The sequence below is a fragment of the Monodelphis domestica genome, chromosome 1, assembly GCF_027887165.1.
Source record: "Monodelphis domestica isolate mMonDom1 chromosome 1, mMonDom1.pri, whole genome shotgun sequence".
NCBI lineage: Eukaryota > Metazoa > Chordata > Mammalia > Didelphimorphia > Didelphidae > Monodelphis > Monodelphis domestica.
In genome coordinates this window covers 719881516-719953604 of record NC_077227.1, presented here as the reverse complement: position 1 = coordinate 719953604, position 72089 = coordinate 719881516, and the positions used below count along the sequence as shown (strand labels likewise).

General features: G+C 37.2%; 1 protein-coding gene across 4 annotated transcripts; it reads right to left on the bottom strand.

Annotated features, from left to right (window-relative positions):
- Positions 1-36920: 36920 nt before the first annotated feature.
- On the bottom strand, positions 36921-61880 carry LOC100619242 (zinc finger protein 83-like). 4 transcript variants are annotated; one of them, XM_056812327.1, is made up of 6 exons: positions 61748-61863; positions 60250-60285; positions 55797-55878; positions 48390-48516; positions 47720-47845; positions 36921-46457 (listed from the first exon to the last, which is right to left on the bottom strand). In XM_056812327.1, exons 3-6 carry the CDS (start codon positions 55824-55826, stop codon positions 44095-44097), a joined length of 2646 nt encoding a protein of 881 aa, XP_056668305.1. In that variant the 5' UTR covers positions 55827-55878; positions 60250-60285; positions 61748-61863; the 3' UTR covers positions 36921-44094. The 4 variants fall into 4 exon arrangements, with proteins under 4 accessions (XP_056668305.1, XP_007477668.2, XP_007477670.2 ...); XM_007477606.2 differs by lacking the exon at positions 61748-61863 and adding an exon at positions 60947-61504; XM_007477608.2 differs by lacking the exon at positions 60250-60285 and having other exon boundaries at positions 61748-61880.
- Positions 61881-72089: the final 10209 nt, after the last annotated feature.

Sequence of the window (72089 nt, the reverse complement as noted above, 5' to 3'; positions counted from 1 at the left end):
TTTAGTCATCTTGGAAGAAGATTTTGAACACAATTTCCCTGAGATCTGTGCTAAGCCCTGTTATATTTAATATTTTAATTGATGGCTTACCTAAAGGTGTATGTGCCATATGTATCAAATTTACAGGTGATGTAATAAATGTGGCAGGGGCAGCCATTTACAGCCAAGATTTCAGAAGATTTTGACTTCCTACAACATTGGACCAAACTGAATATGATGAAGTAAAAATAGAAAAATGGGAAATTTGATAGCTGAATTCAAAACATCAACTGTACAAATGCAACATAGAGGCATTGCTAAAAGTAATTCATAAGAAAAAATATGGGAATTTTGTGGATGGCAGACTCATAAGGAATCAGAACAAAAGAGCAGCCAAAATAGCAAATTCATTCTTGGGCCATATCAGGAGAGAAGTAGGACCAGAAGTCAAAATATTGCTAACAAACACCTCAGTCTGCATAGACTTGGAATTTTTTCATCAGATTTGCACACCATATTTTAGGGAAGTCATTGACAAGTTTAAGGAGTCTGGAGGTAAACAACCTACATGGTGAATGGTGTTATATGCTGAGTTAGGTCCAAGTTATATGAGAATAACCTGAAAATATTTTATCTGAATAACTGAAAAGAAGATACCATTGCTAACTTCAAGCAAATTATTATTTCTCACAGGCAAGAAGGATTTGGCTTTTACTGTTGGGCAACAGAGAGTACAAGTAGGAAAATGGGAAGGAAGTTACAAAGAAGAAAATTTGGCTTGATATAAGGAAAACCTTCCTAATAATTGGCACTATCCAAAAGTACAGCTGACTCCCTCAGGAACTAAAAGGTTCCTCCTCATTTAAGAACAAAAGCTGGATAATGATTTGTATTGTGTATAGGGCAAACTTTTTCAGAGAAAATTTGGACTAAATATTCTCTGAGATTCTGTGATTTTGCACAAGTTTTTGAAACCATCACTTCAATATGAGAAATGTAGAATTAATCTTTAGTATTAATGCTCTCAAAAATTGTGAACTTTATTAATAAAGAATCTTGTTTATATTATTAATTTGTAAGTTCTTTTCTCTAGCCAAAGCTTTCTGGAAAAAAGTTTAATTCTCTATAATAATAATATTCTTATGTACAAAGATCTGATTCAGACTGAATGCTTTCTAACATTCGTTGTATTTAACATGTTTCCCTACTTAGTTTGAAGTGTCTTACGGTTCTTTCATTTGAATGTTTGCCCACATCCATTACCTGGAATGTATTTATAATATTAACATTCTGATATATATTTTGCTCATATAAAGCCTTTATAACATTTTGTGCATCCAATGCACTCTTGGAAATATTGGTTTGTTATTTTTTTAAGATTTTAATCATGTTTTTTTAGATTCATTAAACTAAAAATATTTCTCATGAATCTTAAGTTTTCTTGTGTGTATTAAGGTTTCCCTTTCTGCAGAAGGCTTTCATACATTCATTTTATTTTTTTTTAATTCTTCCCACAATGGCTTCATATTCATAATATATGAGTCTCAACTCAAACCTAAAGCCTCTCCTACATTCATAATATTTAAATAGGTCTCTTTCCAGAATGAATCGCCTTAAGTGCTTCAAATCTGGAATGGGTGACATTCATTATATTCACAGGATGTTTTTTATTCAAAATGGATTCTTTGATGACCTGTGAGCCTTTGATTACTGCTAAAGGCTTTCTCACATTTATTACATTTATACGGCTTCTCTCCACTATGTATTCTTTGACGTCATGATAAATTTCTATGATTGTTGAATGTTTTCCCACATTCTTTACATTTGTAGGATTTCTCTCCAGTATGAATTCTTTGATGTACTCTTAAGTAGCTATTATTACTGAAGGCTTTCCCACATTCATTACATTTATAGGACTTTCCTCCAATATGAATTCTTTGATATCAGGATAGCTGTTGATTATTTATGAAGGCTTTCCCACATTCATTACATTTAAATGACTTCTCACTGTATGAATCTTTTTGTGTGTTTCAACATGGACCATCTGCCTGAAGGTTTTTCCACATTCATTACACCTATGAGGTTTTTCTCCCATATGGATTTTTTTATGTTGTGATAGTTGTTTGTTACTAATGAACGTTTTCCCACATTCGTTACATTTATAGTTTCTCACCAATATAGACACTCTGATCCTGAATTACCTGAATTAGGTAGCTCTTACTCATAAAGCCTTTTCCACATTCATTACATTTAAAGGGTTTCACTCCAGTATGAATTTTTTTATATTGAATTAGGTAGTATTTATTCCACATTCATGACAACAAAATGGTTTTTCTCTAGTATGAATTAACTTATATTTAATTAAGTGTATTTCCTGGCAGAATGGTTTCACACATTTGTTGCATTTATAGGATATATCATTATTATGTATTTTTATGTTGGTCTAAGGAGTGTTTATTGCTGAAGGTTTTCAAACACAGAACACATTCATAAGGCTTCTGTCCAGCATGAACCATCTTATGAATTTTAAGGTCTTGTTTCTGTTTAAAGGCTTTGCCACATTCATTACATAAATAGCATTTCTCTCCATCATGAATTTTCTTATGTACCAAAAGGTTTACCAAGGAGCAAAGACTTTTTTCACATTCCTTGCATTTATGGGCCTTCTCTCCAGTATGAATTCTTTGATGTGCAGTAAGGGATTGTTTACTACAGTAAGCTTTCCCACATTCATCACATTCAAAAATGTTTTCCACATTCCTATAAACCATTTGAGAATCAGGAAATTGTGAATTGATGCTGCTAGTCTTTGCTAAATTCATCATGTTTAGAGAGTTTTCCTTGAGTATATGATCTATGGTAATGAATTCGTTTTGAATGATGGATGAAGGGCTTCTTGCATTTACTATATACTTAGTTTCTCTGCTAAGCAGATTCTATTATGTTCACTAAGGCCTGACAAAAGATTGAAGCTCTTCCCAAGATTGTCATATTCACGGAGACTTTTTTTCCCAGGTATTTTCCATTGTGTAAGACGGCATGATCCCAGATGGCATTTCAGTCCAAATGTATTATGTTCAGGAAGAAAAACTACGGGTAACAGGTATCAATATTCAGTGCTCAAAGATAAAATGAAAGTAATTCATACTACGTTTTAGATTCTGACATAGTCATGGAGAAGAAAGATTATTATTATTAATCTGAAACATTTAGAAAACCATTCCTAGTTAATGAGTTGTAGATAATACAGAATGAAGTTTATGTCCTTTAAGATATATGAAGTCAGGAACAGCTGGGTGGCTCAATAGGTAGAGTGCAAGGCCAGGAGATGGAAGTATCAGAGTTAAATCTAGCCTCAGATACTCCCTAGATGTGTGACCATGGGCAAGTCATTTATCCTCAGTTACCTTACCTTACCAAGCTGATACTCAGTATCAATTGATACTGATACTGATACTCAGTATCAATTCTAAGACATAAGGTAAGGGTTTTTTAAAAATGAAAGAAAAGTACATGAATACAGAGCAGGTAGGTAGCAAAGTGGATAGCACCAACCTGGAGTCAGGAGGACCTGGGTTCAAATATGACCTCAGATATTTCCTGGCCTCACACACAGTCATTTAACCCCAATTACCTAGTCCTTCCTGCTCTTCTGTCTTACTAGGATAGAAGGTATGGGTTTAAAAAAAAAAAGATACCTGAAGAGGTAAATGATGGATAGAGAGGACAAGTGACTTAGCAATCTATTTGACAAAATTTCAGACATCTTTCTGTGACCGCGAAAATATGGGTTTCAGACTTTGAATTGCCAAAACTGTAAAGATAACTTTAGCGTCTTGATTTTATATCAAAAATAAGTGGTTACCATGGGAAAAATTCCGAAATATGAAATACCCAAGTCAGCTGGGTTTTATGGAGATTTTAATTAATATAAATGAAGGAATTAAGGAAAGGGAAAGAGACAGAGTAAGAGGAAATAATAGGAAAAACTAGAGCCTAGGCCAAGGCCTAGGCCTTTCTTTTAAGAGAGAAAACTAAGTCAGTCTTTAATCACTCACCACAAGATCCTTCCAAGCAAAACTCTAGTGTTCAGAGATCCAGCTACTCCAAATAGTCCGCTAAATGCTGAATTAACTTTAGCCACCGAGAGACCCTCCAGTTCAGCTTCCTAAGCTGAACTATTCTCAACTCCCTTGAACTGGTTCAGACAGCTCCTTTTAAAGAAAATTTTCTCCTATGTCACCTCTACTAAATTTTCACATCTACCAATCACAGTAGACGTTTTCCAAAGGACTGACCATTCTTAATTCACATCTTGTTATCACCTTCTTAATTTACATCTTGTTATCACCTTCTCTGGGTAGACTAAAACTTCTGAGTATTTCACACCTCTTTGCTAAGGTTGTCTCTTGCAAGTTGCCTGACCTTTTTAGTGATTAATTTGACCTTCATAGGTACTTAGCACCCTTTTGTATTAGATCTAAAAATAGACCTAGCTTAAGGGCTTTTGCTTCACCAAAAGTATGGGTTAGGTACTTTTTCATTGTTCAGTAAGGAGTTTACAACTTTATATTCCCCTAAAGTATGCCTAAGTATGGGTGGAGTAATTTTAAAGTTCCCAATACATTCCTGACTATGTACCTTCATTATTTAAAATGGAGAATAGCCTTAACCAAATGTTCCAAGGTAGAGTCTGAGAAATTTTAAAATTTACAACTGTGAAAAGACAAGTCAGTGGTAACGGTGCTATGAAATGCCCTAACCATAGTGAATTTTAATTGAGAATTACTCAAGAAAAGTAATACAATAGTTCATACTCTGTGACTAAATAGTCAAATTACTCAGGAGAAAATCCAATATATGACCCAGAAATTAAGACAGAGATAAAGGTCTGATTTACACAAAAATATGACACAGGACAAATTTAGAGCCAACTACAAAGACTTAAAGGACATGAGAATAAAATGAATAAAACCTTGTGTAAGATTAAAAATTATATCAACTTCTCCAAGTAATATACATTATAAGAATTTGTTAATAATAAACTTGAAGTAAAGGAAACAACTGTAAGGCTCATCGCCAAGTTCGGCTAGCCCTGTGTGACGTTACATGGGGTAACGAAATGAAGAGTAACGAATGGACGCTATATGAAAATGAATAGCGACAAAGCTTTATTGGGTTCACACAAAGCATATATAGGTTAAGACACACAGGAAGATATGATGTTACCACCCAGCAACAGCAGGAACCAATAAATAGGCAGATTCATAGGAATTCATGACGTTACCTGCCAGGTACAAGGATGAACCGAGAGGATTCCAAACAAGCAACTTTCCCACAGTCTCTCACAATTTCTCACAAACCTTATCAATCCTCCCTTTGCTGGCTACTCCAACCTTGCATTTTCTTTCTCACAAACCTTATCAGTCCTCCCTCTGCTGCTACTCCAACCTAGCGTGCAACTGGGCAGGTCATACACAGTTCAACCCACGACCTTGACTATGCAGGCCAAGCGGGGAGAAGAGGAGGGCTTTAACCCTTACGGTTCTGCCTCAACTACAATTCCCCCTTTTTGTTTTGCAACAGTACACGGTGTTGGGTCAGAACTTGTCCAATCCTACCCATGCTGGACACAAGTAGCTGGAATAGACAGGGAAGAAGGACCACTAAGATAACTATAAACAGTATGAAAGTCAATATGGTTATACTCATTTGAGCTAAAGGAGACAGCCAACTTTGGCCTGATTTAATCCAATTGTATATAGAATCAGCAATATGTTCAGGATAAAGATCCTCAGCTAAGGAAGTATCCATTTCTTCAATAATACGGTTCAATTGTTGGATGTTTTCAGAGATATTGCTTTTTAGCCAAAAACCTTGTAGATCATTTCTAATTTTTTCAAATGCATCAGACATGTTAACTTTAACAGGAAGAAGACAAAAAGCTGAATAACGATAATCACACCTTAATTTACCCATAATAGCTACAATTTCTACTTGATTAATTAATAACAATACATCTTTAGATATTTGTTGTAAAGCGTAAAAAACCCTTGTATTAATATCTTGCTGTATATGCAAAGCTTTGGTTACATTCTGTGCAAGCCCGTGTAAATATTCTGCATCATGTTCCAGGACATGAACATTAGCTACACTTTGTGCTATAGAAACACTACTGACAGTTGTAGCAATAATAGCGGCTATCATGGCTACAATACCTAAAACTATGCAAGAAATACATCTTTTTTTTCTAAAACTGATTAATTGAGATAATTTTTCCATTGCTCTATCTGCTGGTGAGTGACACCATCCCCCTGAGTGTCTAGCTTGAGTGTCTAATGTAACACTTCTATTTACTGGTTTTTCCATTATAAGTAACATTAACCTAATGAGACATATTTACTTTATCCAATGCCAGGGCTATTTTTTCCATAATCAGTCAAAATCTGTGTGAAATTAGTAGAATGTTCCCAATTAGTTCTGGGGGCATCACCCACAAAGGCGAGCTGTATCCTCCTATAAAACAATCATGAAATTTATAAGAATCCAGTTTCTTTCCAATACACCTTGTGTCGTTATACCAATACACCCAAATCATATTTTTCCAATGAATACATGATGCCCTTTTAGATCTACATGACAGCAAGGGCGGAAACATATTAACAGTGTCTCTTTGTTCATATCCCATCACATATAGACAAGTAGGTCTTTCTTGTCCCCAAATACAATCACAAGATTCCCCTAGCCAACCTAGATATTGCAGTTGGCCGTAACCTTCATATTTTACCCCTTTGTCTACACGACAAGGTCCTGTCCATAAAGAGTCTGACAGGTCAGGATGACCATAATAATGCACCTGCAGAGATCTGAGGGGCAGGCATGCAGGATGGTCTCTTGCGAGGCACACTGGGGGTGCCTCAACTAGTCCAGTTCCAATTGAAAGACACAAACAAATTATTAGCCTGATAACTGTCTTTAGTTTGTCTCTCAAAATGGTAAATGCCAGGAATATCAGTTAGTTTTTGTATATAAGATGACTTCCGGTAAAGCGTGTCCCATGCTGACATACTCTACCCAAGGTGGTTGTTAACCCATCTCTTTATCCCAGTAGCTGTACTTAAATTCTGGAATAGAAGCAGAAGAGTCAGTATCTTATGGAGACGTTGTCGAGTTTCCTTGCGAGGCTTCTTGCGCCCTCCCCTTGTTCTTCTCTTTATGGTCAATTTCTCGAACTCAGCGGTAAGGGAGCCATACTCTGTCTTTACCTGTGGAGACACAAACAGAACCTCGGCCTTGCAGGACCACTGGATGGTCCTTGCCAAGTCTGATTATCATCTTTCCACATGCCACATTTTTGTTCTGGGTCAGGGAGCACAGGAGTGGTGATACCTGAATTTTGTTCATAAGAAAATGCAGAGAAAAAATTTTTCAGCTCTGGATATATTATTGGAAGTAAAAATCAAATTATTTATAGTATATACAGCTATTGCCAATCATAGATGTGGGACACTGTCTCCCCCTTTTTGTTTTAAAAGAAATGTTTTTTAAGATCTGATTACTGTGCTCCACAATAGTTTGTCCTTGTTGGCAAAAAGGAAAAAAATTGTTTGGAAGTATAAGCAGGTCCATTATCTGTTTCAGAGAGGGTAAAAATGACAGGTGAGCTACTTTCCTTGTATACTCCTGCCTTGTAATTAGCATTTGCATCAACAAAAACATTAGGTCCTGATACTGGACGATCTCTTAGAATATGAGAAAAAACAATAGGATGTTGTGACAAAAAAAAATAAGCCTTGTGGAGTTTAGGTGGTAATAGCAATGGGGTACACTAATAGTAAAGACCGTTCGTCATGACTTTGTAAATATTTCTGTATTATATCTTTAGCAATGGGTACTCGGATTTCATGAAGATACTATCCTAAACCTGAGATCACATGTTCTATGCCTTTCCCATTTTGCTTTTAGATTTAACCATTCAATGACTTTTTGTTTCTCAGTTAAGGCACCTGTTGGTAACATGAAAGTTGCAAAAATAGTCACTTCCACGGCTAATTGAGGCTGATAGTGGTTAAATGGAGCTTGATTCAATTTGTCTTCTACTATCTCTAAAGCAAGAGAGGCCTCAGGTATTAAAGTTCCAGAGAAATTCAAATCAGAATTCCCTTCCAGTATTTTGAATAATGATTGAAATTCAGTTGTAGTAAGAAATGAATATTACCTAACAATTTCTGATAATCATTTAAGGTGTTCAGGCAGTCCTTTCTTAATTATATTTTTGAGGCATAACAGCTGTTACATATAACTGAGCCCCTGAATAGAGTACGGGACTTGTTTTTTGAATATTTTCTTGAGCAATGACTAAATGGTATTTTTGCAAGGTAATTTCCAATTAACTATAGCACTTGCTTATTTGGGATTCATCTTCAGCCGCAATAAGAATATAATCTATATAATGGATGATGTACAGAGCAGGAAAATGTAGTCTTAATGAAGGGCTGAAGCTACATATTGTTGGCTGAATAATCTTATCATTCTGGACATGGAATGTTTGCATTAAAATTCCGCAGCTTCAAACAAGCTACTCGGTCAGACAAGGCTGGCAAAGTTTGTTTGTTTGAGCTTTTTAAAACTTCAATCTCTACAATTAAAATATACTCAGCTTAAGTTATATCACACAGTGGTTGTTAACTCTTTGAGGTCCCTATTTCAGTTCATAAGTATCAGTGTAGAATAATCATAAGCACTTCTTTCTCCTTCCTGTGTGCAAGGAAGGGGTTAATAGCTTCTGAGAAAGTTTATCCCAAGGCTGCTTGGCTCAGTTTAGATTTATTACTTAAGAGCCTTACCTCATCCTTCTTTAACAAGTGAGCTTACTATAATTTAAAATATTGAATTTCTCAAACCTCTTTCATAATAATTTACTCTCAGTGGATTTTAGTTTGAATTCCACAACTCCCAAATAACTTTGATTAAGTCCTTTAGCGATGTTTCCGTGTTTAACCAAACTGAAGGACAAAGTATTTACATGCACTCCTCTCAAATTTCTGTCTAAAGTAGAATAAAACCTATAGTTTAGTTTTCTATTAGCTCAAAATATTGCTACATACCTGATTAAATTCCAATTTATAATTTGTTGTATCTATTTAACACTAGAATTCATAGTATCAACTAGTATCTCTATCCATTACTCTTATTTCTTCTGGCTTCTCCTCTTTACCATTATTGTAAGTAGAGGAAAGGTACTATGCTGAATTGTATTTAATCCTTATGACAAACCCTTTTTTATTTCAAGGCTGTAGGTTGCATATCGTATACGCTTAAATTACTTCCTATACATTGTACACATTTTAAAAGCAATTCATATAACCTTAGTCAAAGACAACAATGTTTAGAAATTTTCTCTTGCAAAATACCAAATTCCTAGTACTAATATTATTAAATCCCATGAACAGATTAATCACTTAAACTTCTTGTGTGTCATATAATTTCTTGTTACTACTCCTGACAGCACATGCATGAAAATAAATCTAATTTGAAAAAATCCCAAATTTAAGGATGACTTTTACATCTATAAAGTAGCCAGTGCAATTTTTGACCTTATAAAATAAAATATTCCCTCTCTGTATCAGTCTGGCTATCAGACACATTTAGACAATTCTCAAATTCACTGAAACCATTATGCATAGCAAGATTTAACAAAATAAACTTCTAACCATGAGTTTTGTTGTGCTCAATAAAATCTGGCTAACATTATTAACATGACAAATAGTTACACGAAATTAAATTTAGATCATATCAAAATCATTACCGATCCTTCCAAATTGCATACATCAAACCATTAATCTTAAATGAAAAATAGATTCTAATTGTGGAGTAAAAATCTCCCTTTTACTGCTCTGAATTTTTCTCTTGTTCACTCCTTTGGGGGCCCATCCAAAGGAAGAAAGAGGAAAAAATCATTGAACAGGTATTTGCTTTTGTCCTCTGCTGAGGATTTTTGACAGGCAAGTTCAATCTTGCAACTATCCCATTTTGTTTTCTTTCTTTTTGTGAGTGTCCAATTTAAAAATACATAGAGACCAGACTTTGACAAAGACAACAATAAACAGAAACACACAACATTGTGACAAGCATGCTTTGAAAAAAAATCAGTGTTTTAGGATACATTCTAAAGAAAAAATATAATTTCCCTCTCACTCTTAGAGTATCTCATATACTCACCACCGAGGGGATCTCTGTAGCATCGAAACTTTCCATGACCAGCACACAGCATCGGGGGTTCTCCAAAGAGAACTGAAGGGGGGGTTCCAATAAAAGAACCGGGGGGAAGGGAGTCCCTAATAGGGGACAGTTTAGAACTATCAGGGGACAGCTTAGAGCTGTCCGAGAGGTCGCAAGAAAGAAAGATTGGAACATTATCAAAGAGGGATAATGAAAGTTTTCTCGAGAGATACAACCTATCCTCCCCAATCTTCTCCATAGTGTTAACAGGGGAGTTAACCTGTTCCTAGGAGATCTTGGAACTGTTTGCCGATCTTTGTCCTTTAAAAGGACAGGAATTAAATTACCCATTACTGCTAAAAGATAAACTAAAAAGCGAAAGAAAGAGAGAGATGAAGTGGGGGAACAGAGGAGGCCCACCAATTCGGCGCTCTTATCTCTGTTCAATCCCCTGCCCACCCGAGCTGCAGTCTCGAGGCAGAGGCCGTTAACTCTTCGTCATCCTATGACCAGAAAAGGAATCGGGGTTACGAGGCATATGTCCCTGTTCGGGCGCCATTTTTGTAAGGCTCATCGCCAAGGTTGGCCAGCCCTGTGTGACCTTACATGGGGTAACGAAATGAAGAGTAACGAATGGACGCTATATGAAAATGAATAGCGACAAAGCTTTATTGGGTTCACACAAAGCATATATAGGTTAAGACACACAGGAAGATATAATGTTACCACCCAGCAACAGCAGGAACCAATAATTGGGCAGATTCATAGGAATTCATGACGTTACCTGCCAGGCACAAGGAAGAACCGAGAGGATTCCAAACAAGAAACTTTCCCACAGTCTCTCACAATTTCTCACAAACCTTATCAATCCTCCCTTTGCTGGCTACTCCAACCTTGCAGTTTCTTTCTCACAAAACTTATCAGTCCTCCCTCTGCTGCTACTCCAACCTAGCATGCAGTTGGGCAGGTCGTACACAGTTCAACCCACGACCTTGACTATGCAGGCCAAGAGGGGAGAAAAGGAGGACTTTAACCCTTGCGGTTCTGCCTCAACTACAGGAAACAATATCAAAAAATGTGAGGGGAGAGAGAGAGAAAGAGAGAAACAGAGAGAGAGTGCCCATGAGCATAGGAAGAAGAGTCTGAGTGGGTGGGGTTACAGAATCTTATTTACAAAACCTGAAGACACAAGGTAGGGAACCTAATTGAAGGAATTCTGGGGAAAGCAAAAAAATTCTGGGGAATGAAGTCCTGGGGCAGAAAACTCCATTTATACATTTGAGAACAAATTATATGACTACTGTACTATAAAAGTAAAAAGCTTAAAAGACTTCAATTTCATGTAAATTACTATTATTTTTTTTTTAGAATTGCCTCTATCACATTTTTGGTTAAAAAGGTATTCCACTACCCATTCCTATGAAAAGTAAAAGATCTGCTTCTCTTCTGACTTTCTTATGGCATTAATATTCAAGTCACTCATCAATTTTGAATTTACAATGGAATATGGTATATTATGTTGGTCCAAATCTTCCAGAATTCTATAAAGTTTTAGTTCTTATCAAATAATATGTTCTTTCTTAGTGAATTCAATTATTTCTGATTCTTCTGTATCTAATCAGTTCCACTGAGGTACAAAATGAAGAATACCTTTTAGACATAGTTTCTGTGTCTATTTGTTTTGCTGAAAATATTTATTAAAGGGAAGAGATTACATAGGGAACACCTGGTCAACAAGGATAGAGATGCCAAAAAAAGAAGAAAGCATCAAATAAATATATTGTTTAATATACACAGATGGAAGAAGTTCACATGGGGACATAAACAATGAGGGCAGCTTTGCTATTACCATGCTAAGTTTAATAGTCACAAAAATAATAACAATTTTTAAAATTATCCCTAGCAAGTTCAGAGCTTCTTACAATTCCCTTTCTTGTTCTTTAAGTATTAAAATGTTCCTATTCACTGATATTTAAGTTCATAATGAAAAAGAAAATTGGAGAAGATGACAGAGTACAGCATGAAACTTCCTTGCCCTCCTAATAACCCCTACAATTAAAAATAACTCCACAGAATCAGTGCTAAAAGTGGCAAAAACAGACAGAGACCAGAGTGAAACTGAATGGTCAGGGACAACTAGGGAGAAGGTTTTCTGATTTTCCTGGCCACAGTCCTACAGTTGCAGGCCCTGGGGGTAGGACCAGTACAAATATAGTAGAATGCATAAGGCAGCAGCTTATATATCAGAGAGAACCAGGTGGAGGGCCCTGGGAACAGCTGTGTGGGTGGATGCCTCAGCTCAAGAGGTCCACACTAGCCCACAGATGGAGATTGAAAGAAAAAAAAACATTGAGTCTATGGGCACCAGGCACTGAGAGCTGGACCTCTACCCTTGCTGCTAACCAATAAGGGATTTTGAAGGCCTGAGGAATGCTGACTGAACACCTACTATATCCCATGCTATGGGAGCAGGAATGAGGAAGGAGGGAACAACAGTAAGTATGGATTCTAAGGGACTGGGGCCCCATCAAATGTAATTACTTGCAGGAGAGTAGAATCCCTGTTGTTGCTACAAGGGAGATGAACTGTTTGCTTGCAGTTATATTGACAGAAATACTCACGAGCTCTGGTTAGAGCACCTGAGGTCATGAGGTCAATCATGGACTAGGGCTTGACTGGGGAACCCAGGATTACTTTAGACCTTGAACTATAATAATTAAATAGGGCCCAAGAAAAAACAAACAACCAAAAATCTTGAAACCTAAGTTAGAATATCCCAATACCCTAGGAACCCTAGGACTCCAGCAAAAAGCCAATAATTAAATCTATTGGCCTAGCTGCTAATTCTTTTTAATAAGCCAGCAAAGGAGAAAGAATTGAACTATTTATAGCTATTATGGGGCAGAGACCTTGGTTCAAACTCTGAGAGCAGTGAAGTAAAAATACCTACATCAAAAACAGCACAGAAATACAATAAATGGCCACAAGCTAAAAAAGAGCTTCTGAAAAAGCTTTAAAAAGACCTCAAAAATCAAATGAGAAAAGCTGAGGAAAAACTAGGGGGTAAAAGAACAATGCAAGAAAATTATGAAAGATCATATATTATGAAAGACCCAAATGGAAAGAGATTCAGAAATTCAAGAAGAAAATAATTTCTTAAATACTGGAATTTAACTGGAATACTGGAAGCTCTAACAATTTCCTAAGACAACAAGAAATTATAAAGCAAAATCAAAAGAATGAAATAATAGAAGAGAATTTAAAAATCTTATCATATAAACAAATGACCTGGAAAACTGATCAAAAAGAGACAATATAAGAATAGTTGGATTCCTGAAAAGTTATGATCTGAAAAAGACCATACTCCAAGAAATCAAATAGAACTTCCCAGAAATTCTAGAATCAGAAGGTAAAATAGAAATTGAAAAAAATCTATCAATCATCACCTTGAAGAGACCCAAAAATGAAAATGCACAGGAACATCATTGCAAAGTTCTATATTTCCCAAAATAAGGAAAAAACACTACATGCAACAAGAAAAAAATGTACATGTTGTAGAGATATAGTCAGAATAATATAAGATTTAGCAGCTGCAACATTAAAAGAATACAGGACATGGAAAAAAATATTTCATAAAGACCTGGACTTACAACCAAAAATAACATACCCAGCAAAACTGAGCACAATTATACAAAGTAAAAAATGAACATTTAACAAACTAAAGAATTTTCAACTATTTCTGAGAAAAAATTCAGAACTCAGGAGAAATGTGATTGATAAGAAACATAGAAAGATAGCAATAAAAAAAATCATAAGCAAACCAAAAGGTCAAATTGTTTGATTCCTATATAGAAAAATGTTATCTATGGCCCCTGGGAATGGCATCATTTGCTGGGTAATATGAAGGAATATATACGGATGGAAGACTTTACATTTAGACAAATATAATGGTAGTGCTGAAATGGTAGTGCAGTAGCCCAGGAGGAGGTAGGGTGGAATGGCTATCTCATTTGGAGGAGGAATGAGAAGAGGAATTGCTATGAATAAGGGGAAGAGGAGGTGGTAGGCTGGTAGTCCTAACCTCTTCTCATCAGATCTGGGACAAAGAGAAAACAACATAGGCATTTAGAAGGATAATAAACTTAATGTACAGAGAAGCAGGAGGGAATGGGGATAGGATAAAGGAGGGACAGGGATCCCCCTTGGGTGAATGAAGGACTAAAAGAAGAGTGGGTTAAGAGAAAGGAGGACAAGGAGATAAGAAAAGGGAGGTATAGATAGAGGGGAATACATATTGAGGTAGGGAATCACAGTGAGAGGATAAGGGAGGGATTCCTGGGAAATTTTTAGAATTGAACTCATATCAAGAAATAAGAGGGCACAGTTGGGAGGATATGGAAGCGATTTTTGGAAAGGTAGACAGAAGAATTAAAAAGGGGAAGGAACAAGGTAAGGACTTTTGGAAAGGTGGGACAATTTGGAATAGGGAGGCAGGTTGAGAGGATAAGGGAGGATTTCTAGGAAGGAGTGCAAACTAGAGTGCTACTAGACAAAGGGAACTGGAGGGATAAAGAGGAAAGGAAGAGGACAAACAGAAGGAATGGAATAGATAGAAATGCACAACTAATAACTATGTCATTGTATATGAATGGGATGAATTCACTCATGGGGTGAAAATGTATAGAAGAGTGGATCAAAAACCAGGACCCAACAATGTGTTGTTTACAAGAAATACACTGAAAATGAGAGACACACATAGAGTGAAGGTGAGGAGCTGAAGAATATACTATGTCCTGGGGATCCAGAGAAGGCAAGGGTAGCAGTCATGATCTCTGACAGAGTTGGGGCTAAAATGTATATATCTGGAAGGGATAAACAAAATAATTATACTACATTGGGGGTATCATGGATAATGAAGCATTATCATTATTAGACCTGTGCACACCAAGTGGTAGAACATCCAGATTTTTAAAGGAAAAATTAAATGAATTATAGATGGAAAGAACTAGATAAATATAACCAAAAAATAAATAAGAAAGAAGTTAAGGAGTTAAATATGATAAATATCTAGAGTGTCATTACAAAATTTGACTAAATATTAGGGCATGAAAACATAGTTAAACATAGGAAAGAAGAAATATTAAATACACCCTTTTCAAGCCAGAACACAATAAAAATTGTATATAATAAGAGACCATGGAAACAATAAGTAATGGGAGACTAAATAGCCTTAAAGAATGAGTGGGTTAAAGAACAAATTAAATAATCTCATTAAAAGGAATAACAATGAGATAAGATACCAAAGCCTATGGGATCCAGCAAAAGCAATAATTAGAGGAAAACCCACATCTCTAAATGCTTACATTAATAAAACAGAGAAAGATCAAAGAATTGGGAATGCAATTTTAAAAAACTAGAAAAAGAACAAAACAAAAATCTCCAACTAAACACCAAACTAGAAATTCTAAAAACTAAAGGTGAAGTCAATAAAATTGAATGTAAGAAAACCATTGAATTAATAAATAAGTCAGGGAATTCGTTTTATGTAAAAAATCAACAAAATTGATAAACCATTGATTAATCTGATAAGAAAAGAGAAAAGAAAACCAAATCTCTAGCATTAAAGATGAAAAGAGTCAATATACTACCAATGAAGATGAAATTAAAGCAATGATTAGGAGTTATAAGAAATGTTTTGTTTGTTCTTTTATGTAAAATTTAACACTATGGAGTAGCTTAGTCCTGGATCCTCTCCTCTACCCTATTGTTTTCTTTAAAGTTCCCAGAATGCAGGTCATGCATTGGGCTCCCATATACCTGTTTGACAATAGCAATTGATCTAAACCTGAGCATACACTGAATCCAAACACGGTTTCTGGTGAGATGATAATGGTTTAGAGAGAACAAATGTTCTGCAAAAGTCTTACTTTAACAGTCATCATACTATTGGAGGTAATCCTGCATTCCTAAGGGGTTGTGGCATTGAAACAAAAGTTCTACTGGGTATAACCAGGTTTTGGAAAGAGTATGGTCCTGGTCACAGATTGTGTCTGCTGCCTCAGGACATATGTAGCTAAATATGGTCTTAGTAATGTATGTTAACTGAGAACCAGAATAGTTAAGCTAAACAATTTAAATGTTCATAGGAACATGGGAAATCAGGACTAATATTTAATTACTAGAGTTCTATGAATTGTTCTTTTAGAAAATTAGATGGAAATATATATAAAGAGCTATAAAACTTTTCATGTTCATTAATTTAGGAATCCCATTACTAGGATTAGGCCCTAAGAGCATTATTAAGAAGGTAAAGAGTTGTGTGTATATATGAAAATATTCATGGAAGCTTCGTTTATAATGACAAAAAATTGGAAACACAAATGCAATGATTGGGGAAAATGGCTAAATAGATTGTAATATCTGAATGTAATGGACTATATTGTGTTATTAGAAATTACAACTATTAGAAATATAAAAAAATAAGGGAAATATAGGAAGAAATGGAAAAAGAATAATGTATACAATGATTACATTTTTAAAATAGCCACAAAAACAAGAGAAAAAATAGCAAAGTAAAACAAATCCAAGGAGCACTGAAAAGCAGATATTTATATTAGCACACACATATAACGTATTTTAAAACAAACTGTAAACAATGTAGAGTTGATTGTTTTGCACATAATTTTTTGCTTTTATTTAAAATTTTGTTGTTGAGGGTTACTAAACATATAATAAAAAATTACAAATGCATGCTACCCACATACATATAAAAACAGAATAAAAGGATAAAGCTGAGAATATTAATAGTTGTCATATATATGGACTTACGGGATATAAAGTACTGAGTAAAAAGCGGCTATTTAATATATATGATAAAAAATAACAATATATGTATTATGTTGTAACATATATAAGCATCTTGAATGGAAAAATCACATCCTTATTTAAATATAATTGGTTTCCAATATATTTTGTTTTATATATTTTAAATATGACGCGTTTCCTAAGTGTTTCTGTTTCGGACTGCCCAGAGGAAACGACACCCACAGTGGGCCGAGACTCCGGGCCAAAGCCTGCATCAGACACAGGGCCACTTAAGCCTTTACAGGCAGGAGCTCCTAGGAACGATCCAGGGATCCCCAAGTCTTGGGAGAGGAGGAGTTTGGGGCGCCCACCGACCTCGGCATCAGAGGGGGTCCTGACCCCCCAGCTTCTCGCTTGGAGAAAGGAGGCTCCAAGGAGGAGGAGCCATGGGGGTAGCCCAGTCCGTCAGCGTCCCTGGGGCCGCCAGGAAAGCGTTGCAGGTTCAAAGCCTCTCCGCCGACCCTCTCTGCCCCTTCCCTACTCCACTCTAGCCTCAGGTGCACCCCACCCAGCCTTAGACCGCTAAGCCCCTTCTCCCGCCACTGCAGGCCCCGCCCCCAGCTTCTAAACCCGATCTATGCACCTGAGGGGACAGGGCCTGGTCTTTGTCCAGAGGAAATAGATCTGGGAGAAAGGACGAGGTCACGAGTTAGAAGTGGAGAAGGGAGAAAGGAGGGGCAGGCAGACACGGAGGCTTGGACTGTCACGCTCACACTCATTCATAATCACTCACCCTCTGCAAAAAAAAAAAAAAAAAAAAAGCGGCGCCAATCCCGGCTGGAACTGCGCCTACGTATATTCAGGGATGAACTCTGATTCCCAAAATCCATCGAGAACTCAAGGCTGTGCCAGGGACCAGGGTGGATCCAGTCTACTGCGAGGTGGATTCTGGGCTAACAGAGTCTCGTCCCATGAACCCATCGCAACCCTGAATCTTCTGGGAATTGTAGTCCAGAGGATATATCTGACCTAGCCTGTCCTGGGCCTCTTGTTCCTTCATTTTTCTGAAGGGGACCACTTTGACTTGCTCCTGAATTGGATCTAAGTGAGTCAGAGCTGCACAAAGTCATCAGCCTCTCTCTCTTTCAGTCATTGAAGTCCAGTGGAAGAACAAAAGTCAGGACTCCTGGCGGATTGCCCGGGATGCAGTGACCTCGGTGTCTGACCCAGCTCTAAGCAACCGCAGTGCCTTCTCGTGCTACTTCCTTGGCTGTTGGAGCAACTTGGCCTTATCCCCCGCCCCAAAATCTTTACACGTTTGAGGCAGACATCCCTCTAACTTGCATTAACGTGGAGACTTTTTGTGGGCACAAAATGAATAATTTCTTGTGTTTTAGAGTAGCACATCTTCTTTGAACAGGGAAGTAATGGTGAAATACTCCCTGAGCTAGCTCAGTGTTTGAGAAGCTTTGCAGGAAAGCAGGAGGCTGCCTACCAGACTGAAGATCTACAGAGCCATTGGGCTTATGCCTGTGAAACCTGGACAGTCTATCAGCACCATGGCAGGAAATTGAATGGATTCCGGTTGAATTGGCTCAGGAAGATTCTAAAGATCACCTGGCAAGATAAGGCACCTGACACTGAGATCCTTTCTCAAGCTCAGCTGCCAAGTGTTAAGAGATTATTTTACTTACACAAGGAAAGTGCTCCCATGGAGGGCAGAAGAAGCGATTACAAGGATATACTCAACGTCTCACTGAAATATTTTAGTGAGATATGAGAGACATTGACACAGGACCATCCAGCATGGCATGCACATATCAAAGAAGGAGCTATGTTCAAAAAACAGCAGAATTTTAGCAGCTCAAAAGAAACGAGACAAAGCAATTTTAGACATATTTTCATTCCAAATGTTCATATGCACTATTTGTGCCCACCTGTGTTAGAGCTTTTGAGCTCATATTGGTCTGATCAGCTACAGTGGACACAGCATACATTGACCCCTAATATAATGATGTCATTTTCGTTTTCTTGCAGGATGAAGGACAAGCAACATATGTATATATGTATATGTACTTTGGGCTTAGTTCTAAATTGCTCTCTAAAATGATTGAATCAGTTCATAACGCCACCAGTGCATTAGTGTTTCAGTTTTCCCATATTCCTTCCAACACTGTCATTTTCCTTTTCTGTCATATTAGCCAATCTGATGGGTATAGGATTGTACCTCGGAATTGTTTTAACTTGCGTTTCTCTAATCAATAGTTATTTGAAGGATGTTTTCATATAACTATAGACCTCTTTGATTACTTCATCTGAAAACTACCTGTTTATATCCTTTGTGCTGGGAGCCATCAAAGACCACTCTGTTTGACGAAATCCACATGGAAACTGGGGATTGCAAAGCAGCCCCCAGGAAGGATGGAAACATCCACTGAAACCCCCCTAAGTGACTTTCCTTAACATCCCCTTATTATTGGAATTGCTAGGATTATTATTCTTACTTAGCCCCAGGAAAAATAGATGAGAGCAACATGCTTGCAGGGTTAATACAGATGTCCCACTCTGTCCCCCTAGGATATTATCAGGAGGGCCCACTCACAAAATTAAACTTAAGGATTCTTATATACCCACTGTAAAAGAGAGAATATACATGCATGCAAAGGACATCATCTGTCACTCAAAAAGGAACATTCCATTTGGAATGTTACCGGGAAAGACAGTTGGAGCCAAGCCATTCTGAACTGGACTGAGAGGCTTGGTGGACTAAGCTTTTGGCTTCTGTCTTAAAGAGTGGGGGAGAAGAAACTAAGGCTTTGGCTGGTGACTGATGGTGGAGAACTATTTTGTATCTCTGATACTTATCTGGCCAATTAACAGAGAAGAAGAAGAAAGACTGTTGTCCTCCTATCTTTCTGACTGTCCCTGCTAGTGACTGATTGCCATTTTCCCAATATCCTCCTAACCCTCATTTTAGAGAATAGGAAAACCTATCCCTCTTACCTTATCCTCCATCCTTTTCTGTCTCCCCCAATAAACCCTTACTTGAGTTAAAGAAGAGAAAAGAGTATTTTCTCTAAAGTATAATAGTTCACCCTGAGTGACTTAGAAAGAAGGTTAAAGGGAAAGGGGGAAGGGAAGTTGAAGGCTTTTGAAGAGGGAGGAAAACTGGGAGGATCCATTAGTTATCCATTATCTATCACTAGACACCCTCAGAAATTACTATCTATTATACCACCAAATAGGACCCTCTTGTCTATTCATAAAAACTTCTGGCAAATCTGTGCTCTGAATTCCCTAAACTATATCTAGGTCACGTTGATTCTACCCTATGATCCTGCACTTAGCAACAATGTTTTGTTGACTCTCTCCCTAGGCTTCTTGTCTGTTGTTAGGTTCCATGGAAACATGCATGTTGAGAATGAAACTGTGTGCCAAGTAGATGTGTGATCATGAGAGTATAAAATAAAGCCAGGCCTCAGCCAAGGTAGAGCAGTTTATCCTGTGAAATCTCTGCTGCGGGTTGAATGCAAAAGCTGTGTCCCATCCATCATTTCGCCGACAGTGTCCCACCTCTAAGACCCCATCCCCTGTGGGAGGCTGGCCCACCCCACAGCACATTTGACCATTTTTCAATTATGGAACAACTTATATTCTTATACATTTGACTCAGTTCTCTATATAGTTGAGAAATGAGGCATTCATTAGAGAAACTTGCTCTAATATTTTTTTCACAGTTATGATTACTATATATTCCCTTCCAACCTATTTTCCCTTTTTATCCTACTCCCTCTCTCCTATCACGTTGCCCATCCACAAAAAGTGTTTTGCTTCTGACCACCACCTCCCTCAATCTGCCCTCAACCTCCCACCATTCTCTTTTCTCCTTCCCTTCCTACTTTCCTGTAGGGTAAGATAAATTTCTATATTCAAGAGAGTGTGTATGTTATTCCCTCTGAGCTTATTCTGATAAGCACCTCCCCCCCAAACCATCCCTACATCTTCCTCTTTGCTGTAAAAGCTCTTTTGCAACCTTTTTATATAAGATAATTTACCCTATTCTACCACTTCCTTCCTCCTCCCTATGCTTTCTTTTTCCTGACCTCTTATTTTTTTAGATATTAACCATCATATTCAACTCACACCCATGTCCTCTGATCTTATTTGATTTTTTAAATCCTTTTTGAGCTGTTCTAGGGATTATTGAGCCTGAGACCAGTTCACATTTTTTCTTTGAGGTTATGAATGTAGTAGTTTTGACTTTTTTTTGTCATCTTTTGAGTTTGTGTTTTGATAACTTGGAAATAAATACAGAACTATAAAGTAGTCAGAAAACCCACTCTTTAATCAGGAAAAAAAAGGGATAGGTTCATCATTTTTAGCACCACACAGAGTCATAAGCTAAATACCACACAGAACCAAAGGCTCTGGGAACTGTATCCCTGGGAAAAGACACAATACAAAATTCCAACTCCAAAGAGATGCTGAATCCTGAGAATCTCTTTATACCTTTTGGGAAGCCTACAAAGACTAATCACAAACAGGTGTGTAACCCTCCTTGCAGTCTATAGCTATGGTATTAAGGAATAGTCAGCTGTAACAAATTAAAGGTAAAGGTCAAACTCGGGAGCTGGGCTTCCAGAAAGGAAACTTTTACCCAATAGAGAAGTCTTCCAAAACAAACAAGTACTTAAACTTTTAAGCAAAATAGATGTGCTTAGTACTGGGGTTTCTGAAAGTAAAGGTAAACTACTCAGGTTAGTTTAGTTACTCCATCCAATATTCACCTTGACAGTTTTTATCTTCCCTATCACCATAGTAACTTTCTATAATCCAGTCCTTTTTTTCCCTTGTTTGCTCATTTTTCCAGCCTATTTCTTAATTTTTCACTTTAAAAACTATTAAAGTTGGCCTCTTCTCCTTAAATGGAGGTGTGTAAGGGGTAAAAATTAAGGTTGAATATATAAGAGTATGTTCATGAAAATTAATATATCTCAATTCAAAATTACTTTATAGCAGTATTTATTTACAAAATAGAGGAAAAGAGTAAGGTAGAGAAATGAGAAAGGGGGTAGAATAAGAAATCTAGTTTAATGAGCTAAATATCTGCTCCAACGCCTAGCTTTGCCCTGGTGGGGCTCTAGAAGCCCAGCTGGAGGGCCCAAAGGTAAATTAGGTATCACCCACTCACAACCTCTGAGAGGGAGGCCTACCTGGTGTTAATCTCTCTGGCAGTCAGGAAAAGAAGGTCAGCTTTTTCCACTCACCAATTCAAGGGGAGAAGATCCAAGAGCAGTCTTACCAGAAGTAGTCGGATGTCCCAAGCCAGAGCTCCTCCAAGGCCAAATTTGAAGAAGAAAGATATGGTCACAGGGAGGTTTTGCCACTTTTAAAGACCCTTCTTTGTGTCACTTCCTGTGCCTTCCTCCACTTTACAAGGACCAATTGCAGTTTTAGAATTTTCTTAGGACTGCTAAGAGTTGTCTGACATGTGACAGAGTCACGTGTGGTAGCTGGGGAGACCACAGAGTGGTCTGAGTTATCACCCACTTTAGCATGTGGGTTATAGACCTCCCTCCACTTAAGTGTAAAGTGGGGATGTATACGCTTCTGGTGATTAAATCTAAAAGTAGGCAGGGGAGAGTTAATCCCATCTTTACAGGGGGTACTATGTCAAACTTCAGGTTTTTTGTGCAGCTAATTTCAGAGTTCTTGGAACCTATAAGAGGAAAAATGTGTTTTATGACTATGTTGACTTGTGCTCTTGCCTGCAAACAACCACAAGCACTCTTTCCCCTCTTGGAACTGTGACCAGGGTACCTATTCCCCTGTGACAGAATCAAGTGTGCTAGTGCTCTTCCTCACCCAGTGACTTCAACATAGATATGCCTATGGGCATTGCATCAGAGCCCTATACCTAGTGCTAGCAAAGGTATCCTGGTTATCTCCTTCTGGGCAGTTGTTCAATTCCCTGTCTGTGAGCTGAGAGGTCTAGAAGCTGTTGCTACTAAAGTCTGCTGTTGTCATGCCAAGGCAGGGTCATTCCTGGTCCAGCCTGTACTGAACTGTGCTTCACTCTCATCCCAGTGCAACTGACCTTTTCTGCCAACCTTCTCAGTTGTCTTGGGAAGGAAAATTGTTTCACCCCACTTTTGTGGGTTCTGCTGTTCCAGAACTCTTTTTGAGACAATATTTTAAAGTTATTTGGAGGGGAATTATGTGAAAACTTAGGTAAGCCTCTGCCTTTTCTCTGCCATCTTGGCTCCTCCCCCTTTTTAAAAATAAATTTTTATTGTTAGCTTTTGCTTTTCTATCACCTTCATATTATAAGATACTCCTTTTGTCTTACTCCCCACCCCCCGCCCCCAAAAGACATCCTCTGTTGCAAAGAATAAAAATGTGGAGGAAGAGATGAAGCCTATTTGGTAAAACAAACCAATGTGTTGAAAGCATTATATATAGTGGTTCATAACCATCATCCCTTACTTCTGCAAAGAGGGAGAGTTACCCTCTCTTATCTCATAATTGGGGCTGTGGCTACTTGTGACATATTCACAGTATTCAGTTTCTATACATTTATTCTATTTGCATTGTCATAGTAATTGTGTGCCATTTTCTGGTTCTGCTTACTTCATTTTGTATTAGTTCACGTATTTTCCCATGATTCTGTAAGAGGGAAAATTGTGAGACTGGCCGTAAATTTAATAATTTTATTTCATAAAAAAGGAGTAAGGGGAAAGGATGAAAAAAGAGAGACTACCTTCCTTACTGCCCCATTTAGCTTGCTATTCTGTAGCAGTCATGTAGGTCCTCTAGTCACACTCACAGGGAAGTCCAGCCAGCATCAAACATGGAAGAGAAGACCCCAAAATCTGCTCTTGCCTTAGTTTATCAAATGTTTTCTATGCCTACTGACTCTTACATGTCACATCTTGGGAGCCAACTGTGGCTTTCTGTATTGCCTGGGCAGCCTGGGGAGGCAGTCCAGGGGACACCTGGCCTGCCCCTTATCTCCTTTCTCTATTGCTGCCTTTTTTCCAACTGACTACATGGGGCACCAAAGCTGCCATTCCATCCTTGGGACCTAAATCCCCTTAAAGATTTTCCTCACACAGTTCTCTTACACTTCTTTAAGATGGGGTGAAATATCATTCATATTCCTGTACAACTTTCTTTAAAAGACCATTTCCCCATAGATAAATATTTAATCTTATTTACAGTTTTTCAGTCAACAAATAGTTATCAAGTGCTTACCATGTTGCCAGATACTGTGCTGAGTGAGGGAATCAAAGAAAGGCAAAAACATTGAGTGAAAACTCCAGTCTCTTCCAGTTCCTGTTGCAGAAGACATCTGTGGGATCATGCTGGAGTTTAATAATAATAATAATATCATTAATAATAGTTTTTATATGGTGTTTTAAGATTTGTAATCTGCTTTACAAATGTCATTTCATTTGACCCTCACAACAGCCCTGGTACTTTTCTTATCCCCATTTTAGAGATAAGGGATCTGAGTTGGGCAGAGGTTATGTGACTTGCCCAGGGTCATCAGGTAATAAGGGTCTGGAACCAGTGACTATGTGTCTGAATCTGTGTCTGAGCTTGCAGTGAAGTCCAGTCCTGAGAGGATGGGGGAGTTTCCCTTCCTGGTAGGATACACAAACCAAGTACAATATTCTCTACCTACTGCCTATCCAATGACTAGAGCTTTGGAAAGCCAGTTCCTGGCCATGACTGACTGAGGGGTCAAATGTGACTTTGTAATGAAGAACAGTTTTCTGCTTGGCTGAGTTCTGTTAGCTGAAAGCATTTATTAAACACTCGTTGGGTGCCAACCACTCTCCTAAGTGCTAAGAACACAAAGAAAGGCAAACCCAAGATCCTGGACCTCAAGAATCTCAAGCTATAATGGGTTGGGGAGAGCCAACATCCACAAACATTGTATGTACATAGTAGCAATGGAGGGCTATTTCTTTTGATGCTGCCTTTTAGAATTGGGTCTCCCTATCTCACCCCAGTTAGTAGTGCAGGGGCTGTCCACGGGCCTGATTCCATTATTGTTGAGCACACAAACACTGACTTGCTTTATTTTCAACCTATAAGAGTTCACCTGCCTTATGTATTCATGTTAGACACCAACTCCTGGGGGCTCGCCATATAGATGCTGCCAATAAGTGGCTTAGCACAAAAGCGCAGCTCAAACTCCCAAGTTCAAGAGATCCATCAGTGTCAGCCTCACCAGGAGATGGGATTATAAATCCACGACACTGTGCCCACAAGCAAGATCACCTCCGAGAAATTAGGTATTATTGAATGGGCTCAATTTGGGTGTGTATGAGTAAAGTGAGCAGCAAATTTCTCAGCTGAGAGGATTGGAGAGTCATGGGAAGTTTGAGGAGGGATACAAAGTTTTGGCCTTGTAGCTGTGGTCAGAGGAAGAGCAAACTTATTAGAGAGGAGTAAAACGATTGCCTTGACGCGATGAGGGCTCAGTTGAGATTATGTAACATAAATTTGTAGTGGATGTATTCAACATAGTTTCATGATTCTCTCCAGTTCTGTCTCATATGAACAGGAGCAAAGGGAGCTAACCAGTGCTGACCATTGATAAGGCATGATCATCTATAGGACAAGGGAGCAAGGAACCTATGGTCTCCTCAGAGGCAAATCTAGAACTTCTTGCTTTCTTCTCTTTTTTTTTTTTCAAGTAAGGGAGAACGCTCTCGGCCGCTGATTGGGAAGGAGTGACCGTGATGCAACTGTCTAATCTCCCCAACCAGCCACTGTGTGTCCCTGAGTATACGGTCCCCCTCTTTCTGTCCTTTGAATTCTTTCCTAATTCCTGAACTGAGTGTGCAGTGATAGAAGGAATCAGGTTATGATCTTGTTAACATCAAAAGGTTGGAAGAAGCATCAAGTTCCCTTCAGCAGCTGATAATTCCTACAAGGAATTAGCACTGCTAAGCAAGGAACAAGTTTCCTATCAACTATTCCACACCCAGAATTGAACTTGGAAGGGATTCTACAAAGAGAATAAAGTACTCTAGAGCCAAGAAGTTCCTGTCAGTCATATCTATTCCATACATATTCCCTTCATGCTTAAAGTCTGAGCCTCGTCTCCCCCCGTCCCAAGTGAGAACAGAAGGGAATATATGCTTTCTCTCCATTTACAGGATGTTCTGGTAATTTCTATCCTTTGCCAGAACTTCTCAGTAAATATCTTTTCATAAGAACTAATTGATATCATTTGATTAATTGATTTGGGGAGCATACTGGATGAGGGCTCGAGGCATCAAATTTAAAATCTGACCCTCAAAGGGAACCCCTGGAACTAGTAGTCAACTCTCCTCTGGGGGCCCAACATCCCTGTACTCGTGGGAATTGGGCCAGTGAAGAGGGTCATGGGTGAATTAGACTTAAAAGGGTGGGCAGAAGAAGTGTCCTTGTAACCTAGTGTGACTCAGACTGATGAAAGCAGGACCTTTCATTATGTTCTCTGCTCACTTCCTCCCTCTTCTCTTCTTTGATATTGCCCCCATTCTGGTACAAGTGCCCATCATTTCCTGCCTGGATTACTGCGATAGCTGCCTGCCCTAAGTCTTTCCCCTCTTCAATCCATCTGCCAAAGGGATTTTTCTAAAGCACAGATCTGGTCATGTTACTTTACTACTCAATAAAATCTAGTGGGAAGCAAATACAAAAAGCTCTGCTTGGCATTCAAAGCCCTTCCTAACCAGCATCCTCCTACCTTTTCAATATTCTTATCTTCCTCCCCAATACATGCTCTTTGATTCAGTGATACTGGCTTCCTGGCTATTTTACAGACAACACCGTCCATCTCTTAACTCTGGACATTTTCTCTGGCTGTTCCCATACCTGGAATGCTCTCCCTTTTCTGCTCCAATTATCGACTTCACTGGCTTTTATTAAGTCCCAGTTAAAATCTCATCTTTTACTAGAAGCCTTTCCCAATCCATCTCCATTATTTCCTATTATCATGCATATATCTTGCTTTATATATATATATATATATATATATATATATATTTCTTTTTTGTATGTTGTCTCCCTCATTAGAATGTAAGCTTCTTGAGGACAGACTGTCTTTTGCCTCTTGTTGTATCCCCAGCACTTAGCACAGTGCCTCTTATAGGTAGGTACTTAATAAATGTTTTTTGATTGATTCCTCAATTTACTTATTTTCTATGGCCTACTCCTTCACTCCATCTCAGCTACATACAGAAAGAGTCATCCTTCTATGACAATGTGACAGGCTGGGTAGGCAAGGGGGAAGTGACAGATTGTCAAGTGATTGATTTCAGTGAAGTTTTGATGCTTTCTTATACATTTCTTTTGACTAAAAAGTTAACAATGTGCTAGGTATGAACAAGTAGCTCAGTGGTCATACTCAAAGTGACAATAATTCTCTTGAGAGCAAGGGTTATTTTTTGGTTTTGTTAAGTATGTTCAGTTCCTTGTATTCAGTAGGGATTTAATTGTTCAACTGAATTGAGTTTGGGGTTAAAGGGGAGAGGTGGAATATTGAGAGATTCCAATCTCTTATTATTTTAAAGACAATAAATAATTTTGTATCTTGGGGAAAAAAAGAAATAGTTATACTCCTAATGTTTCCATCACCCCCAAAACATTCCATTTCCATATTAATTAGCTCTGAAATTCCCTTATATGGGCTATACTCCATTGTCATGCCATCTTCCCCTCCACCTTGCGATTTAGCCCTTTTGTACCTACTAACTATGGGTAGCTGCTGGGGGCCATCAGTCCACGACGCCTTGACAGAGTCACGTGTGGTAGCTGGGGAGACCACAGAGTGGTCCTTGGTGAGATGTGACTGCCCACTCTATCCCCTTTACATGACCTCTTTCATCAATGCCCCTTACCTATGAATTGACATGATTATTATTCCCCCTAGTCTCAAAAGAAATAATGCAAGAGCAAAACACCTATACCCTAATTCTCTGAAACATCACCAAAAGATCAGACCCTCAAACCCAGTCCCAAAAGACTATCATGGGTTAACTTTTACTTAGGTACATAATTCCCAGTGAAACCGCAGTTACAGGCCAAGCCCAAAACTTTCTCATGAAGCCAGCACACAAATCAATCATAGAGGTCCATACAATAGGTACAGGTACAGTACAGGTACACTAAGCTTCAATATGCCTCAGCGACTCAATGATACAAATCAGTAACTCAAACTCCCTAGTAAGCCACCTGTGACGAAATCATTTATCTTGTATTCTGTCTGTAATCACAATACAAAAATATAGAATGTTAAGTGATTTGTTAAAAGTTAATGTATCACTTTTCCAATTATTTCTCTTTGATTTTGTGTATCTACATGCCAATAATATGGATATAAAATAAATCCCAAGCCTGGGAATGTCGGAGCAGCTGCCAGATGCAAAGCAGTCCTATGGCCATAATGATTAAGCTATCTTCCGTCTGTTATTTATTTTGTTTTATTTATTTTGACTGATCGTTCACCACCAGTCGGGAACCCTGGAGTCGCTAGTGGGGCTGAACCCTGACCGTGGCAGGTAGTCCCCAAAGCTTTGTTCTGAGTCCTTTAATCTATACTGTTTCTTTTGGTCCTCTCATTAGCTCCTGTTGATTCCATTATCATGTCTGTTCTAATGTTTCTCAGATCTATTTATCTAGTGCTAACCTTTCTCTTGACCACCAGTCTTGCATCTCCAGCTGCCTATTGGATATCTCAAACTCAAAGTTGGACATCTTAAACCCAGCATGTCCAAAACAGAACTCATATTCTCCCCTAAACCTTCTCCCAAACACTTCTCCGCCTAGTCACCTTGCTTTCAATCTAGGTGTTATTCTCTCTCTCTCTCTCTCTCTCTCACACACACACACACACACAGAGCAAGTGCTGTTGATTCTACCTATGTAACATCTCTCACACCTGTTCCCTCTTCTCCTCTATCACTGCCAGCACTTTGGAGGGAGACCATTCATCTCCTCACACCTGGACATTGAAACAGCCTTTTGGCTGGTTTTCAGACTCTGGTGTCTCCCCACCTCAGTCTGTTCTCTACTCCACCATCAAACTGATCTTCCTAAAATGAAGGTTTGACTTGTCTCTCTCTCTCTCTCTCTCTCTCTCTCTCTCTCTCTCTCTCTCTCTCTCTCTCTCTCTCTCTCTCTCTCTCTCTCTCTCTCTCTCTCTCTCTCTCTCTCACACACACACACACACACACACATACCACCCCATATTCAATAAATTCCAGTGGTTCCCTATTATCTTCTAGTATACAACTATAAAACCTTCTCTTTGTCTATTAAAGTCTTTCATAACCTGGCTCCTGGCTACCATTACATTTGTCTTACACTTATAATAGAGCCTTGGATCATGCCCAGATCTACTAACATGAAGACCACCCTGATTTTCTGGGCTTCTCTGCCCACCTGACTGGCTGCAATATCCTGGAATTCGTACTCCAAGGTTGCCATGGCCTGAACACTTGGGTGAGGGTGGGGGTGGGAATTGCTTCCAGCACCTAAAGCTGAAACCTTTTATTTCTAGGTCTTCCTGCTGGGTTGATGCACTGATAGTTAATGTGATTTATTTTATATCCTTTCATCTTCTGAATTTATTGTTTCAATTAATTTTTGCTTGACTCTAGGATTTTCTAGGTAAATCATCATAAAATCTACAAAAAGTGATCATTTTATTTCCTCTTTGTGTGTGCTTATTCATTCAATTTCTCTTTTTTCTCTTGCTGCTATAGGCAACAAATTTAGCCCTATATAGTAAGTGAAAATGGGTAACCTTGCTTTAAATCAAAATCTTATTAGAAATGGCTCTACCTTTTTTCCATTCCATATGTTTGCTTTTGAATTTAAATAGATTTTATTTACTATATTAAGAAAAAAATACTTTTATTCCAAGAATTTCTAGAGTTTTTAATAGAAAAGGGGGATGGAAATTATCAAAAGTCTCTTCATCATCTATGTGGCTTTTAATATTTTTATTCTTAATATGATTTATAGTTTCTGCTTTATGTCAAATCACTCACGAATAACTGGTACAAATTCAAGTTTCTCATAATGAGTAGTCTTTCTAATATATTGTTGTAGCATAACTGATATTTTATTTATAATTTTTTTGTGTTTGCACAATATATTGGTCTATAAGGTTCTTTCTCTGCTTTGTTTCTCCCTTGTTTAGATATCAAAACTATATTTGTGGGGCAGCTAGGTGGCTCAGGGGATTGAGGGACAGGCTTATAGATAGGAGGTCCTGGGTTCAAATTTGACTTCTGACACTTTCTGGCTTTGTGACTTGGGGCAAATTGTTTAACCTCCATTATCTACCCTTTACCACTCTTCTGCCTTGGAACCAATCCACAGTATTGATTCTAAGATGGAAGGTAAGGGTTTTTTAAAAAAGCAAAAAAAAAAAACATATTTGTATCATAGATTAGAAGGGTATTTTCTTATTATTATAAACAGATTGTATTCATTGTTTTTTGCATGGGCATAGATTTCATTTGTAAATTTTTTTCTTTCAAGAGTTCATTTATAGCTTATTCAATTTCTTTTTCTAATAATGTTGTTGTTCAGTCATGTGAGTCATGTCCAATTCTTAATGACCCTATTTGGAGTTTTCTTGGTAAAGTTACTGGACTGGCTTGCCATTTCCTTGTCCAGCTCATTTTAAAAATGAGGACCTGGGGAGGGGGCAGCTGGGTGGCTCAGAGGATTGAGAGCCATAGCTGGCCTCAGACACTTCCCAGCTGTGTGACCCTGGGCAAGTCACTTGACCCCCATTACCTACCCTTACCATTCTTCTGCCTTGGAACCAATACACAGTATTGACTGCAAGATGGAAGGTAAGGGTTTAAGAAAAAATGAGGACCTGAGGCAATCAAGGTTAAGTGATTTTCCGGAAGTCACAAAACTAGTGAGTGTCTAAAGTCATATTTGAACTAAGGACTCTGGTATTCCATCTGGCACCAGCTAGCTGCTCCCTTTTCTGATATATTATCTAGATACTTAAAATAATTCCTGACAAATTTATTTCTTCAATTGTCACGAATTTCCTTTTTCATTTTTGATTTGAAAACATTTCCTCGATAATTTTTTAAAAATCAGATTTGCCAGTTCAGTTTATTTGTTTTACTAGTTTTCTTTAAAAATAGCTTAGTTTTATTTTTTAATTCAGTAATATTTTTGCCTTTAATTTTAGTTTTCTTTAATTTTCAAAATTCCTCCTTTGTTCTTTAGTTGGAGATTTTCACTTTGTGTCCAAATTTTTTGTTTGTTTACTTTAGTTTCTTGTCCAACTCAGTGATTTGTTCTTTCTTTCTCTTTTTGTTGATGAAAGTATTATAAAGGATACACATTTTCCCCTCAGAATTGCTCCAGGTACATCCCATGAGTTTTGTTTTGTTTTTTTAAATCCTTACCTTTGGTCTTCCTATCAATTCTAAGAGAGAAGAGTGGCAAGGGCTAGGGAATTGGGGTTAACATAGCTAGGAGGGGTTTGAGGCCAGATTTGAAGCCATGTCCTCCTGACTCAAGGCCTGGCACTCTATCCACCATACTACTGCCCTCATGTCATAAGTTCTGCTGTTTTCTCACAAAAGGCATTTTCTTTGAAGAAATTTACTATTGTTTCTACTATTTGGTTGTACCTACCAGTAACTTAGAATTATTTTATTTAGTCTCTAGCTACTTTTCCATTCATTCTTTAAGGACTTTTTATTGGATATAATTTTTATTTCATCACAATCAATAAATATCTTTAATATTTCTATTTTTCTATATTTTTGGAGAAATCTTCATGACTCAACATATGGTCAATTTTTGTAAAGCTGTTATGTATAGCAAAACAGTGACCATTCAGCAACTGCCAGTATTCTCATTTTTCTAAAGTTCTATTCAGGACTTTACCTTCTCTCTTATTTATCTTTTGGTTATGTTTCTCTAGGTCTCCGTTTTATTTTACTATCTATTTTCACATTAATTTGACTAACTTTTCCTTCATGAATTTAGATGCTATGCTGTTATGTGCATATTATGTTATATAGTGATATTTGTTTGCCATCTATTTTTTTTTCTAATGTAAAAATGGAGACATGAATCTAGGACTCCATTCCCCAGAAGTCCTTGCTCACTTCCCAAAATGCCTTTGTAACCTCACCTGGGCCGAGAGTGAGATGGGGCATTTAACCTCATTGTAAAGGCTACATGCCCTCTTTTCTACTTCTGCTTCGACTACTGTTAAATTCTCTTGCTTTTCTCCTAATTTGGGGGATATTGATAACTACCTATTTGTAATACTGTTATTAAAAAATGAAAAATGTAACCTTGTTCAATTCATTTGCTCATACTTACAGTGGATCATGGCTAGATATGAAGAGGAAATGGATCTCATTTTTGGTGAGAAAGCTTTGTAATCTAGATTTTCTTAGCTGACACAGTGTGTCAATGATTATAAGCTATATTTTTATTTTTAAAACTTTTATTATATTTTTCTTGCATGTGCAATAAACTTTTCAGTTTTTTATTTTTTCTCTCCTTTTTATATTTGAAGCACGTGTCACCAGCATTTAGATTTTCTTTAACTTTTTTATTTTTCAGTACTATAAGTTTAAGATACATTTGCTAATGCATGCCCCAAAAGCTAGAGACTATAAAAATGATGCCACTAATTATTTAAAAAATTATGGGACTTTGCTTAATGATTCTGTCTGATTCCAGGACAAGATATACACAAAAGAGCCATTGCATAGGGTGAGAGAAAACCCAATCCAGGATGGATTGATGCACTTCTAGGCCAATGCAAAGGTTTTGAACCTAGTGTGACAACTCGAGGTTACTGTGTTTAACATTGTTAGACATAGGCTTTCCTTGTGTCCACACTCACTCTGAAAATACTCAGACAAGTATCCCCAAAACCTTGGCTTCTATAATCTGGTCCCTTTCTTTTCTGCCTTTCATAGTGTGGTACCTTTCTGTAGTCCTGGTTATTGACTGGGTAAATGCATCATTGCTTAGATCATTTAATTGGGCCCTGATTCAAGGACCTGTTATAGATTTATTTTTCTTTTACTTAGAATTTTTACACATAAGACTTTGATAGTCTATATTTTCATCCAGTATTTTTTTTTATTTGGATTTTTCTTATATCTTTTTAATTTCTATTGCCAATTGATTCATATACCTCATAACTCAGCCATGCATCCCTAAGTGATCCTGTATTTTTCAATCACCCACAACACGGGGAAATGTAAAAAAAAATATCATTATTTAAATTGCAAAGTTTAAATTCCTTTTGAGAAGATGTTTAGGTAAAGAAGATGCTACTTCCCTGAATCCAGAAACTGAACTGTTGGAGAAGCCACCATGAAGAAGCCTCCAGACTAAAAGCTGCACAAGAATGAACTTTGGGTGTGGTTGATTGAACATTTATTTGTATATATACTTTCATGTCAAAGGGGACTGCCCCCTAACTGGCTTTTTGTCAATGCGTCCAGCAATTTTTTTTTTCTTTTTCTCGCTTATCCTCAAATTATTGTAATCTTTAAGTTGATTATGTTTTCGTGATCCTTTGGGGAAAAAAATTATTTTTTTCAAATGATCACATGGAGAAATGTAACAATGGACACTTGAATTCAGGACTCCATTCCCCAGAAGTCCTTGCTCACTTCCCAAAATGCCTTGTAACCTCACCTGGGCCAAGAGCGAGATGGGGTATTTAACCTAGTTGTAAAGGCTATGTGCCCTCTTTTCTACTTCCGCTTCGGAGCAGATGCATCTCTCATGATGTGAGTGAAATTGAATTGGACCTCTCGGCCCACCTAGCATGTGCCTTTCTTACTTGTATTTTCTTAAATTCTCAACCTTTAATAAAACTCTAAAAATATAATACTCCTTGCAGAGAGAAACTAATTTCTACCTGCCTCAGTTTCCCCAAATTTTAACTGTTACACTGTGTTGTATTTTTATTTGGCACCTGAGTTTGACACTGATGGTCTAGTATCTAAATTCCCTTAATTTTCCCAAAGTTCTAGAAACAAAGCTCCATATTCTTAATGCCAATATTCTATTAGTAGTATTGTCTTTTATGATTCGGTCATATAACAGTCTCTGAAGAATTAGAAATAATCACTTGGAGGGCAATGGAGAAGCATATGGCAGGTGTGAACAGGCTAGGAATGTTGATAAAACCAAAGGAGATCACCAAAGAAATGTATACACACAACAGATGAGCTGGTCACCGGGCAAGAGTGAGATATTAATAGACAGCCCATATGCTGTCTTCCTATTGTTCTTGCATCTTCTTCATGTCAAACGAAAATGAAGACTTACTTCTAGCATATTGAGTAGATCTTGTGTCAAAATTATGCAAGTTTATGGATGCTACATAGGATGTGCGTTTATGGATGGTTTGCAACCTGTATGACTGTAGGGAACATCCATTTCAGTGAAGTCACTGATATTTACTGATATGCAAGTTTAATCAAGGGCCCTCTTTAGTAACCAGATTAACAGCCCAAGCCCAAAAAATAATACAGATACTGCTCATCTTCTGTCTAGGTCAGTACAACCAAGGGCACTTTTTTCTTTAAAAACACACAGTAGCATCTTTTAACTGGCAAATTAAGTCAAGAACAGATTATAAATGTTATAGTCGACACTGGATTACTTCAGCTCATAGTTTTACAAATTATTTTCATAAACAAGATTTTTGTTAATTACAATACTAATAATTTTTGAATCCAATGAATAACGTTTGAAATTGACCAAATAAAAATAACATTTATTTAAAATTAAAAAAAAAACAATACTATTATAGGTACATCTGGCATTGCTATAGAATCGTCTCAAAAATTCAAAGCAACTCACACACATCATCTCACTTATTTTCACAGTCTTTCTGAGAAAACTGGCTTTTTCAGGTACAATCATTATTACCAGATGAAATAACTTTATTCTTCTGACCCTCGGACTTACAAAACTATTCAGCGAATAAGGATACTCAGCACAGTGTTCTTTTGAAAAAAGAAGATTCAAAAGGTGTCCATTTTTTTAATTTTAGAGATTAAGAATCAATTGGTAGTTGCAGGAAAAAATTGTTTCTTTCCAGTCCATCTTCAACAAGCATGAGGGTGAGGGCTAAGCTAAGCGGACCAGGCCCGGATGATGTTTAGGGCAGCAGCACCGCCACTGCTGCCTCCAGATGGGGAGGGTGAAGGCAGCTCAGTACATGTCCAACCACCTCTGCGTCTCTTGCAGCTGTTCCTTCCTCCAGTTCAGGAAGTATCTCCATAGGCAGCACGCCTTCAAGCCTATGAAGAAGCTCGAAGCAAAGGACCTGGTTTGCCATCTATTTCCCCTTTGAGAATAACGAAATTCCTCTGCTTATCTTGTGTGTGTGTGTGTGTGTGTGTGTGTGTGTGTGTGTGTGTGTGTGTGTGTGTGTGAACAGCTATTCAGGAAGACTGGTATGAGGGCGTAAGTCCTTTTTAGGGCTGCTTTCCCCCGTTGGTGTCTGCTCAAAACCCAGCTCTTATCTTCAGCTCCAACAAGCTGCAGCAGGGCCGGCAGTCATCCCCCACTAAACCACTGCAGCAGTTGGGCTAAACTAGGCAGAGGTTAACCCAAAGGCCTCAAAGCCAGCAGTGAGATAGAGAGATGCATAGTCCAGGAATGCAAGGACTTCCCACAGTAGAGAAGGTGGAGGAGAATAATTTGTTCCAGTGGCAAGGAAGGCAATGGAAGCAGCAGGTACTGGGGAATGTTTAAACATGATTAGACATCAGAGAATCTAGTTCATCCACTGAATCCTGGACTATCGCCAGTCATCGTGACTTCTGCTTTGACACTGGACTTCAATGACTCTGGAAGACCGAGGCTGATGACTTTGTACAATTTTGCCTCACTTAAATCTAATTTACATACAAGTCAAATGACATCACCAATAGTGATATCATTTTGGTCTTCTTCAGGTATGAAGGACAAGCACCATCACCAGAGCAAGCATGACTGCTGTTCGCTATCCCTGGTTTGTGCTCTGAAGCATAGACCCACTCATTTAATTCTGTTAAATCTTTTGGGTTTCATCTTATAAAAAATAATATATTGTCAGATTTTCTTCAAATCCATTATGCTTTTCTCTTCCATTTTATGAGGAAGTTCATTTCACTCATGCGGAGTCGCCAAGCATTTATTAAGCACTTAGTATGTCGGGGACTGTATTAACACTAGTGATACAAATATAAGCAGAAAAGGCAGATTGTGCCTGTTCTCAAGGAATTCACATTCCAATGGGTGGAAAGAATGTTGAAAGTGGGAGAGGATGAAGAGGGAACTCTCATGGGGACATAGAGATATTCCAGAGAGAGTCAAGAGTCGAGCACAGAAAATAATGATGCTATGGCTGATGCAGGTTCTTTCCCAAAATGAAGGCTCTGGAAGGGACCAAGGAAAAGGGCCACAGATAGGGTAGAGTGTACTTGCAGCGAGTGTGAGGAGGCCAGGGAAGGAGTGCAATTCCAGGGCGAGGAGGCTGCTATGACATGGTAGAGAAAAGAGAGTTGGTAGGAATCTCAACAACCATTTTGATCCAAATGTTCTTAATTTTTTTTTTGTTGTTTCAGGACCCTTTTATACTCTGAAAAAATGTTAAGAACTCCTCAATGAGCTTGTGTATGTTGTTTTGTATCTATTGATATTTCCCATATTAGAAATTAAAATATATTAGTATAATTTTAATGATATTTCCCATATTAGAAATTAAAATATATTCATATAATTTTAAACACAAAGAGTTTAATCTGTGAAATTCTGAATATGATTTGTGTCTAGATTTCAAAAAATGTGGGTAAAAGGGTTCCCAACTCCCATTAAAGCACTCATGGAAAAAATGATACTGGTACAGAACAACCTTTATTTCAGTTCATCAACAAGCATTTATTAGATACTTCTTATAGGTCAAGCATGGGGCTAAGCACTGGGGATACAGAGTACCTGTTTTCAAGGGCCTCACCAAAATAGGAGAGAGGACATGCAAACAACAATAAAAATACAACGCAGAGACAGTGTAAATGGGACATCATCTTAGTGGGAAGGCACGAGCACTGGGAAGGACTGGGAAAGGTCTCTAGAAAATGTAGAACATGCAGCAGATTCACAGAAACACATAAAACAAATGCAGAAAGCAAATAAATGAAGATGTACCACAATATTATTTTTAAAAGCACTTATTTACTTTTACAATAACTTATTGTCTCCTCCTTACTACTTCCTTCATTAAACAATTTTGAAAATACAAAATAAAACCTTTAGAGCTGTTCAGTGACTTTCAATCATATCCAACTCTTTGTGACCTCATCTTGGGTTTTCTTGGCAAAGATGTTGGAATGGTTTATCATTGTCTTCTCTAGAACATCAGGAAACTGAGACATCCAGGGTAAAATGACTTAACAAGGGCCACACAGCTAGGAAATGTCTGAAGCTTGATTTGAATTCACGAAGATGAGTCTTTCTGACTCTATGCCTGACATTCTATCCACTGCACTACCCACCTGCCCAGCTAATATGTACCATCTTAACAAAACAAATTCCCACACTATGTCCAAAAATGTATTTTATTCTGCAATTTTCTTCTTTCTGGCAGGAGGTGGCCAGCCTCATTCAGTCCTTTACACTTGGGGTTTATGATCACAACAATCATAATTCTAATATCCTTTGAAGTTGTTTTTCTCTGTAATGTTGTTGTTGTATAAATTGTTCTCCTAGGTTTTTTTTTTTTCATTTAACTCTGCATCATAATTACCTACATATTCTTAACAGCACTCTTTGTAATAACAAAAACCTGGAAAACAATAACAGGCTGGACAAATGGAAAATGATTGAATAAACTGATATGTGAATGGAATAGAATGACAAACATGGAGAATTAATAGAAGCAAAGGAAGATGCATCAAGTAATGAAGAAAAAAGAACTAATTGTAGGAAGACTACAATAACATGAAGAAAATTCAAATAGGTTATAAGACAAGTCAAATAAGAAAGACAATGTTGGCTCCAAGTTATTTAAACCATTCAATCTTCCTTCCTGTTAACAAATAGCAAACTACAAGCATAGAGCTTTAGCCACAATGTCAAGAAATTGTGACATAACGGATTTAGGACAGTCCCATGAAAACCTGAATTCCAGTCCTACCATGGGCACATGCCAGCTTCATGAAGGTAAATCAATTAAACCTTCCAGGTACTATGAAAAAATCTCGGGCAAAATCTACATTGGTGTATCTATTTGGAGCGGAAAGTAACCTGACATCTCTAGTACAAGCCCCTTATTTCTAGGGTCCCTTACACTTTTCAGCAGCACATGCAAAATCTGATGCCTCATTGTAACTGGAAGTCTTCCCATAATGTAACATTACTGAAGGTATTGGCTAGAAACCACTCGTCTAAAGTTTTCAGTTGACCTGTGTCAGTTATGCAGAAACTCTCCTAAGTATGTGGGGTGCATTGAATTTCAGCAGGGAATGCTAAACCGAACAAAGTAGAATCACCCACCATCTGACTATCTGAAGAACTATCAAATGTAACTCCTCTATTTTCTTAAATTCTATTTTGTTACATAGAATATATGATTTAGCAATTCAATGGGTTTTTTAAAAAAATAAGATTAGTTTCTACTTTCAATCCTGTGCACTAATTAATACATTGTTTTAAATAGTCCCTTTTCACTCCCAACAACAATCATATAAATAGCAATCCTACTTCAATAAGGCATTGCATTGAAAAAATTTTGGTAGAAAGATAATTCAAAATATTTTCAGGATTTCTCATTGCAGTGTGTTTCAGAGCCTGAGCTCTAATTCAGAGCAATGCCACTGCAAAATAATAAATTATACTGAAATAAATATGGTATAAGCAGAATCAGGAGAAAAAAAAATTACAAAAACAAATGATTTTTAAAAGACCTAGAATGATGAAATTATCAACCATGATTCCAGAGATCTAATGATTAGAATTCTGCCAACATCCTAACAGAAGTGATGGACTGGGGGGGGGGGGGGGGGCAGCTGGGTGGCTCTGTGGATTGATAGCCAGGCCTAGAGATAGGAGGTCCTGGGTTCAAATCTGGCCTCAGACACTTCCCAGCAGTGTGACCTGGGCAAGTCACTTAACTCCTATTGCCTAGCCCTTACCGCTCTTTTGCCTTGGAACCAATACTCAATACTGATTCCAAGACAGAACGTAAGGGTTAAAAAAAAAAAAGAAGTAGTGATGGACTAGATATTCAAAGTGTGACATAAATTTTTGGATTTCACCAATATGAGGATGTTTTCCTTGACTGTATTTGTTGTGAGGATTTTTCCTCCATTGAGGTGGGAGGAGGGTAGGAGACAAAATAGATACTTGTCTATTGAAAACGATTATCTTTTAAAAAATGAAATAAATATGTTGTATCATAGCATAAATATCTGGTGCCTTTCTTTTTTAATTAAACTGTCTCTCCTACTTAGCAAATAACCATTTAAAAAGCCCTCAATACATAACTAAAGCCCCCCCCCCAAAGTCCACATTGGTCATGTCAAAAAGGGTATGTCTCTTTCTACCTTTTAAGTATATCACGTCCCTGTGAAGAGGTGAATCCCACTTCATCTAGATTCTTTGGGACTCTTGGTTTATCACTTTACTGATCAGTGCCAATATCTTTCAAAGTGGTTTTTTTCTATAATGGGCACACTGCATAAACTGTTCTGGTTCTGCTCACTTTATTCTTTATCGGTTCATAGCTATCTTCTTAGGCTCTTCTGAAAATGTCCATTTCATCACTTCTTACGTCACAATTCTTCCATTACATTCACACACCATATTGTGTTTAGCTGTTTCCTAGTAGGCGGTATTTCCTTAGTTCCCACTCCTTGGCTACCTTAAAAAGAGCTGCTATAAATATTTTTCTACACGTAGAACCTTTCTCTTCCTCTTTGGTCTTTCTGGGGTATGGATTTAGTGGTGGCACAGCTGGGTTAAAAGTTACATTTTAGTAACTTTTTAGGTATAAATCAAAACAACTTTCCAGAATGGATGGATGAATTCACAACTCCACAGGGGTAATTATTTTGCTAAGTGAGAGACAGTTTAATTAAAAAAGAAAGGCACCACAACTCCATAGTACACAGTACATTCCCACACATATGCTATGTCTACACATGTGCTATGCTCCAGCCAAATTTGATTACAATCTCTGCTAAAAATACTTGTTGCCCTGCCCCTGTGACTTGGTTCAAATTGCTCCGTGAATCTATAATACCTTTCCCATTGGCATCTCTACCTAAATACCCTACCTATCCAATTAGAGGCAAATAGGTAATGCAGTGGATAGAATGCTGGTCCTGAAGGTAGGAAGATCTGAGTTCAAATCCTGATTTAGACCCTTACAACTATGAAATCCTGAGTAAATTACTTAACCTCTGCCTGCCTCAGTTTCCTCATCTATAAAAAGAGAATAATATGTCTTAACTCCAAGTGTTGCTGTGAGGATCAAATGAAAACCCATAGTAGGTACTTCATGTTTGTTTCTTTCCCCCTTCCCCTATTCTTTATGGTCCAGCACAAATACAAACTCCCCTATGAATTCCTTCGTTGAATTCTCCCTTGTAGAAGCACCAAGCAATGATCCTTGTCTACTTGGACAACAATCAATGAATGAATCAGCAAGCATTTATTAAGCTCTTACTATGTGCCATGCAAATGCTAGGGATACAAAGAAAATACAAAAAAAACTGTATTTGCCTTCTAAGAGCTTAAATTCTGACGGAGGAGGACCCATGTACATATAGAGGTGTTCACAAAATACAAAGATGGTTGATAGAAGGTAATCTTGGGAATAAAGGCACCAGAAGCTCAGTTCATCAGAAGGTGGCAATTGAGCAGAGCCTTAAAAGGAGTCAGAGAAGCCAGAAGGAAGAACATTCCAGGTTCAGAGGATGATCAGTACAAAGACAGAAAGATGTGGAGGGTTTTGTATGAGAAACAGTAAGCAACTCAGTATGGATCAACCATAGAATGCCAAAGGAAAGATAAGATAGGCCCAAGTTGTGAATAAAACTGTGGTTGACGTTCATCTCCCATTCATTAATTATTGAATCACAGAGTTGGGAGAGAATGCATCTGTAGGTGTTGCCAACTTGTACTTGGAGTCACTTACCCCAGGTTCTAGAGTCCTTTTGGAACACCTAAAATTATACCTCACCTTTCATCAGTCAAGGAATAAAAACTATTTACTGAAATGGTACAATAAGAAAAGGCCCCCCAAGTCATGTTTCCTGGGGTTCACGTTTCCACAGTACAGCTGGCAACAGGAGGGCAGGCACTCTAAAGTGTAAGGTCAAAATTTGAAAGGCCCATGATAGGAGCACCTGACCTGGCTATAGTCTCCACTTCTTCTGGCTTCCAGGGTACAAGTTTGCACTCTATATAGGAAGGGCATTCTACGGAAACCATGGGGGACATGTTTTCCCTTTGTCCACTAGTAGGATGCATCAGGAAATCTCTCTTTAAAACAGAGGTGTCAAACACACAATAGATATACTGCCCAAACCAGACTAAAATGTAATTGGAAAATATTTAACAAAATAAATAAAAATACAAAAAGAACACAGATAATGTTCATGTGGCCTTTTAAAGTCAATATGAAGCCTGTAGAAAACCTTATGTAATGCTGAGTGACTCCTTTTTCATACGAATTTGACACTACCACTCTTTAAGATCCAATACCTAGAACTCTCAAATTCAGGAATTCTGAAACTTGGGAGTTGATCACATGACATCTCTGAAAGTAAGTACAGTCCTAGAAATCTCCCTTATTGGCTGGAAGGTTTGACAATGGGATTATACTCTCTAGGGATCAAATTTCCTTTCCTTTACACAGGAAGCTGGAGTCGAGAAATTATATCCTTGAATTTACCTCTCAGACAAACAATCATTTCACGTATTATTCTGTGTGTGTATGTGTGTCATGTCATCTGCCTTCTCTCTAGATCCTGTGAGGTATGGGCAGCCACAAACTATGTTTTAACTACTCTCTTAGATAGAGCCCCTGGAACAGTGTAACCAGAGTATTAATAGAAGGATGGGCATAAGGAGATCTTAGTCATTCTCTCTCAAGGTGACTTAACATTATTATATCTGGTAACAGAACCTGATACCTTCTTTCATGATGAATAAGTTATTATTTTACTTTATGTCAATGGGTACAAGTTGAGGGCAATTAAGTGGTACAAAAGATACCACACTGACCATCAAGTCAGGAAAACCTGAGTACAAATCCTTAGACACTAATTATGTGATCTTGGTCATCACTGAATCTGCCTCACTTTCCTCACCTGTAAAATGAAGGTAACACTAGCATACATCTTCCAGGAGAGTTATGAGGAAGAAATGAGACACTTTGTAAAATGCTTAGCAATGTGCCTGGAACATAGTGGGCATTCCATAAAATGTTAGCTGTTATTATGATTTAGTCATCTTATAAGATTTTGGATGCAATTTCCCTGATATCTGTGCTAGACCCTATTCTGTATAATATTTTAATTAATGGCTTACCTAAAGGTGTATGTGCCATATGTATCAGATTTACAGCTGATATAAATGTGGCAGGGGCAGCCATTCACAGCCAAGATTCCAAAAGATCTTGACTTCCTATAACATTGGGCCAAATTGAATATGATGAAATAAAAAATAGTCAAATGGGAAATTTTACAATTGAATTCAAAATATCAACTGCATAAGTGCAATGTAGAGGCATGGCTAGAAGTAATTCATAAGAAAAAAACATGGGAATTTTGTGGATGGCAGGCTCACAAGGAGTCAGAACAAAAGAACAGCCAAAATAGCAAATTCATTCTTGGGCCAACATCAGAAGAGTAAGACCAGAAGTCACAATATTGCTAGCAAGTGTGTCAGTTTGTGTAGATTTTGAATTTTGTCATTAGATTTGCATACCATATTTTAGGGAAGATATTGATAAGCTTAAGGAGGTAAGCAACCCACATGGTGAAAAGTGTCATATGCTGAGTTAGGTTCACGTTATAAGAAGATAAACTGAGGATATTTTACCTGAACAACTGAAAAGAGAGTACCACAGGTAACTTCAAGCATATTATGGTTTCTCACAAGCAAGAAGAATTTGGCTTTTACTGTTAGGCCAAAGAGAGGATAACTAGGGAAATGGAAAGGAAACTTAAAGAGGAAAATTTAGGCTTAATATAAGAAATGTCTTCCTAATAACTGGCACTATCCAAAAGTAGAGCTGATTTCCTCAGGAATCATAGGTCTCCTCATTAAATAACAAAGGCTGGAAGACTATTTGTATGATGTATAGGGCAAACTTTTTCAGATAAAATTTGGACTAGATGTTCTCCAGGGTTCCTTCTAATTCTAAGATGCTGTGATTTTGCATTAACTTTTTGAAACTATCACTCCATTATAACAATTGTAAATTTAACCTAGATGAATTCTCTCAAGAACTCATTTTATTCATAAAGAATCTCACTGGTATTATCAGATAGTTTTTAAGTTCTTTCCTTTAGCTAAAGCTTTATGAAAAACAAGTTTAATTCTCTACAATAATTTTCTTATATACAGAGGTCTGGTTCAACCTGAATGCTTTCTAACATTCATTTTATTTAACATGTTTCTCATTTTAGTATGAAATGCCTTATGGTCCTTTCATTTGAAAGTTTGCCCACATTTATTACCTGGATTATATTTTTAGAATGAACACTCTATTGTGTATTAACTTTTGCTCATATTAAGCATTTATACCATTTTGTGAGTTCAATGTACTCTTGGGAATATTGAGTCATGTTCTTTAAGATTTCAATCACATTTTCTGCGCTTATTACACTAAATAAGTTTCTAATGAGTTTTGGGTTTTCTTTTATGTATTTAAGGTTTCCCTTTCCACAGAAGACTTTCACACATTCATTGTATTTCTTAAGACTTCTTCCCAGTATGGCTTCACATTCATAATGTATGCATCTTGCCCCAAACCTAAAGACTCTCCAACATTCATTATATCTAAATAGGTCTCTCTCCAGAATGAACTGCCTTATGTACTTCAAATCTAGAATTGGTGCAGAAGGCTTTCCCACATTCATTACATTTATAGGGTTTTTCTCCAATATGGACTCTTTGATGTCTTGAGAGCTTTTGATTACTGCTAAAGGATTTCCAACACGCATTACACTTATAAGGTTTTTCTCCAGTATGGATTCTTTGATGCTGAGTTAGATAGCTATTACTGCTGAAGGCTTTCCCACATTTATTACATTTATACGGCTTCTCTCCAGTATGAGTTCTTTGATGTCGTGATAAATTTTGATTATTGTTGAATGCTTTCCCACACTCATTACATTTGTAGGGTTTCTCTCCAGTATGAATTACCTGATGTTGCATAAGGGATGAACTTTGCCTAAAGGCTTTCCCACATTCATTACAATGATAGGGTTTCTCTCCAGTGTGAATTTTCTGATGTTGCATAAGTGATGAACTTTGCCTAAAGGCTTTGCCACATTCTTTACATTTGTAGGGCTTCTCTCCAGTATGGATTCTTTGATGTTCAATTAGATAGCTGTTACTATTGAAGGCTTTACCACATGTACTACATTTATATGGTTTCTCTCCAGTATGGATTCTTTGATGAAGAGTGAGCTTTTGATGGCTGCTGAAGGCTTTTCCACATTCATTACATGTATATGCCTTCCCGCCAGTATGGATTCTTTGATGTTGAATTAGGTAGCTATTACAGATGAAGGCTTTTCCACATTCATTACATTTGTAGGGTTTCTCTCCAGTATGAATTCTTTGATGTTGAATTAGGTAGCTATTACTGCTAAAGACTTTCCCACATTCATTACATTTATAGGGGTTTTCTCCAGGATGGATTTTTTGATGCTGAATTAGATTATTATTACTGATGAAAACTTTGCCACATTCATTACACTTATAGGGCTTCCCACCAGGATGAATTCTTTGATGTAGTGTTAAATAGCTATTACTACTGAAGGCTTTTCCACATTCATTACATTTATAAGGCTTCCCTCCAATATGAATTCTTTGATGTCGGGATAGCTGTTGATTACTTATAAAGGCTTTCCCACATTCACTACATTCAAAAGGTTTCTCACCTGTATGAATCTTTTTATGTGTTTCAACATGTCCCATCTGCCTAAAGGTTTTTCCACATTCATTACAACTATAAGGTTTCTCTCCAGTATGGATTCTTTTATGCTGTGAAAGTTGTTTATTACTAATGAAAGTTTTCCCACATTCATTACATTTATAGAGTTTCTCACCTGTATGAATTCTCTGATGCTGAATTAGGTAGCTATTACTACTGAAGGCTTTCCCACATTCATTACATTTATAAGGCTTCCCTCCAGCATGGATTCTTTGATGCTGAATTAGGTAGCTCTTACTCATAAAGCCTTTCCCACATTCATTACATTTGAAGGGTTTCACTCCAGTATGAATTTTTTTATGTTGTATAAGGTAGCTCTTACTGCTAAAGGCCTTCCCACATTCATTACATTTGAAGGGTTTCACTCCAATATGAATTTTTTGATGTTTGCTCAGGTAGTGTTTATTGCTGAAAGCTTTCCCACATTCATTACATCCAAATGCTCTTTCCCTGGTATGAATTAACTTGTGTTTAATAAACTGTGATTCCTGGCTGAATGCTTTCTCACAATGATTACACTTATAGATTATATCGCTAGTATGAATTTTTTTATGTTGGTCTAAGTAATGCCTATTACTGAAGATTTTCAAACATATATTACATACATATGACTTCTGTCCAGCATGAACCATCTTGTGAATTTTAAGGTGTCGCTTCTGCTTAAAGGTTTTATCACATTCATTACATAAATAGGATTTCTCTCCATTGTGAATTTTCTTATGTACAAAAAGGCTTATCCAGGAACCAAAGGCTTTTTCACATTCTTTGCATTTATGGGCCTTCTCTCCAACATGAGTTCTTTGATGAGCAATTAGAGATTGGCTACTGTGGTAAGCTTTCCCACATTCATTACATTCAAAGTTTTTTTCCACACCACTATGAACCTTTTCAGACTCTTGTGAACTGATGCTAAAGTCTTTGCCAAATTCATCACATTTAGAGAGTTTTCCTTGAGCATATGTCCTATGGTAACGAATTCGTTTTGAATGGTGAATGAAGGACTTCTGACGTTTATTATACTGAGAGAGTTTCTCTCTTAAGCAGATTCTGTCATATTCACTTAGACCTGACAACCCAATGAAGCTCTTCCAAAAGTTGTCATATTCATGGAGACATTTTTTTCCAGGAATTTTCTGTTGTGAAGAAAGGACTGATCCCAGATTGCACTTCAGTCTAAAAGTATTATCTTCAGGAAGAAAATCTGGGGGGGGGGGGGGGGGGGGTAAAAGGTGTTAATATTCAATGCTCTCAATAATAAAAAGAAATTAATCCATATGAAGTTTTAGATTCTATCACATTCATGAATAAAAATTATCATTAATCTGGTATGGGTAAAAGAAAATTTCTAGAAAGGAAGTGAATCCCAGGTGAGGAACAAGATAGTAGAAGAATTTCTAATTACAGAAGACTTCACAAATAGCTTAATTATCAGAAAATGGAAAGAGGTTGGCTTTGCCAAATAGACTTCTTAAACTAAAGACAATTTCTGGCAAAAAAAAATTACTTAATTTTAGAAAAATATTAATCCCTAAAAAAGCAACATCAGTTTTATAAGTGCAGGTCATAAACAATGAAGCTCATTTTCCTTAAATTATATGAAGAGGTGGATGGCAAATATAGAGAACAGGTGACTATATAGTATTCTATTTGACAAAATCTTAAAAAGATATCTTTCTAGACAAAATGAAGCAATATATGTTGGATTACATAATAGTCCAGTGAGTTTATAGTTAATTGAGAAACTGAATTGAAAAAGTGTGTGTGTGTGTGTGTGTGTGTGTGTGTGTGTGTATGTGTGTAGTCCAACCTCCCCAGTTGGAAAAGCAGTTTCTAAACCATCATGAATTATATGTAAGTAATCTGTGTATCTTATTATGATAGGAGTGGGATCTTAACTATTTTGGAGTATATGGAGTAATAGTAATAAAAAGGCAAATAATCTTTGAATAAAGAAAAGGGGCCAGATTAAATAGAAAGGGTAAAAATGCTATCTTTGGTATGAGGAGATGAATAAGGGTAAAAATAGATGAATTCAGATATAGTAAAAAAAAGAACAGGAAAAAGCAAAGGTTTTGTTCTTTTAACAAACATCTATTTCTGAGCAGAAAAAAAACTTTTAAGAAGAGACTCTGAGGATGCAAGAGGGTAAGAAATTATGGGGAAAAGGCAAAAAAATAACAGAACCTGAGTACAGACGGAAAGGTTAGCATCACAAAAAAAGGAATACTTCTTTTTCTGAGGCTATATGGAAATATGAGGGTGGGAAGATCAGGAGAATATAAAATCAGGAAGCAGCTAAAGAGAAATAACCACAATCTTTCTCCAGAGGCTTAGGGGTCTTTTAGGATCATGTCCTGTTCAATATTCCAAAGGAAATACAACGTTACTATCTAGTTGTGGTACAGTTTGGAATCTTACATAACCATGTGTAATTGGAAATCTGCCTGATTTTTATTCACTCACCCAAATAAAGGCTTTTTAGGATTTCTTCCATTGGTAGCCATGATGTTTCTCTTCTCTCTAATTGAGAAATCAAAAGTGGCTTGGAATCTGGAAGTCCTTGCTCATGAAGAAACATTTGAAAAGGTGCTGAGGACAGAGATGTTTAAGAATTCAATCTTAACCTTTATCTTTTTAGAAAAATAGAGAGCAGGCTAGGTAAGAACTCTTAAGGATATGTTACAGTTCAGTCTCATCAATTAGAGATAACTAACAGGATTTGAATTAGGTTCAAACACAATTAAGTTTATTTCAACACATTCCCTACAAAAACTATAGAAATTTTCCATTTCTCCAAATAGTTACTGGAATAGGGATTTGAGTGGAAAAGATTTTGTCTTCTCTGAGCCCAGAGTAGGCAAAGTATATTTTCAGAAGCAGCATAATAAAACTGCTGATTTCCAGTCAAAGATTTCCAAAAAAAAAGTCAAAGCCCTTCATCTGGAGAGAAAACAGGTGTATCTTGTCTCTTTCTACCAAAGGATAAAGTAAAGGCACCTTTTTACATTACATGTATTCAGTTCTTCACACTAAGAATTCAGTAAATCACATGAAATATTTCACAATCTTTAGGAAATGAGAATGAAAGTCATTTTATTAGTCAGACAATTTGTGAAAGAAAAGCTATCCTTACCAAGGGAGATAAAGTTCTCATAGTTTTCAAGCATCACATCCCAGAAAAGGTCCTTCTCAGCAGGATCTAACAGGCTCCATTCCTCTTGGGTAAAGTTTACAACCACATCTTGGAATCTCAACAATTTCTGAAATATTCAAAAACATTCAAGGACCATTCTTCATGTGGGAACATGAGGAAGACATGAAATTGGTACAACCTAAAAGGATTATTTCCCATAGAATCAAGGAATTCAAATATTCCAAATAAAGTATTTCTTGAGAATTTACCATGTTCCTCACTTTATTTTTTAAGTTTAATTTTGCTTCCTCCAATTATATGTAAAAAGTTTTCAATATTTGAAAAATAGTTTTTAGTCTTGAATACTCTCCATTTCTCTAGCCCTACTTTCCCCCTGCTGAGATGATAAGCAATCTGTTCTAGATTTTACATGTGCAATCATGTAAAACATTTTCCCATATTAATCCTTCTGTGGAAGGAAACTTAAACAATAACAAAAAAAGTGAAAAAAGTTTGCTTTGGTCTGGATTCATACTCCATCAGTTCTTTCTCTAGAAGTAGATGGCATTTTTTATCATGAGTCCTTTGGGATGGTTTTGGATTCATTATACTCCTTGAGAATAGCTAAACTAATCACAGTTGTTCATCACATCACTGCTCCTTACTTTATACTAAACTCTGTAAAAAATAATTTTTTTTATTTATCACTCAAGGTCAACCTTAAAAATCATTCTGCACATTAAGGCCTAAGCAAAAGATTTAATTACTCTCTTAATTTTTTAATTTTTATTCTATTAACAAGCATTTCTTTCCTTTCCCTACCATCCTTACCATTAGATTTTAAAAAAAAAGAAAAACAAAATCTGCCTAAAACATTCACAGTTAAGCAAAATGAATTCCCAAAATACCCATATTAAAATACTTGTCTCAGAGTTCAGAGCCCATGATCCTTCTATGAGGATGTGAGTGGCATTCTTCATCATCAGTTTTCAAAGAATTTTGATCAGTTATTCTAACTGATTTAGAATTCTTAAGTTTTTGAAAGTTGTCTTTACAGTGTTGTTGTTTAAATTGTTTGCTGGGTTCTGCTGATTTTCCTTTTCACGATTTCATAAAAGTCTCTCCACATTTCTCTGAACCATTCTTTTCATAATTCTTATGGAACAAAAATGTTCCATTTCATTTAAATGGAATAATTTGCCCGTTATTTCCCAATTGTTGGGTATTTGCCTGTTGCTAGATTCAGCTCTTGTTAGCCAGCTGGAAAGTTCTGCAGGATCAGTGACAAGAGTCACAAGCTCCCTTTTAGTCTGGGCTTGCCCAGATTATTCCCTGCAGGCCCCAGATGAGGTTAAAGGCTATAACCGATAACCCACATACATCCCAGGGACAGAGTCATACAACTTCTATTTGCTTCTGTACTTGCTTAGTACTCAGTCAGAACTGCAGACTGAGAAAAAAGAATTGGAAACCAGTTGTTCTGCCTTGCAGCTATGAAATTGACTGGGAGGAAACTATCCACTCCAAATCTAGTTATGAGCTCCTTAGTTGCTGACTTCAGGAGAATTCAAACCCACATTTTCCAAGAATTAAAGGAAAGGTCATGGATACTCATTCTCCCCACCAGCACCTACCAAGTTCCATATGGCAGAATTGAGACACAAAGGTGGAATTCAGAGAATTTAGAACAACTGCAATAAATAAGGCGCTGGATTTAAAGTTAAGAAGACCTGGGTTCAAATTCTATCACTTACTAGATGTGTGACCCTGGATAAGTCACTTAAATCTTGCCTGGCCTCAGTCTCTTTATCTGTAAAATGATGGGCTATACTTAATGACCTCCAAGTTCTTCTAATTAGAATCCTCCAGTTCTAAATCTAAATTGCAAAAAAGGGAGAACAAAGTTTGTGAACTATGTGCTACTCAATTTTTTTTTAAATAGCAGTTAAAATCCTCTATGACCATCACATCATATTTCTGTTCTAGGCTTGTGCGTTGTCCAATTTATGATGTAGTTTCTCTTTTTGTACAAGTGATCTATAGTGCATTTCAATGACCATATATAAACTGTTGTTTTTTTCTCCATTTATTTTTACTCCTCTTTCCTATCCATGTTTCTCCTTTAATTCCTGGATTGCCAGGAGCCATCAAGTCCACACTGTCTGATATGGTCACAGGTGGAAACCGGGGACTGCACAGCAGCCTCCAGGAAGGATGGAAACACCCACTCAGACCCCCTGAGTGACTCTTCTTTTACTAACACCCCCTTATTATTGGAATTGCTATGATTATTATTCTTACCCAGCCCCAGGAAAATATAGATGACAGCAAAATGCCTGCAGGGTTGATATAGATGTCCCACTCTACCCCCCTAGAATATTGTCAAGAGATGCTACTTACAAAAATAAACCTAAGGATTCCTATGTGTCCATTTATATAAAGGATTATAGATGGGACCCCCTTTTTCCTCACAAAACTGCATTTAGATTCTCTACCCCCATACAAGCCAGGGATGACAAGCTTCCCCGATCCGGTATATCAATTGCCTTTCAAGGAAAGGCTGGTATGTTCCACCTCTCTGATTTGTTTTGCTGGCAAGGCAATATGTCTTAGAAACCTTAGTGAAACATTAGAAAATGAAAGCCTGATATTGGAATAATACTTAAAAACTGGGTTATGTTTATTAACATTGACTTAACAACAATGTTATGTTGATTATCTCCTTAGAAATCTGATTGATTAAGCATTTGATTAAAGTAATGAATAATCACTCTTGGCTAGACTGCATGTCTAGGAACCTCACAGGTTAATGAAGAATTGACCTTTAGCTATGCTACCCGTGATGAGAAAACAGCCATCTTCTGTAAAAGCTTCGCATTTGTTGTTAAGATCTATAGAAACAAAGTATGTAGGGTAATTATAGAATGTTATTCAAACAATTTGTTAAAAGTTAATGTATGACTTATTCCATGTATGTAAGAAAACATATATGATGAAAAATGAAACTGTGTGCCAAGTATATGTATAATCGTTGATGGTATAAAAACAGTCAAAGCCGAGCCAAAGTGGAACAGTTTCTTGTGACGCCTGGCTGCAGGTGAAAACCGTTTCTCACTTCATCTTCTTCATTACTCCGAAGCCATCACACCAGCCAAGGACCCCGTCCCCTGCAGTGAGGGCTGGTCCCACATACCGCAGCACTGGATTTCTTCATGTAAGTAAGCTTTGTTAATATATACTGCTGTTCCCTCCCTTTACACATCTGGTATCATTTGCATAAAGTAAAGGCTTTCTTATAGCCATATGACAATCATAGGTCTCATCCCACCAAATCTCAGTGATACCTATGAAGTCTTGGTGCATGTTGCTCTTGGCAAGATCAATCAAGGAGCAAATGTTAAGTATACCCTGAGGTAGACTTAATATACCATTAAGTATACCATGAGGTAGGCATTATGCTAAGTGCTGGGGATACAAATAGAAAGAACTGAAGCAATACCTGCTCTCAGGGAACTTTCTTTCTAATAAGGAAGACAAGTGTATATATAAATATGAAATTAATACAACCTGTTTAAATACAAGGTAATTAGGGAGGAAGGGCACTAGATGTTGAAAGAATCAAGAAAGGCTTCATTTAAAAGGATATTCTTGAGCCTTTCATTTGTATTTTTTCATTGGAGTGCGCAGTCTCCTTCCAGTCAGTTTTATAGCTGCAAAGTAGAATTGGTTTCCAATTCTTCTTTCTCAATCTATAGCTCTGGCTGAGTACTAAGCAATTCCAGAAGCAAAGAGAAGTGAACAAGTATGGAAAGAATGGAAAGGAAGATCTAAAACATAGTCTTATGGAAAAATCTATACTTAGTGAGCATGACATGGATATAGAACCAATAAAAATAAAAGAAATTGAAAATTCTTGAGACTTTATTGGCCAAAAGGATCAAGGCTTGTGTTCCTGAGATGGCCTCTTAGTACAAAAAGCCATGAGGAGTTCCAACAGTTGCCTTGGGCTTGATCAGTGGACCACCATGGGCAACACAGATTAAAGTAGCTATACTCAGCTATGCTGTCTTTGCCCTGTTATTGCTGAATATTTTATTAATAGTTAAGATGGAAACATCCATTCAAAAAGATGGAAACATCTATTCAAAGCCCCTCACAATCTGGCCCTCTCCTACATTCCAGTGTTCTTACCTCTTACTTCTTGCTTGATATGTGTTCCTTGATCCAATGACAGTGGCCTCCCAGCTATTCTACAAACAAGACACTCCATCTCTCAGCTTCAGGTATCTTCCCTGGCTGTATCCCACACTGCTTTCTCTACTCCTTCTAAATACTCACCTCCCTGGCTTCCTTTAAGTCCCAACTAAAATTCCACCTTCCCCAACCTCTCTAAATTCTAGGGTGTTCCCTGTTTTGTATATAGGTTGTTGTGTATAAACACATATAGGTATATGTGTTTGCTTTTTGTCTCCTCCATTAGACGGTGAGCTCCTTGAGGGGAGGTACTGTCTTTTGCCTCTTTTTGTGCACTTAGCATAGTGCCTGGCACATAAGAGGTGTTTAATAAATGTTTATTTATTGAGTAGGTAGGAAACATCACTTGTCTATATCTCAGATAACTCCTATAACATAGTTGGTAGTTAGGGTTCTTTTTTTATTTTATTTAATTAGTCAATTTAGAACATTTTTCCTAGGTTACAAGATTCATGTTCTTTCCCTCCTCTCCCCCCATGCCCTCCCATAGCTGATGCACAATTCCACTCGGTTTTGCATGTGTCCTTGATCAAAACCTATTTCCATATTATTGATGTTTGCACTAGGATGTTAATTTAGAGTCTATATCCCCAATCATATCCCCATTGACCCATGTGATCAATCAGTTGTTTTTCTATTCTATTTTGTTTCTATTCTCAGTTTTTCCTCTGAATGTGGATAGTGTTCTTTCTCATAAATCCCTCCGAATTGTTCTGGATAATTGCATTCCGACTAATAGAGAAGTTCATTACATTCTATTGTACCACAGTGTGTCAGTCTCTGTGTACAATGTTCTTCTGGTTCTGCTTTCACTCTGCATCACTTCCTAGAGGTCATTCCAGTTCCCATGGAATTCCTCTGGTTCATTATTCCTTTGAGAACAATAGTATTCTATCACCAACAGATACCACAATTTGTTCAGCCATTCCCCAATTGAAGGGCATCCCCTCATTTTCCAATTTTTTGTCACCACAAAGAGTGCAGCTATGAATATTCTTGTGCAAGTCGTTTTCCTTATTATCTCTTTGGGGTATAAACCCAGCAGTGCTATGGCTAGATCAAAGGGCAGGCAGTCTTTTAGCGCCCTTTGGGCATCGTTCCAAATTGCCATCCAGAATGGTTGGATCAATTCACAACTCCATCAGCAATGCATTAATGTCCCAATTTTGCCATATCCCCTCCAACATTCATTATTTTCCTTTGCAGTCATGTTAGTCAATCTACTAGGCATGAGGTGATACCTCAGAGTTGTTTTGATTTGCATCTCTCTGGTTATAAGAGATTTAGAGCACTTTTTCATGTGCTTATTAATAGTTTTAATTTCTTTATCTGAAAACTGCCTATTTATGTCCCTTTCCCATTTATCAATTGGTGAATGGCTTGATTTTTTGGTACAATTTATTTAACTCTCTATACACTTGAGTAATTAGACCTTTCTCAGAGGTTTTTGTTATGAAGATTGTTTCCCAATTTGTTGCTTCCCTTCTTATTTTGGTTGCATTGGTTTTGTTTGTATAAAACCTTTTTAATTTCATGTAATCAAAATTATTTATTTTACATTTAGTGATTTTTTTCTAGCTCTTGCTTAGTTTTAAAGTCTTTCCTTTCCCAAGGATCTGTCAAGTATACTATTCTGTGTTCACCTTAATTTGCTGATAGTTTCCTTCTTTATATTCAAGTCATTCACTCATTCTGAATTTATCTTGGTGTAGGGTGTGAGATGTTGATTCAAACCCAATCTCTCCCATACTGTCTTCCAATTTTCCTAGTAGTTTTTGTCAAATAGTGGATTTTTGTCCCAAAAGCTGGGATCTTTTGAGTTTACCATAGACAGTCTTGCTGAGGTCACTTACCCCAAGTCTATTCCACTGATCCTCCTTTCTGTCTCTTAGCCAGTACCACATTGCTTTGATGACCACTGCTTTATAATATAGTTTGAGATCTGGTACTACTAGGCCACCTTCTTTCACATTTTTTTTCCATTATTTCCCTAGACATTCTTGATCTTTTGTTCTTCCAAATGAACTTTGTTATGTTTTTTTCTAATTTAGTAAAAACATTTCTTGGTAGTTCAATGGTTATGGCACTAAATAAGTAAATATGTTTGGGTAGGATTGTCATTTTTGTTATTTTAGTTCATCCTATCCATGAGCAATTCATGTTTTTCCAATTATTTAGATCTAGTTTTAATTGTGTGGAAAGTGTTTTGTAGTTGTGTTCACATAGTTCCTCTGTCTTGGCAGATAGATTCCTAAGTATTTTAAATTGTCTAGGGTGATTTTAAATGGAATTTCTAATTCTTGCTGCTGAGATGTGTTGGAAATATAGAGAAATGCTGATGACTTATGTGGATTTATTTTGTATCCTTCTTTAAATTTTTTCCACTAACTTTTTAGTTGATTCTCTAGGATTCTTTAAGTAGACCACCATATCATCTTCAAAGAGTAAAAGCTTGGTCTCCTCATTGCCTATTTTAATGCCTTCAATTTCTTTTTCTTCTCTAATTGCTACTTCTAGTGTTTCTAGTACAATGTTAAATAATAGAGGTGATAATGGGCATCCTTATTTCACTCCTGATCTTATTGGGAAGGCTTCTAGTTTATCCTCATTGTAGATGATGTTTGCTTATGGTTTTAGATAGATACTGTTTATTATTTTTAGGAAAGGCCCTTCTATTCCTACACTTTCTAGTGTTTTCAATAGGAATGAATGTTGTATTTTGCCAAAGGCTTTTTCTGCATCTATTGAAATAATCATGTGATTTTTGTTGGTTTGCTTGTTGAGGGTATTTATGATTCTTAAGCTACATTACGACTCTAAACATGATTCAACAGGATTAATGATAAAGAATGCTGCCCACCTCCGGAGAGAAAGGTAAAGAACTAAATATGTAGAATGAGACACAACCTGTTGGACCTGGCCAATACTTACTTGTTTTGCTTAACTACATATTTTTGTTACAAGAGCTTAGTTTTTCTTTTTCTCTGATGAGCATAGAAGAGGATAGCAAAACAAAACAAAATAAAATTGATTTTTAGGTCTTTAAGTATGATCATTTGATGAAAGGAGGAAGAAAAAGAAAAATGAATGAAAGGTGTCCACACCTTTAGGAATGAGACTGCATTTCAGGAGAGAGAAGTCAAAATAACTTACGTGGGATGCTGTTAGGCACTCAAAAGCCATTCTCTTTGCCACCTTGATTCTCCCTTTTTGGTCAAGTCTTGAGAAGCCAAAACTGGGGAAGGAGAAATATGTTAAGCAGAAAACCAATTTTATCATGCATTTCTTAAACTCACCAAAATATAACTGTAACTCCCCAACTTGGATATCAGTTCCAATATCTTCTATAGAAGAAGTCAAACCTACCCAAGAATAAATTGACCTTTAATTAAAATCAAAAGGAAGAACTACAGATGTTAGTGCCTGAGACCTGGATTCTAAATCAACACTTCTAGCAAATTCTAAGGGAGAGGACTCTAATATAGTGAATTATTTGACATGAGCTAAATTCATAGAAATCCCCTCTATATTCTACATGCTACTAAGTATGCAAACCAAACTTTCTATGGCTCACTGATCCCTTTATTGAATTAAAAAAATTTTTTTTCTATTCCCCTCTATGTCTTATAGGATATGTGTGAAATTAATTTACTTAAGTCTTTGGAGAAAACTAGTGACACTAATGCATTGTTGGTGAAGTTGCAAACTGGTTCTACCATTATGGATTTGATGCTCAAAGGACTTTTTTGGGTGTATACCATTTGGTACAGTAATATCACTACTAAGTCTATAACTTAAAGAGACTGAAGAAAAGATCTTAGTTGTATAAAAATATTTATGCCAGGAATTGAAAATCAGGCCTAGAGAGGGGAGATCCTGTGTTCAAATGTGACTTCAGATACTTCCTAGTTATGTGACCCTGGGTCCTGACAACCTGGGCTCAATCAGTGTTATGAGAGGTGCAGAAAGGCAGCCCAATGATAGAGAAGTAACTCAACTGTTCATATTCTGTGATTCAACAATCACATTACTTGGCATAAAACCTAGTATGTGACCCAGGAATTTAGACAGAGACAAAGATCCAATATGTACAAAATATGACACACAATAGATTCAGTCAACTACAAAGAAATGAGAAATGGAGAGAAAAATGAGCAAAATCTCAAGAACAAATTCTATGACTACAGTAATTTAAAATAAAATTACTTAAAAGACTACAATTTCATATAACTTTTTTTTTTCCTTCTAGAACTGCCTCAATCACATCTTTGTTACAAAAGTGCCCCACTACCCATTCCTGTGAAAAGTATAAGATCTGTTTTCTCTTCTGATTTTTTTTAATGGTATGATCATTAATATTCAGGCCATACACCAATTTTGAATTTACTATGGAATATATTTTGGTCCAAATCTATATCTTCCAGAATTTTTTCCAGTTACCCCAAAAGTTCTTGCCAAGTTCTTTCTGAGGCAATTTATGTCTTTAGATTAGTTGTTGCCCAGTTGTTTCAGTCATGTCCAGCTCTTTGTGATCCCATATGGGGTTTTGTTGGCAGAGATACTAGAGTGGGATTTGGCATTTCCTATTCCAGTTTATTTTACAGATGAGAAAATTAAGGCAAACAGGATGAAATGACTTGCCCAGGGTCACACAGCAACTGTCTGAGGCTGGATTTGGGTTACTAAATTAAACTATTTCTGATTCTTCTGTACTTTAACTGTCCCACTGAGTTAAAGAACAAAGTTTACATTTTTAGACATGGCCTACCTGTCCACTTGTTTTTCCTGATAATCCTTATTTGTTAAAGGGGAGAGATTACAAAAGGAGGGAACAGCTGTTCGGTAGTGATAGAGACACACAAAAAAAGAAGAAAGCATCATTTAAATATTTTTAAGATATATGAATAAGAGAAGAAAGTTCACATGGGAATTAAAAAAAAAAGCTGGGCAGCTTTGCTACTTATCATGCTAAACTTAATAGTCACAAAAATAACAATAAAAATTTGAAAAACTATACCCAGCAAGATCAGAGCTTTATTATAACCCCCTTTTTTGTTTTTCATGTAGTAAAACATTCATATTTATTGGTGTTTTAAATTCATAATGAAAAAGAAAGCTTAATTTCAAAAAGAAAATGTACCTACATAAATATAACATGAAGTGAAAAGATAAGGCTAAGTTTATCTTCAAGGACATGAAAAATATTAATATTTGCCAGTTATATATTGATTTAAGTGTTACAAAGTACTTTGTAATACATTATTTAATCTGGTCCTCTAAAAAATCCTGTGATACAGGTAATATTATTATTCTAATTTGACAAATGAGTAAACTAAGGCCCAGTTTAATAGATAATATAAATTACATATTGTGCTGTATAATATATAAGTACCTCAGATGCAAAAAAAAAATACATCTTTATTTAAATACAATTTTTTCCTATGAATTTTGTTGTATATGTTTAAAAAAGATTATTTGTTACATTAAAATTCCCAGGTATCTCTCTCCCTCCTTCCCCACACTAGAAAAGGAATGAACTGACAAAAAGGTATATGTATTGGTATTCTTTCCACATCAAGGTAGGTTAGGTGCACAAGGCACTTGAGATCTGAAAAATCCCTATAAAAATATTTGGCCCTCTCCTTATACCAGTGAAGTCTGAATTTTTTCTTTTTCTTTCATAGACTGTTTACAGTATCTTACTGAAAAAAATCTGGGTTAAGTATTTGGTCACAGGCTATATATAGGCCAATATTATGTAAAAATACTGCATAAAAAATAAATGTTAAAAATACAAAACAAATATTACATTTTTGTCAAGTGAAACAAATCTGAGAATAATATTGAACATACTGCATATATAACATCTCAAAATGTAAAGATTATTGAGAGATAACTGCAAGATGTCATGTGAGATTGTCATGAACACAAACCAGTGCATTATACAACTACAGTTTTTACAACAAAATTAATTTTAAGAAAAAAAGTGCATCTCTGTTCACTTATATTATTAAACAAGAACAAAATACATATTGTACGGTAACATGTATATAATAGCACATACATTTTATGCATTCATGAATTACTAAACTTAAGATATCTCCACATTTCTTTGTCATCTATTGACTTTCATGCTCTTTTCACAAACTCTGACTTTTTCTTTTAGTTTTAAAAATGAAATTGTGCTTAATTTTGGTATTAAGAGATAAAACATGTTGCTATTATACTATAATATACATATATTTTATGCATTTATGAGTTTTAAAACTTTTTCTGTGTCATCTGATGGCCTTCACCTGTTATCTTTGGCTTCCACAAAACTCCCCCCAAATTTCATATAATTTCTTATGCCAATCCACAATATATTGAAATGGCAACAGGGAAAGTCACAATGTGAAAGGGATATCTATATGTGTGTGTATATATATGTATATGTAATATACATATATATTTTTAATAAATATATAACTTTGTGTTTAAATATATATAAGCTTTATATATATGTGTGTGTGTAAATATATATATATATAAATATGTCTTACTTATTTCAATGTATCAGTTCTTTCACTGGAAGTGGACATATACAACTCATTCTTAAAACAATATTTTAGCTGCTGTATGTTTCTCTTGGTTATGTTTATTTCATTCTTCATAACTTTATGTAGGTCTTTCCACATTATAGCTTTGTTTTAAAATTAAGTTGCTCATCATTTCTTATGGCACAATAGTATTCCAATCCAATCATGTCACACCTGTTTTATACATTTTAAAATATGATTCTTAGAGTCCATAGGCTTCATCAGACTATCCAAGGGATCCAAGACAAAAACATGCTAGGAACTCTGGCTAGAGAAAAGGTCTTCAGCATCCTACCAGATATACTAACTTATACTGTCAAAAGTCACACAGCTAGTAAATGTCTGAAGAAGAACTTAAACCCAGGGCTTTTTGATTTTGAACTCTATCGACTAAACCAGCCTGAAAGAAACAGGTGATAAGGGGAGAAAGGACTGAAAAGGAAAAGTAAATAGTAGAGAGAATCTTATAAATCATCTCATCCAACACCCTTATTTTAGATACAAGGAAAATATGACCTAGAAAGCTTAAAGCACAAGTCTGACCAGATCACATCCTTCCTCAATGAATTCCAAAGCGTCCCTATCCACTTTGGTATCAAAGACACACTTCTGCATTTGAAATTTACTTTCTCAACTTCGCCCCAAACTAAAATTCCGACCAGTGCTACCTAAAAATACCCTTTTCTCTGCTCTGTAATCCAGCCAAACTGGTCTTGCTCTTCTACCCACATATTCTGCCATCCACACATGGGATACATGCCTTCCTCCTCTGCATCTTGGAATTCCTTGTTTCTTTCTAAACTCATCTTCTACATTAAGCCTTCATTGATATCTCTTAGCTGCTCCTGCCCACAACGAGAAATTACCTTGTATTTATCTTCAACATATTTTTGTATGTATTTAATGTGTATAACATGTCACCCTTGACATTTCTAAGTGTTCTTTCAGTAAATGTAAGCTCCTTGAAAGTAGCATTGGACACACAGCAGGTGCTTAATAAATGCCAGTCAATTAATAAATAAATTTACCTGCCAAACAGATGTTCAAGTTGAGTTCTGTGATTTCTGGTTAAAAAAAAAAACAACCAAATTTTAGATTTTCCAAAACTTATTTTATGATATGTTTGATTAATTTTACTCTTGCTGAATGTTAGTTGAACTTGACTGCAGGTGGAAATAATGACAATTCTTTAAGACTGTCAATCATTAAAGCAAAGTCTTCCAGAAAATTAATGTTAGTTAATCTCTTTGCAAGGAGAAAAATGCATATATAATGCAGTATATGTGTGCCACAGAGCAGTAGCTGCTCATAAATTACACACCACCAGGCCTGGCAGAAACAGACTAGTTTTAATCATTTTTGTTTCAAGTTTTTATTTCATCAGTTTCTAGATCAGTTTTTTTTTAAATTAGATTGGTGACAGAATAAATTGTAATCAGAAACATTTTAAACCTTAATAACTTCCCTAGATTTAATGATTTTAGGAAATTTTCCTAACAATTTTGTAGCTACTCTAGGCTTTCTTCCCAGAGTTCTTTCTTCTCACCATTAGAACAAAATGGAATTAAGTTAACTTTTGAATATTCATTATTAACGCCACTGACACCGAAGGTAGACAACAAGGTATGGAAAGTACATTCTGAGGTTAACAGCAATTATTTTAAAATAACTACTAGCTAGACTTGTTGAGAGCAGATGGACCTAAATATTGGTAAAGTTTCGCACCGGTTCAGGGAATTCCTGAAGTTAAAAAGGGTCTCTTGTGAGTTGTACAGCCCCTCAGGAAGGCGCTAAACCAAGGGCTCTTAATCTGAAGTCCATGGAGCCCACCAGGGGCCTCTGGATATATTTCAGGGGAGCCAGCACTGGTTTCCTGAGTGTTTCCGTTTCGGGTGTTTCAAAACAAGCCCCTGAGAAGGGTCCTCGAGCGGCCAAGCGGATCCGAGAACCACAGAGGGGTGGGACCTCTGGCCAAAGACTGCAGCTGACACACTATCACTAAACCCTTTACAGTCAACAGCTCCTCGGAACAACCTGCAGAGCCTCAAGTCCCAATGGAGCAGGAGGTCGAGGCGCCCCAAGCCTCGGTCCCAGCCGGGTTCTTGACCCCCAGTCTCTTGCTTGGGGAGAGGAAGTTCCAGGGAGGAGAAGTCAACGGAAGAGGACAGGCTAGTCAACCACCCCTGAGGCAGCCTGGAACACCTCACAGATCCCGGGTCCCTGGCTCCCCTCCCCCACAATGGATGGGGGAGGGTCCCGGCTCCCGCCCCGGGTGCACCCCCCTGCCCGTCCGCCTTAGGCACGCCCCCTTTCCGGCTCTTCCCGGGCCCCGCCCCATCCCCGCCCTCGCCTCCGCATCCCCGAGCGGGGGATGGGGGGACCACCGGTCTTTGTCCTGAGGGACCAGACCTGAGGGTAGGGACAAGGTCAAGAGCGAGAAAGGAAGAAGGGAGAAAGGAGGGACAGGCAGACACGGACACTCTTGCACACCCACAGTCACACTAACACTCAGTCGCAATCACTCACCCGCAGCAAAAAAAAAGGAGAGGCGCGAATCCCTACGGGGCTGGAACTGCGCCTGCGCATATTCAGGAACGAACTCTGATTCCCAGAATCCGTCAGGAACTTGAAGGCTGTGCTGGGACGGATCTGGTCTACTACGAGGTGGATTCTGGGAAAATGAAGTCTCATTCCATGAAGTCATCGCAGTCCAAAGCCTTCTGGGAATTGTAGTCCAGAAGCTATCTGACCTGGCTCCCTCATGGACCTCTTAAGAGAAGTACCAGTCAGCCAATAAGTATTTATTTAGCACTTACTGTGTATCAGGCTCGGTACTAAGAGATACGGAACAGTCGCTGTCCTCGGGGAATTTGTATTCCTTAGGGCAGACATGCCTATGTGAATGGTTACAACACGGATAACAAAAAGAAGCACCAGGACCAATTACCGTCTGTGCTTCCAGAGGAGGAGGGATGCTGCAGGCTACCCAGATCTCCTGACCTGGGTGATGGACTCGAGGAGAATTATATATATATATATATATACATATATATATATATATTTTTTTTTTTTGGACGGTGTCAATGAAGAAACTTGCTTGATTCAACAATCAACAATGAATACTTCTTAGAAGGATTTTGTTTTTCTTTCTCTCACTCCCTCCTTCCTACGGTATTTGGGAGTGGGGAGAAGGCAGAATGGGGGCAACCAGGATTATGGCATGACTATGCTGTCTGCTTGGGCTACAGTGAGAGTGAAGGGCAATAATGTGTAATAAACCTGCAAAGTTATCCATCTCCAGGTCTGCCCTATAGTCCTGCTTTGTTGTTCTGGGCACAGAGTGGCTTTCACCAGACCTCATCAGCTTTAGCTAACCAATTTTCAGTTATCTAGACCACAGAAGTCTCAGCGGGTGTCTTTCCTTAAAACCCTAAGAACTATGATGAAACTGAAGCTTAAGTATTTTGGCCACATAATGAGAAGCCAGGACTCATGACGGGGAAAAGCTCCAGATGTTGGGAAAGATTGAAGGCAATAGAAGAGGACAGCAGAGGATGAGCTAGATAGTGCCATAGAAATGAAAGTGAGTTTGGACAGTCTTGGGGAGAGAGAGGATAGAAAGATCTGGCATGTTATAATCCATGGGATCATGAAGACCCAAGCAGGATTGCACAAGAACAAATGAGGGAAATGAGAGGAAGTCTAACCTGAAATCTTCCTGATGAGCTGGGGTGTGTGTGGATTCCCTCATCTGCTTGCAGGTTGGAGTAAAGCTCAGACCCTGTCAAGGAAGAGATTGTGCAGTCCTTTGGAGCTTATTAGGTCTCGTGGGTGTCCTTTCTCATCATTTAGAAGTCCTCTTTGTTTCTCTCTTTACCTTATGTTCATTATATAATCCATGTCAATGGCCTCTCTGAAGGAATCTCAATGATATAAAGCAGGTCTCAGCTTCACAGATATATCTTGTGTGCTAGAAATGCTAACCATAGCAATAAGAAAAGAAAAAGAAATTGAGGGACTAAGCATAGGCAAAGAAGAAACAAAATTATCACCCTTTGCATATGATTTGATTGAGAGAGCCCTAGGGAAATAAAAATTCAATGAAATAACTTCAGCAAAGTGGCAGGATATAAAGTAAAAGCACATAAATCATCAGTATTCTTGTATATTACCAACAAAATCTGGCAGGGAGAGAGACATTCTAATGAAAATAACTACAGACTGTAAAAACTACTTGGGAATCTATTTACTAACACAGAAACAGGAACTACATGAATGCAATTGTATGTAAATGCAACTTTATGGAAATAAAAACAAATAATTAGAAAAATTGCTATGGGGCGGGCCAGCCTCCTACAGGGGATGGGATCTTAGAGGTGGGACAGTGTCAGCAAAATGATGGATGGAACACAGCATTTGCATTCAGCCCACAGCAGCACAGGTTTCACAGGATAAACTGCTCCACCTTGGCTAAGGCCTGGCTTTATCTTATACCCTCATGATCACTCATCTACTTGGCACACAGTTTCATTCTCAACATACATATTTCCATAGAACCTAACAACAGTCAAGAAGCCTAGGGAGATAGTCAATGAAACATTGTTGCTAAGGGCAGGATCAGTGGGTAGAATCAAGATGACCCAGATATTGGTTAGGGAATTCAGAGCACAGATTTGCCAGAAGTTTTTATGCCTAGAAAAGAGGGTCCTATCTAAGTGGATATATAAGAATCTTTAGGTTTAATTCTGTAAGTGGGCTCTCTTGGTAATATTCTAGGGGGACAGAGTGGAACATCTGTATTAACCCTGCAAGCATGTTGCTCTCAGCTATTTTTCCTGGGGCTAATTAAGAATAATAATCCTAGCAATTCCAATAATATGGGGATGTTAATAAGGAAAGTCACTTAGGGGGGTTTCAGTGGGTGTTTCCATCCTTCCTGGGGGCTGCTTTGCAGTCCCCAGTTTCCACATGGACAGTGTCAAACAGCGTGGTCTTTAATGGCTCCCAGCAAAAAATAGTAACTGAACATAGGTCAGGTTAATGTTAACCAAAGTGATAATGATTTAAATTAATTTCCTTATTCAGTTTTGTACCAATCAAATTACCAAAGGATTATTATGTAGAACTATAAAGAAAATAATTAAACTCATTTGGAGATATAAACAATCAAGAATCTCAATGAAAATAATGAAAATGTGGGGGGTTCTAAACTATACCACAAAGCAGTAATCATCTAAACCATCTAGTATGGATTTAAAAACAGACCAATCTTTTGTGGTGGCAAAGAATTGGAAATTGAAGGGATACCCATCAATTAGGGAATGACTAAACAAGTTGTATATGTTTGTCATGGAAGACGTATTGTGTTATAAGAAGTGATGAACAGGGTAGTTTCAGAAAAATCTGAGAAGACACATGAATTGATAAAAAGTGAAGTAACAGAGGCAGGAAAACCATTGAAATCATTGTTGGCAGTAACAGCAATATTATCAATGATTAACTGTGACTGACTTAGCTATTCTCAGCAATGCAATGATAAAAGACAACTCCAAAGGACTTAACAATGAAAAAATGCAACCCATTTCCAGAAAAAGAACTGATGGTGTTTAAATGGGCAGGGTGAAGCATACTTTTTTTACTTCATTTTTCTTGGGTTTTGGTCTGTGTTCTCTTTAGCAACATGGCTAGTACAGAAACATGTTTTGTATGACTGCACATTATCATTATAAGTATTTAATTTTTTCCCCCCAGATTACATGTTGGTACAATTTTCAATAATTGTTTTCTGACATTTTGCAATCCACATTCTCTTCTTCCCACCCTTCCCTTTTTCCCAAGGTGGCAAGTAATATGGTATTGGTTGTAACAGCACATGTGTTATTATATAATACATATTTCCATGTTTATCATGTTGTGAAAGAAGACACATCACTTACACTAGAAAAAATTCATGGAGGAAATAAAATGAAAAATGACATGATTCAATCTGTATTCAGACTCCATCAGTTCCTTCTATAGCAGTGGATAAACTTTTTCAGCATGAATCTCCTGGAGTTTTCCTGGACACGTATAATCTATATCAAAGTGTTTGCTTTCTCAAAGAGTAGAGGCTAGGGAGGATTTGGAATTCAAAAATTATAAAAAACGAATAGGAGGGGCAGCTAGGTGGCTCAGTGGAGAGAGAGCCAGGACTGGAAATGGGAAATCTTGGGTTTCTCTTCCTAGTTGTGTGTCCCTGGGCAAGTCACTTAACCCCAATTGCCTAACTCATCACTCTTTTGCCTTAGAACCAATATATAGTATTGATTCTAAGATGGGAGGTAATGGTTTAATAAAAGGTTAAAATTGTTTGTACATGTAATTGAGAAAAAGCATTCTTTTAAAAGTAATAAATAAATAAAAATAGGTTGATCTGTGTGAGACATGAGGTATACCACATACACATGAGCAAATTAATTCCATAGCCTAGTGTTTGATTAGTTCGAAGACCCTAGCTACCGGAATGAAGACTCATGATTTGACAAAAACTATTGGAAAACCTAGATAGCAGTATGGTCGATTTATAGTATAGTATAGTATAGTATAGTATAGTATAGTATAGTATAGTATAGTATAGTATAGTATAGTATAGTAGTAGTCTCTTGGCAACTGAGGATGACTATTGTCTTAGTGGGCTTTCATCTGTGGTGTAGATAAGTGTGCACAAAGACACTTGTGCATGAAGGAGATTTAAGTGGAAAAGTCGATGCTCAGAGACAGTCCCACTCTCTCAGCACACACCTTACAGCTGTGGTTGTATATATATATTCATGTATATATATATATATATATATACATATATATATGTGTAGGACAGATAAGTGATGCAGTGGTTGAGCAATGGACCTGGAGTCCAGTGGACTGAGTTCAATTCAATCTCAAATACTAACTGTGTAAGCTTCGGTTAGTCACTTAACACCATTTATCTCAGATTCCACAAATGTAAAATGAACTAGATAAGGAAAAGGCAAAACACTAAGCTACTAAGTTCATTTGGTATCTTTGCCATGAAAACTCCAAATGGGATCACAATGAATTGGACATGACTAAAAACAACTCAGTAACAACAATCCAAATATAAGGATCACTATAAGCTGTGTACTGACTTGATTTTTAAAGGTAATACTGTCTGTTTTAAATTTTAGAATAATTAAGTTAATTACTAAGTTTCTGTAATTATATTTTTATCTAGCTTCTACAACACTTGCAAAAGTTGGGAGACACATATGGTCAACTGACCAAGTGTTTGACTACTCTGCTTTTTACCAAACACCACTAAGTAAGTTCCAAATAGATATATGACCTATACTTGGAGAGAATATTTATTTCTAATGCAGTATCATTTCTCTTTCTAAGTAATGCTCTGCATAATTTTCTAATTTTTCACATCATTTTCAAACCAAAAGTCCATTTTCCAAACTTCTTTCCTGATTCCTTTGTTCTAATAATCCAAGGAATGTTTCCTACCCCATAGCAGGTTCTAAAATTGGGAGACTGAGATTGAGTTGGTGAGTCCCATCTTGTCTGGTGAGCAAGAACTGGTTTAAGTCAAGTATGTCTTTGGGCAGCCTGGCAGCATTCTTGAGTCCCTTATTGGGGTGAACAAAAAAACCAAACCCCTCAAATCATATACCCATACAAACAAGTGATAAATCACATGCTTTTCTTCTGCATTTCTACTCTCACAATTCCTCCTCTGGATATGGACAGCGTTCTTTCTCATAAATCCCTCAGAGTTGTCCTAGATCATTGCATTGCTGCTAGGAGAAAAGTTCATTACATTTGATCGTCCCACAGTGCTTCAGTTACTGTGTTTAATGTTCTTCTGGTTCTGCTCATTTTACTCCACATCAGTTCATGGAGGTCTTTCCAGTTCATATAGAAATCAAGCCGTTCATCATTCCTTATAGCACAATTGTATTCCATCACCATCATATACCATAATTTGTTCACCATTCCCTAATTGAGGGACATGCAAGCAACTATCTTTTAGAAGCTGAGCTAAGTTATGAAGGGTTTTAAATGCCAAAAAGCATTTGTATTTGCTCCTGGTGTCAACAGGGAGCCACTGGAATTATTGAATGGAGGTAAGAATGACATGGTCAGACTTGTGCTTTAGGAAAATCACTTTAGTGTCAGAATGTAGAATGGAATGGAGTAGAGAGAGATTTGAGTCAGGCAGTTTCACCAGCAGTTATTTTAACAGTCTAGACCTGGTGAAAGCCTGTACTAAAGTGGTGATGGTGTCAGAGGAGAGGAGGGAGCATATAAGGAGAGATGTTACAAAGGTAAAATCAACAGACCTTGGCAGCATCTTGGGACTAGGAGGATAGTGTTACTGTCCAAAGTAATAGGGAAGAGATGGGATAAAATAGTATTAAATGAAGAAGTAAAAGGATTAGTCTTGTTAAGGAGCCAGTTACTCATGCGAAAAAGCAGAAGTTTTGGTGGTTAGCAATCTGGTTACAAAAGATTTCCTTTGATAGGTTCCTTGTGAATGTTTTGGCATCTACATTAGCAGCAGAGTAACTCTAAGTGATCTTAAAAACTATGTACGTTATTACAAGAACATAGATATCGGTAGAGCTTCTTGGGCATCTGAGTGAAATCAACTTTGTTAGCAAAAGAAAGAGGCCCATCACATGGTTTCTTTTCTTGGCATTGCTTTGGTTACCCACCATTATGTTTCAAGCACATGAGGGTTCTGTTCCAGACACAAGCGGAAGATGCTTGTGTGCCACGCAGGAGGGGAGATAGTTGGAGTCCCCAGTAAGCAGGTTGTTGAGCAGTGGGACTTGAGAGATGAACACTGGATCAATAGATGCGGAATTCATGGGATCTCCCATTCCCTGAGATAGCATAAAGGAAAGGGCCTTATGGTACCCCTTTGCATAGGAGTTAGGACATGAATCACGCACCTTCAAAGGATGCCAAGAAGGATTTGTCCAACAAGTAGAATAAGAAACATCATGAAACAATCACCAGATCTTTTCTTCTTTTAAGAATAGCCAACATTTATGAAGAGCTTTGAAATTTGCAGAGTTCTTCACTTACGTGATCTCATTTGATTTTCACAACTGAGGAAGATGCTGTTACTCTCCCCTTTTTACAGACGCGTGATTAAGGGACTTTTCCCAGGATTCAAAACTGAATCTAAGGTAAGATTTGAAATACGTTCTTTCCGACATTACTGACCAGCTATCTCTGCAATGTACCACTTAGTACATTAGGAATGACGAAGGAGCCAATCCTCTGCTCTGCTTTGCTGCAGTCTCTATGCCGATAGCTTTGAGTTCAGTTGAAATCCTTGGCAGGTTTATGTTCCAAGTAGGAAGCTATATAGCAACCAGGTGGATTTTTTTCCTCTCTTCTCGTAGAATCAGGAAGCATCCAAAAATCTGTCTAAAAAATCCAGAGCCTGAAAGTCTCACACTTCAGAACTCTTCAAGTTGAAACTACTCATGTTGGCAATTTTCTTTTTTTTTTTAAATAATATTTTATTTGATCATTTCCAAGCATTATTCATTAAAGACATAGATCATTTTCTTTTCCTCCCCCCCAACCCCCCATAGCCGACGCATGATTCCACTGGGTATCACATGTGTTCATGATTCGAACCCATTGCCATGTTGTCAATATTTGCATTAGAGTTTCGTTTAGAGTCTCTCCTCAGACATGTCCCCTCAACCGCTGTAGTCAGGCAGTTGCTTTTCCTCGGTGTTTCCACTCCCATAGTTTATCCTTTGCTTATGAATAGTGTTTTTTCTCCTAGATCCCTGCAGATTGTTCAGGGACATTACACCAATGTGGCAATTTTCAAAGGTGGTGCTACACTGAAATTCTCCTTTATTTACCTGAAGGTTAAATTACTCAAGAGAAAAGAAACCTACTAATATATTGGGCCAAATTGAATATAATGAATTGTTGTTGTTTTTGTTGCTTAGTCATGGGTCCAACTCTGTGTGACTCCATCCAAAGTTTTCTAGGCAGAGATACTGGAGTGGTGCACCATTTCCTTTTCCAGCTCATTTTACAGATGAGGAAACCAAAAATAAACAAGGTCAAGTGACTTGCCCAGGGATACACAGTTAGTAAGAGTCTAAGGTCAGATTTAAACTCAGGAAGATGAGTTTTCCTGACTCCAAGGCCAGGTCCTCTTATTCACTGGGACACCTAGCTGCCCTAACATAATGAATGCTAAACAATAGCTGTAAGAGCATAAGAAAAAGGAAGTAGATGGGGCGGCAGCTGGGTAGTTCAGTGGATTGAGAACCCACCTAGAGATGGGAGGTCCTAGGTTCAAATTTGACCTCAGACACTTCCCAGCTGTGTGACCCTGGGCAAGTCACTTGATACCCATTGCCTTAAAAAAAGGGAAATAGAGGCAGACAGAAAATCATCAGAAAAAGATAGAGAGTTTAGAAGTTGGCAACCTCAGAGTCAAATCAGGTGAAAAAGCAGCCAAAACTCTTGTCATTTTAGGCTTCATTAGGAGACACATATGAGTGCTGGAGGTGATTTGTTATGCTACTTTGTGTCCTGTCAGCTAAAATCAGATTAGATGGTCTCTGAGGCCTCTTCTGATTCTGAAATTCTCCCATTTTGTGAAATCAACTAAAGTCAACCTTCCATTATTGCAACTGCAGTAAATATCTCAGAACGAAGTCTCCCATAAACTGAAATTTATGAATAAGGACTTGCCAGTATGAATTATCTGATTGACTTGAAGTCCTTTCCTTTAGCAAAAGCTTTCAGAAAACATGTGTCTTTGGATATGCTGATAAAAGTTTCCTTGTATAAATGTATGACAGCTTGAATGCATTCCCACATTCATTACATTCAAAGGCTTTCTCTCTCCAGTATGAGGTTTCTTGGGTCCTAACAGTTTTCTACTTTAAAAGTTTGTTTTTCCTTCAATTCAATGGCTTTTCAGCATAAGAATTCCGACATACAGAAAGTTTATGTTTTTCATAAAGACTTCCTCATTCTTGTTGAGTTGTTCATCAGTCCTATCTGACTTCTCATGACCCCATTTGGACTTTTCTTGGCCAAGATACTGGATTGGTTTGCCATTTCCTTCTCCGGCTTATTCTACAGATGAGGAAACTGAGGTAAATAGAGCTAAATGACTTGTCATTTAGGGTTAAACTTAGAAAAATGAATCTTCCAGACTCCAGATCTGGCACTCTATCCACTGCATCCATTTAGAGGTCTTTTCTTCATTGCATACATTCAAAGTGCATCTCATTGTCATTTATTATATTCTTTAAAGTTCCCATAGAATTCAAAAGCTTTTCCACACTCTTCACAGTTAAAAGGTTTCTTTCAAGTCTAGTAAATCTTCTCTTCTGGCAACTGTCTTCCATGCATTCATTACATTTCCAAGGGTTTTCTCCATTTTGACTTCTCTAACATAGGAGACTTGGCCTGCCCCACATCCACTAATTCCCATATTCATTATATTAAATGGGCTTCTCTTTCAAATAAATGACCTTACATGCTTCCAGGTGAGAACTGGTGCAGAAGGCTGCCCCATATTAATTACATTCTTAGGACTTCTTTCCAGCATGGATTTTTTGATGCTGTAATAGTTGCTGATTAGTGAAGAAGGCTTTATCACATTCACTACATTTGTAGGGCTTCTCTCCAGTATGGATCCTTTGATGGTGAATAAGGATTGACCTTTGACTAAAGGCTTTCCCCTATTCTTTACATTTATAGAGCTTTTCTCCAGCATGAATACTTTGATGGTGTGATAACTGTTAATTAGTCAAGAAAGCTTTATCACATTCGTTGCTTTATAATGCTTCTCTTCAGTATGGAATCTTTGATTTTGATTTAAATAGCTATGACTCAAGAAGGCTTTCCACTTTCATTACATTTATAGGGTTTCTTTCCAGGATAAATTCTTTTATGTTGAGTGAAGTAACTATTATGGTTGAAGACTTTATGACATTCATTGCATTTATAGATAAATAAATTTGACAGATAAAAAAAGAATTGGGAAATACAGAAATCACTGAAATAGGGTCAGACCAAGACACAAAACCTGGGTTAATAACACCTGACACAGAATTACAACAGGTCACTGAACAAAAGCTAATGAAAGACCTAGAGAGTACAGAAATCAGTGACCAAGAGTCAGACTCAGACCCAAATGATACAGTACCAAATGGTACAATAATAGTTGAACAAAACAGTGATGAAGAACAGGAACCTTATGAGTACATTAAGCTTTATAATAAAGTTCATAAAGATTTAGATGAATGGGACACAAATTGGCATAGTGAACACCTGAATTCAGAACCAACAAGCATTTCTGATTCTGATTCTGATTCAGCAATTGAAAACAAAGGTAACTCATTATCAGTACACTCTCTAGTAGGGACACATTGATATCTTGATGGTTGTTGATTGGTGATGAAGCCTTTCATTACATTTATAGGACCTCTCTTCAGTATGGATCTTTTTATACCAAATTAGGCAGCTACTATTGATAAAGGCTTTATTACATTCATTGCATTTGCAGAGCTTCTTTCCAGTATGGATTCTTTGCTGTTATATTACATAGCTACTACTACTAAAGGCCTTTCCACATTTGTAACATATTTTGGGCCTGTCTCCAATATGAACTCTTTTATATTCAATGAGGTAGCAATAATTGAGAAATCATTTCTCACACTCACTAGCAGTTCTCTAGTGTGAATTCCTTGATGTTGAATTAGATAGTTTTTACTACTGAAGGTTTTCCCACATTTATTACACTTACAAGGCTTACACTGAGCTTTATGTTCAGCTATTATTGTTGAAGGATTTTTATCACATTTAT

Excerpts from the sequence above, each read along its gene's own strand:
- LOC100619242 (XM_056812318.1), bottom strand. The coding sequence starts at position 57,524 with ATGATGCTTTCTTCTTTTTTTGTGTGTCTCTATCACTACCGAACAGCT. Across the intron at positions 47,846-48,389 it reads TGAGAACTTTATCTCCCTTG|CACCTTTTCAAATGTTTCTT; the intron begins GTAAGGATAGCT and ends CTCTGTCCTCAG. Across the intron at positions 46,458-47,719 it reads CCTAAAAAGCCTTTATTTGG|ATTTTCTTCCTGAAGATAAT; the intron begins GTGAGTGAATAA and ends CCCCCCCCCCAG.